Source organism: Coregonus lavaretus (genome assembly GCF_964263955.1).
Source record: "Coregonus lavaretus genome assembly, chromosome: 40".
Taxonomy (NCBI): Eukaryota; Metazoa; Chordata; class Actinopteri; order Salmoniformes; family Salmonidae; genus Coregonus; species Coregonus lavaretus.
Window position 1 is genome coordinate 7,333,361 of NC_140027.1, and position 72,089 is coordinate 7,405,449.

A 72,089-nucleotide genomic window follows, 5' to 3' on the forward strand; every position below is an offset into this window, starting at 1 on the left:
GATTTTATAAAAAAGGCCACGCCCTTTATTAACAATCACATACAGTGGGGGAAAAAAGTATTTAGTCAGCCACCAATTGTGCAAGTTCTCCCACTTAAAAAGATGACAGACAAAATGAGAAAATCACATTGTAGGATTTTTTATGAATTTATTTGCAAATTATGGTGGAAAATAAGTATTTGGTCACCTACAAACAAGCAAGATTTCTGGCTCTCACAGACCTGTAACTTCTTCTTTAAGAGGCTCCTCTGTCCTCCACTCGTTACCTGTATTAATGGCACCTGTTTGAACTTGTTATCAGTATAAAAGACACCTGTCCACAACCTCAAACAGTCACACTCCAAACTCCACTATGGCCAAGACCAAAGAGCTGTCAAAGGACACCAGAAACAAAATTGTAGACCTGCACCAGGCTGGGAAGACTGAATCTGCAATAGGTAAGCAGCTTGTTTTGAAGAAATCAACTGTGAGAGCAATTATTAGGAAATGGAAGACATACAAGACCACTGATAATCTCCCTCGATCTGGGGCTCCACGCAAGATCTCACCCCGTGGGGTCAAAATGATCACAAGAACGGTGAGCAAAAATCCCAGAACCACACGGGGGGACCTAGTGAATGACCTGCAGAGAGCTGGGACCAAAGTAACAAAGCCTACCATCAGTAACACACTATGCCGCCAGGGACTCAAATCCTGCAGTGCCAGACGTGTCCCCCTGCTTAAGCCAGTACATGTCCAGGCCCGTCTGAAGTTTGCTAGAGTGCATTTGGATGACCCAGAAGAGGATTGGGAGAATGTCATATGGTCAGATGAAACCAAAATATAACTTTTTGGTAAAAACTCAACTCGTCGTGTTTGGAGGACAAAGAATGCTGAGTTGCATCCAAAGAACACCATACCTACTGTGAAGCATGGGGGTGGAAACATCATGCTTTGGGGCTGTTTTTCTATAAAGGGACCAGGACGACTGATCCGTGTAAAGGAAAGAATGAATGGGGCCATGTATCGTGAGATTTTGAGTGAAAACCTCCTTCCATCAGCAAGGGCATTTTGTTTTATTTTTGTATTTTTATTTTACCTTTATTTAACTAGGCAAGTCAGTTAAGAACAAATTCTTATTTACAATGACGGCCTACACCGGCCAAACCCGGACGACGCTGGGCCAATTGTGCGCCGCCCTATGGGACTCCCAATCACGGCCGGTTGTGATACAGCCTGGAATCGAACCAGGGGGTCTGTAGTGACGCCTCAAGCACTGAGATGCAGTGCCTTAGACCGCTGCGCCACTCGGGAGCTGGGTCTTTCAGCATGACAATGATCCCAAACACACCGCCCGGGCAACGAAGGAGTGGCTTCGTAAGAAGCATTTCAAGGTCCTGGAGTGGCCTAGCCAGTCTCCAGATCTCAACCCCATAAAAAATCTTTGGTGGGAGTTGAAAGTCCGTGTTGCCCAGCGACAGCCCCAAAACATCACTGCTCTAGAGGAGATCTGCATGGAGGAATGGGCCAAAATACCAGCAACAGTGTGTGAAAACCTTGTGAAGACTTACAGAAAACGTTTGACCTGTGTCATTGCCAACAAAGGGTATATAACAAAGTATTGAGAAACTTTTGTTATTGACCAAATACTTATTTTCCACCATAATTTGCTAATAAATTCATTAAAAATCCTACAATGTGATTTTCTGGATTTTCCTTTCTCATTTTGTCTGTCATAGTTGACGTGTACCTATGATGAAAATTACAGGCCTCTCTCATATTTTTAAGTGGGAGAACTTGCACAATTGGTGGCTGACTAAATATTTTTTTTCCCCACTGTACATGCGTTCAAAATAGGTTGACTGTTCTACCCAGTTACATCTTTCCCCCCTAATTTCAATGTGTCCTCACACTTGACACAAAATAAATTAAACCACTGCACACAAACCATGCAATAGCACACCATTTCTAAATAAGTAAAGACTAGCAAAATAAACATGCAATGCACACAGTAGCAGTGCGTGGGTAAAATCACTGGGGAAGCCAAGCCACCCCAAAAAAGCAAAATTACAACCTATTTGTTGTGACTCACTAACTGTAAGTCGCTCTGGATAAGAACGTCTGCTAAATGACTAAAATGTAAAAATGTGATCATTGCGTCGTTTGCTCTATAACCTGTTAATTCATATGCCTTGCGACCGTGATATATAGGCCCGAGACAATAAGGAGACAGTGGCAGAAGAAATTCAACCACACCTTTGTTTTATCACAAAACTGGATAGCAACCTCTGTCCAGTGAAGTCCACAAAGCATATTGCATGTAACATACAATTACTTAACCTGCAGCATGTCAAGCAAGTTAGTGTTTTAGACATTTTCAGACCACTAAACAACTATTGATTTAGAACCACAGAGAGTTACCTTAAGTCGCAAAGAAAACAGGAGCAGCCTCCACTATTCCAGTACCATTTCAAATTCAACATCATCAAATAACCTCTGCTTAGTCTAATATAGTGACAACTAAAAGATACCAAAAACAATTTAGTCCAATCAATGTAAGCTAAATATGATGTGGCTGTCCATGGTTCTGATGTCTGTGTGTGTGTGTGCGTGCGTTCATACAAGTAGAAAAACATGTTGACTCACCCTACTTGTAGAGAAAGGCCAATGGCATCCTTCTCTCTTTCATGTTGACGAAACGGTCTATCACTGTGTCATACAGTACACACCTTTATTTTTTGTTGTCCTAGGCTACCTGGCTAAAATGCTTGCTCTCTAGCCTAACTTCAACGTTAGCTAGTTAACATTAGCCTTCTACATCTAGCTACATATTGAACTTCCATCCTCTCAGGCCAGGGGCCCAACAATGTATGAATTAATGGTTGGATCAGAATCGCCATTATAATCATTGGCCAGTACAGAGAATTAAGGAAAACCACTAGTCCAAATCCTTATCTCCATCCATGGCCAATTTAGGAAAGGGACAGTTTTAGCTAGCTAGCTAGCCACCGGAGGACAACAACACAACGAGATGCAACAATTCAAGTTGTTTCTGTCAATGACGTATGCTCTCAATCCGATTTGATAAGAGTGACACCAAAATCCAAGCTGATTTCCATTGACACTTTTTTTTGGTGCATTCACAGTTGAGCTCGCTCAGTTTAACTCAACAATGATTGGCTAATTTTGTATACCTTTTTTGTCAAATGAGGCCAAATGCTTGCTGGCTTCCCTTGCATTCAATGCTATGGGCGGCAACAATGTCATACTTGTTTGGACCAGACAGCATCAGATATAGTGCATTCGGAAAGTATTCAGACCCCTTGACTTTTTCCACGTTTTGTTACGTTACAGCCTTATTCTAAAATGGATTAATCTACACACAATACCCATAAGCGAAAACAGGTTTTTAGAATTTGTTGCACATTTATTAAAACAAACAAACTGAAATACCTTATTTACATAAGTATTCAGAGCCTTTGCTATGAGACTCGAAATTTAGCTCAGGTGCATCCTGTTTCCAGTGATCACCCTTGAGATGTTTCTACAACTTGATTGGAGTCCACCTGTGGTAAATTCAATTAATTGGACATGATTTGGAAGAACCCGATGGTCACTGACAGAGCTCCAGAATTCCTCTGTGGAGATGGGAGAAACTTCCAGAACAACCCTCTCTGCATCAAACCACGAATCAGGCCTTCATGGTAGAGTGGCCAGACGGAAACCATTCCTCAGTAAAAGGCACACGACAGCCCGCTTGGAGTTTGCCAAAAATAATAATAATAATAATAATATGCCATTTAGCAGACGCTTTTATCCAAAGCGACTTACAGTCATGTGTGCATAAATTTTTACGTATGGGTGGTCCCGGGGATCGAACCCACTACCCTGGCGTTACAAGCGCCATGCTCTACCAATTGAGCTACAGAGGACCACAAAAGGCACCTAAGGACTCTCAGACCATGAGAAACAAGATTCTCTGGTCTGATGAAACCAAGATTGAACTCTTTGGCCTGAATGCCAAGCATCACGTCTGGAGGAAACCTGGCACCATCCCTATGGTGAAGCATGGTGGTGGCAGCATCATGCTGTGGGGATGTTTTTCAGTGGCAGTGACTGGGAGACTAGTCAAGATTGAGGGAAAGATGAACGAAACAAAGTACATAGAGATCCTTGATGAAAACCTGCTCCAGAGCACTCAGGACCTCAGACCCTAAGCACACAGCCAAGACAACACAGGAGTGGCTTCGGGACATGTCTCTGAATGTCCTTGAGTGGACCAGCCAGAGCCCGAACTTGAACCCGATCAAACATCTCTGGAGAGACCTGAAAATAGCTGTGCAGCGACGCTCCCCATCCAACTTGACAGAGCTTGAGAGGATCTGCAGAGAAGAATGGGAGAAACCAAGCTTGTAGCGTCATACCCAAGAAGAATCGAGGCTGTAATCGCTGCCGAAGGTGCTTCAACAAAGTACTGAGTAAAGAGTCTGAATACTTATGTAAATGTTATACTATTTTTTTTATTTGCAAACATTTCTAAAAACCTGTTTTTGCTTTGTCATTATGCTGTATTGTGTGTGGATTGATGAGGGGGGAAAAAACGATTTAATCAATTTTAGAATAAGGCTGTAATGTAACAGAATGTGGAAAAAGTCAAGGTGTCTGAATACTTTCCGAATGCACTGGAGATGGCCTACACATAGAGAGACAGAGGGGCACTGTTTCGCTCGCTCGGATGCTTTCTCCTGTGAGATACATTCAGCCTCTTGCGAATTAAAAGAAAATTATGAAACACAGAAAGACAAAACATACATTCTATGACTGTAAGTCGCTTTGGATAAAAGCGTCTGCTAAATGGCATATTATTATTTATTATTATTTGTATTTCTTTTATTTGTCAATTTTTTGGAGAAGCCTGTTTTCCCTTGGCTGAATACACAATATTTTCAAGCAAAATACTGCAAACCAATACTTATAAAAAATGATAAGAGGATCAAAACTTGTAACAAAGGCTGGCCTACATCACTTACATACATCATCAGCTCCAGGAGCTCCATAAAACTGTCCTGCAAGACAGAATAGCAATATCAGATTTCTCAAACAAACTAGGTTTATATGTTTCATTCACATACTCAAACAGACAATAATAATGTTTGCAACACTCACAGAGGGCGTGCCCAGGGAGAAGGAGAGCAGGTCTAGGTGGAATATGGGCGCCAACGCCTAAAAACACTTCATGTAAAATAATTCCTATTTCTCATACTCTTATAGTACTTTGTTAAAAAACCACCACCAACCACCACCACCACCACCACCACCACCACCACCACTACCAGTACCACTACCACTACCACTACCACTACCACTACCACTACCACTACCACTACCACTACCACTACCACTACCACTACCACTACTCCCGTCCTCCGAAGGCAAGGTGACCAGCACATAGTAAGAGGATCCCCTGAATGATTGAAACACGCAAGCATTTATACTTTGGCCCACGCCCTTAATTACAACAAGGCACACCTGGGACTGGCAAGAACAACAATCTCAGCAGTTCAAACCTGTTACAATTCCGTGCCTGACTTTGGTTCATTACATACATTTTTCCCCCCTTCCGTCGTTCAACCTCTCAGCAAGATCTGAGGGATATGTGGAGCAACACCCTTCCATTGTGGCCACAACTCACTATATATTATATACATTATATATATATATATATATATATATATATATATATATATATATATATATATATATATATATAACTCACTAGCAGGTGTGGTAGAGCAAGTGTCAATCTTTCTGTCCACTTTCCCTTCTTCTCCCTCCTTCTTTTTCTCATCCCCCTCTTCCCTCCCTCCCTTTCACACTTTTTTTTAGCCTGTTTTACCAGTTTGTATCTATGTATCAAATCATCAAACAAAAGTAAGCTTCACATCACATCAGGTAAAGAAGGCATGTCCGGGCACTTCTATCAGCCTCCCAAAGATGCCCGTTTCAAGTCCTCACAAGAAGGCAGCCTCACATTGAAGTTCAAATGGATAGCTCTCGGGCACAAGCATTGCAGGGGGGTAGGAGGGAAGCTGCCTCACCTCTGTACCGAACTCACATCCTACCAGGGAACAGCGCGAGGGGGGGAAGAATTAAAAGTGCAGCTCACGGGCAAAGCAGTCGATTTCTTCTCTTCTCTCCCTCTCGCTGCCCCCCTCCCCTCCTTCCTCTTATCACCCCCATCCCCTCAAGCCCCCCTTGGAATGTCAACAAAATTGGGAGTGGGAATGTGGCCCTCTGATGAAAATCAGCTTGCTCAATGGGGTTCTCACATGAAAAGAACAGCGCCAGAGAACAAACAGATTCCCCCAACTATCATTATCATAAGCCATTTCTATAGTGAAAATGAACTAATCATCCAGTTATTGGCATCTGGCTCGTTATTCTCAATATGCCCCAGCCCAATGGTCTTTTAGCAGTAAGGACTTGACATTGAATAAAGACAATTAAACTACAAAGGGACTCGATTACAATTCCGCCACTTTTGCATCAGGGAGTAATACATTGTAATCTAAAAACCAACCCTGTTGGAATACCTTGAGCTTAAACACTTGAGGAAAAACAGGGTAAAGCACTAAGCAGCAGAAAATTATGTTGGGAAAAAAAGCTCAATTAATAGCTTAAGGAAACTCTCCATCTCGGGCTAAATATCTTCTTTCCCCATGAGCCTTTGCCCGGGTGCTCCTCCTCCCCTCCCCGCAGTGAGGCCTAATTTTCCTGTTTTTGCTGGGAAGATTTCACGGTTCACGAGATCAAAAGCTTGCATAAGCTCTGGGTTTGTTTACATCAGCCTCCACCCCAGCAGAAAGCCACACTGATTATCTTTCCCCTTCACTTTTCTGGCTCGCGTCCCACCTCGTCTAAAAAGAGCCCCCCGCCCCCTCCCTTATTTGCACACCTCCTTACTGTACCTGTTCTTATTATTTTTTCCAAGAAACGCCCCCACATCTAGACCTGACGAAGAGATCTCATCTTGCCAACTAAAACCCGCACTCCTCTACTCTCAAGTTGGTCCACTTTCAGGAAATTCAGGAAATGACTCAAAGAGTTAATCATCGCCACCTTCAAAGATTTCCCATTAGTAACAGCCCTCTTTTAGAAGAGGTTCCGGTGGCTTTTTTTTCCACTTCGAGTGGGGATTTCGACACAACCTAAATGTAGCCTAGTTCTCTTGACATTTGAAATGGGAGTGTGACATTGGAGACACAAACAACCACCAAAGCAACATACAGTATAAATGAATGATCTGTTTGCTTTTCCAGTGTCCCATTTCAGGAGCCACGGGGACTCCACTCTCTTCAGGAAACCGGGAACGCCTCCGATGCCATTTAACAATGCTAAACTGACAAATGGGTGTACTTCTCTTTCTGACAATCTATCTTTCTATCCATCATTATCAATTAATTTTTACATACACATTGATATATGCATTTGTGAATTCATTTACAAATGTATTCATGCTCTTCTTTTGTCTGTATTATGTATGTTTGAGCCATCTATCAAAGTGATCTACTTAATTGATATGACCCTTACTTCCTGTAGTGTGACACAACTTAGAGGTTCTTAAACCCGATTGCTTCCCCCACTTTTTCCACATGAAGGTATGAGCTTTCAGAGAGGATTACAAGCCAGAACTGTGCGAAAGAGAATGGAATGTTCACCCCTACAGGGCATTTGGATGGGCCCAGAACTGTATGGCCATGGACCGGCCCATCTCAGAAATGTGGGTGCAGAGCGGAGCATAATACCTGGTGCTGGTTCTCATGAACACTTTATAATAGCCAAATCAGTGCCAAGTGTTGAGGTGCCCCAAGGCATCCAGGGTGAATCAGTTACAGCAGGAAACTGCCCACCTCTGAGTTGGAGAATTCTCATGATTCACAAGCCAAATAATTCACCTCTTCAGCTACCAAAACTTTTAATTCAAATAACGGAAGAATGGAATCAAAATAATCTGCTGCCTCCTTTGACCTAAAGGGCAAATTCAGACTTTTCTGAGACTTCTCACAACTCCAAAAACAACGCTTCTGTTTATGCGTTTACATCCCTTATTTAAAGGAAAAAGCCTCATCTCTGAACGGGAGAAGCCATATTTGAAGATAATTATGAGAACGTATTCCCCTGCTCATCTCAGAGAACAAACAGACCAGCTCTGTCTTAACCCACCAAACAAGAACCATATGCCTATCTTTCTTCTCCATCCCCCCTTTATCCACTACCTCCTCCCCTCATTCTCCACCACCCGTCTCTTTTCCATGAGAAACAACTAAATACAAAGACCCAGAAACACATGTGGGAAGTCATAAAGCCTGCAAAATATACTTTTTCGTTTCCACCCCCCCACGCGCCCACCCCCAGCCTCGACCCTTCACCCAAGCAACAAACCCACAAGAGCGAGAGTATAAAAAACTAAGAAAAATAGGGCAAGGGACAGGAAAACAACAAAAACTAGAGGACAAAGAACGTGGGGAAATCCCAGCATTGGGAAACAGACTTAATTGCATGTGTGTGAAGAAGGACTGGCGACAGACAAGCAGGAGAGTTAAGGACAAGGAGCTGTGGGCTCTGCGACTCCAATGCAGCACCCTCACAATGCCTGGCTATGTTGCGCCAGGGGGGCACACGGCGCCCGTCAGCGAGTGCCGTGTGGGACGAACAAACACAAACAGGGAAGACAATGCCGCTTCAGTCCTCCATTCAGAATGACTGTGTTCTACTGTTCTTCTGTGGTCAGTTTCCCCATAGCATGAAGATGGATAGATTTCCTCAGAGGCCCCCTTTTCATGTCTGTACCCCCCTCTCCCCATTGTCTTTGGGGACCCTCCTTTACCACCCTTCCTACCTGCCAAATCACAGTGTGGTGGATCCATCTGTTCACTGTCTGCCCCCACTAAATCTCCTAGCTTTCCCATCATTGAAAAAGCCTCTGGACTTATTAGAAGCTGGATCACTTCTTCATTAGCCCAATCGTTAGTGCTTTGGAGGTAGTTATCTTCTTGGGTGTTAACTGAAATGGCTTGCAGCTGGGTTGTGTACGGCTCAATCTCTAACAGGTGTTGGGCGATGTGGGTAAACAATGGCAGCAAAGCCCGTAGTCTTTCGGCAGAGAGAAGAATGTCTACGATGGGAACCAGTCAGACGCTGAGGACTCACACGTACACAACCCAGGTGGTTTGAGAGGATTCATTTAGCTGTGCATAAACACCAGGCCTCGTTTGACTCAAAGCGTTTCTAGATGGCGAGAATCAATAAAAATCACTAGGGGTTCGTGTCCTTTCGTGTTTAACTGACGTTGGCTGCCGTCACTTTGCTCTGTTGCTGTACGTGCAGAATGATATCTTGAAGATAAAGCACATCCAACGAAAACTTCTACTAGAACTAGAAGTCCTGAAAAAATTATCTAAAAAAGAATACAATGTCTTTGTCTGGTTTTGTACCCTTTTCTGTCTCTGACCGACGAACATGCATCTTCCCATACCGCAGGATTAACCGACACGATTGGCTGAAGAAGGCCGTACTGCCTTAGCTGCAGGGCAAGTTCCGAAGTGCCGGCGGGTTACATGAGCAGCTCACATGACAGGGGTTTGTTTTATCCCTGGGAGGCCTCCAAACCCAGAGTGGCCTCACCACAGCTCCCACAGCCGTCTGGGGAATGGACTGTGGGCCCAGAGGAACGTATGTGTGAGCCGCAATACTGCAGCACTACTCCATACATACATAGAAAGTCCCTGGTTGTTTCCAAAAGGAACCGGGATGTTCGCTGTGTTCTTCTCCACTGCAGCCACGCCCGATCACTCTGCTATGGTACGATGTCAACGTCAGGTCACGGGTCTTCAAAGAGATCCCCATTTCCCATGTTACTAGTAGTATTGGGGTGTCGACGTGTAGAGTATGTGTTTTCTTTGTGCTTCGTTCATCAATCAGTAAAAGTGTGTCTCCTCATATCACTCAATCAAGGTTTGTTATTTCATCTACTGTTGATCTAGTACAGGGGTTCACAATTGGTCCTCAAGGACCACAGTACATTCCGGTTTCGGTTCTGATACGGATTTGACATGTGTTTATTGGTCTCATCTGACTACTGGTTTTATTTAACTTCATGACAAAGTACTGTATGTTTGCTTTCTTAGCCTATGGCTATGACTCCAAATCCCCATGGCATACCAGCCTGACCACAATGTGATGTAGGGCCAAGGTGTTTATACGTCACCAGGTTGCGATATCTTTACACATTAACATACCAATGTACGGACAACGCCCGCAAAGCTCAGAACATCGTATTCCCACATTCAAGGGAAAAACCACAGCGATTTGATCGTCGTATTCTCGGCAACGTTGTTCTCGATATCTGGGATTGTCTGAGAAAAGACGGGCGGTTGGTAGGATTTAAAATACACACACCAATCAATTGAGGCCACAGGCGAAGCCGTTCTGGTGACAAGCGCATTCCGATGGCTCGCTCTGGAATGCTGGGGTTCGTTGCATGCTATAAAGCTTGTGTTATCAGATCATTCAGGACGTTCTGAAGTTTGGCACTCCGGTCTTCCAAACAATGGAGGCCTAAGCGGCAATCTGCGGTGACCGCAGAGTCCCGTCCCATCTCCGTTTGCCTCCCCAGATCTGAGAGACACACACCGACCGGTGGTGTTTAGCGGAACAAAGCTAGCACGTTGCTATATACGGCTGTGGTTCACCCCTCTGTGAATACGAACCCTGCCAGCCAAATTGCTCCCCCTTGTTGACAGTGGTTTTGGGCCTAAGCCTCATGTCTCTTGCCCAAGGAACACATGCTGCTATGGGGGGTAGGGAGGGAGCCTCCACAGGGGTAGTTAGTGTAAATAGCAATGTCTATATCCATCGATCCATCCATTCGTGTTTCAGAACTGACAAGGGTAAAATAAGAGAGAGAGAAGGAGGGAGAAGATTGATGCGCCCTAAAATAAAGAGAGTAAATCAGAGGAGCATGATATTACTTTGCTTTTTAAAGATATTGCGGTCGAAGACATTGAAATGCAATGTCACATTGTGTGGTTTGGAGAGAACACCAAACCATAAACCAGTGATCAGTGTTACTCTAAAGCCTATCACTTCTCCATGGGGGACGTGTTTAGCGATCCGAATGAGGCATATCTTTCTGCTCGCCTTGAATGCACTCACACAACTCTTTAATCTACATAGCCAAAAGTATTATTTATCGCTCTCTATTTTGGTCTATATAGAATAGGTCTAGGACTGGGTAGATCCACCCTGTACAGTATATCCTGTCTCATATGGATATATTTACTGTGTCTCAGATACTGGGCGAGCCTCTTACTTAGGGTCTACTACATTAGTTCCTAAAGTTTAGGAAGAGGAGTGCTGTTATTGACACTCAATAGAACACATCACAGACAAGATCATGTTGAATCTAGAGCCCCCACACTCCCCCTTCATAGTGGCATATCCATATCATGAGAGAGAAAAAGAGAACGGGGGGAGTGAACGAGAAGGAGAGAAAGAGAGAGAATAGACAACTGAGAGAGAAGAAAGATAGGAAACAGGATAGAGAGAGAGAGAGAACCAGAGAGAGCGAGGGAACATCTCTGTGCTCGCCCCTGGAGGATAAAGGTGGTTTTGGTTGAGTTTCAGATGTAAGCTCCTGTTAAAACCCCCAGCCTGGACCGTTCACACGCAAACGCTGAGACCCACCACAAATACAATGAAACATAATACTACATTTAGGTTGAGACCAAGGGCACTACGGCAAGTGAAGACACGGAGCTCTCTAAAGCTGTCTACCGGCTCTGCTCCTTTCAAGACCATGAGCACAATAGAACCAAGTTTGGACTATAATACACACACACATATGCACATGTAAATACCTAGCACACACACACATGTACATATGCACACACACAAGCACACACACACACTTTGACCTAATAAAGTTTGATGGGCAACACATTTTCTCAATATGATGTCAACCTGGCGCTCTTTGAGGTCCTTGGCATTTTTATACAGTAAATGTTTTACCCATAAAAATGGAGCCAAAATATTCCCACACAGAGAAGAACTCCTAAAATAACCACAGGCGGTTGATATTGTTCACAACAATGTGAAATGATCTTGACTATAAAAATAGCATGGGAAATGCATATACATTTTCAAATAGGTCTCACAACCCAAAGCATTGACATTTTCTTTAAATAAACATAGTTGTGGAACTATTACATCTATTCTGTCAGTAGCTACACCACTCTGCATCTCTATGATGGCTTTCATCTGAAGCTAAACAGGGTTGGGCTTGGTTAGTATAGGAGACCAGACCCTGCTGAAATTGGTCAATAGAGACCCCAATGCCCTGCAAAGGGTCCCGTCTTTTGGATGAGAGTACGATGTCCTGACTCTGTGGTTTTTAAAGATCCCAGTGCACGTATTGCAAGACTAGAGGTGTTAACCCCGTTGAATTACCAACCTGTCCTCTCATGCAGCCATGACCGCCAGCTTCCAATTGGCTCATTTCACCAATCTCCTCTCCCCTGTAACTCTTCCCCAGGTCGTTGCAGTAAATGAGAATGTACATCCAACATCCCAACCCATTTATTTTCACTTTCTTTCTCCTCTCTCCTTCTCTCTCTCTCTAACACACGGTTCCAATGTTTATGCATTTAGTGAGATTGCTGGCGGGATTGTCAGAGAAGAGGGTTTAATTCTTTTCTTTCTCTCACTCTTTTTTTCCACGCAATCTCTTGCCTTCAGAAACCATTAATGCCTATTCAACATCAACATCAAGGCAGGCCTTTGATGTGTATTCTGGCAGCAGACCCTTCTCCTTCTCCCCTTGCTGCCTGCTGCTCCCTCCCTCCCTCTCTCTCTTTCTCTCTTTATCCCTCCTTCTCTCACTTCTTTCACTCTTTATGGTTACTGTACAATCAAAATATTAAACGGATTGCCGACAAATGATTTTACCTGGCAATTAGGTATGTAAACGGAGTAGGTGCAGTATGAGAAGGCGATTAAAAAGCCCAAAGGCTCACCAGTACAATAGTATCCCTTCGCCTGCCTCGCGGGCTAGCGTAGCCGTGGAGCGAGTGGTGCCGCTTTTAACAGTCTCACACAGGCATGTTTACAATGGCCTCAACCATGCTAAATGCCAATTACCACAACACAAGGAGAAATGAATGGCACAGTTAGCACACTGTTTAGCTAGAGAGAGAGGGAAAGTGAGAGAGAGAGAGAGGAAACAGAACGCTGCCAACTGAATCAATGTAAAACCACGTCTCATTCATTTCTCTCCTCTTATGAAGGTGAAAGAACACAAACTATGAGGAAACTTTTCAAAGAGTCTCAACATGAAAGTCAATGGAAGTTCTCCTTCATTCTTAATAAATGAAAACCTTTGTACTACAAAGCACCTGTATGGAGTTGTCCAAGGACTCTAAACATCACCAGAGAGATGAGATGGGAGATGGGGGAAGGTCTGGGGCCTGTTGTGGGGAGAGGGGAATGCAACAGTCATTGTCCATCTATCAACACTTTGGTGGGGAAAAGGGATGTAGCTCAGTTGGTAGAGCATGGCGTTTGAACGCCAGGGTTGTGGGTTCGATTCCAGTATGAAAGAAAATACACTCACTAACTATAAGTCGCTCTGGATAAGAGTGTCTGCTAAATGACTTAAATGTAAAATGCCAGCAATTTAGGTTTACCTTCAAATCAAGAGCCCAGATAGGCTATAAATATAGAGCTAGGAGCATGGGAGGGGGCAGGGGTGGAGGAGAGGGCACAGGGGGGAGGGGTGAAGGGTTCCATCTCCCCCTTTTAAACTTGCAGTTCAACAGAACCATAGACAGTGTTTCCTGTGCCTGTGCCTGTAGAGAATGTTGCTGCATCCCAAATGGCACCCTATTTCCTTTATAGTTTATAGTGCACTACTTTTTACCAGGACCCTTAGCGCTCTGGTCAGAAGTAGTGCACTATATAGGGAATAGGGTGCCATTTAATGCAACCTGTGCCTGTGTGTCTATACAGTTAAATAAGGATTCAAGAAAAATACAAAATCTGTAGAAAATAACAAAATAGAAACCTCACTTTGTCAGTAATGTGTGTCACCAGGCACATTTGCTTGGGACAATGAAAAATCTATTTTCATGTCAGTAAGGCTATTTCAAGGGATTTCAAATTCAGCTCAATTGAGCAGTGCGCCTTGGCTTGGACAACCTCTTTCTGATTCGCTAATGTAGCAGGACTGCGGTGACTGAATTAATTCTGTAGGGTATTTAATCATTTCCTGCAAATAAAAGCCAGAAAATTGACGCAAATATGACTGAGCCGTCTCATTGGGATCTGGGGTACTAAATGAAATGTTTGTGTTGACTGCAGGAGGGAAAGCAGTTCTCCCAGTTCTGCTCTCTGGGCTACCAATTAGCCCAATGACCCCATTTTGATCACTAATGTCTCCCATTAGGCCACAGCGGAGACTGCAGAGTGTACCTGGGTCCTGTTCAGTAAGCAGTACGACCTGATTTTGCCCATTGAGAGCACAGATTTTAGTTTTTTGTTGCAAGAGGTTGCGCCCTATTGAACACGACCCAGGTCTGCGAGGAGGGACTAAAGACCACAGTACAAAAAGGATAGCTACCCATTCCGCAAAAACTGGTTGAATCAAAGTTTTTTTCCACGTAATTTCAACCCAAAAGATCTATGTGATAAATCAATGTGGAAAACTAATTGGATTTGCAAAAAGTCATCAATATAAGGACATTTCTTATTTTTTTCACCCAACTTTTAATCAATTATTTTGTTGATTTCACACTGAATTCACGTTAGTTGACAACTCAACCAAACGTAAATCAAAACTAGATGTTGAACTGACGTCTGTGCCCAGTGGGTAGGGTTCCCCTGGGGTTTCTCCCTGTGAGGTGTCAGCTGCCATGGCGATCTGCCATTCCTCTCCACTAATGGAGAGAATTAGAAAATAAAGGAGAAGAGCCCATGGGGACCTCACAACAGGCAACGGTTGCCTTGTAACTAGAGGGGAATTAAGGATTGAACACGGGATCTGTCCAAAATGGCACCCTTTTCTCTATATACAGTGCATTCGGAAAGTATTCAGACCCCTTGACTTTTTCCACATTTTGTTACTTTACAGCCTTATTCTAAAATTGATTTTTAAAAATGTTTCCCTCATCAATCTACACACAATACCTAATAATGACAAAGCAAAAACAGGTTTTTAGAAATTTTTGGCAGAAATACCTTATTTACATAAGTATTCAGACTCTTTGCTATGAGACTCGAAATTAAGCTCAGGTGCATCCTGTTTCCATTGATCATCGTTGAGATGTTTCTACAACTTGATTGGAGTCTGTGGGGAAATCAATTGATTGCACATGCACACACCTGTCTATATAAGGTCCCACAGTTGACAGTGCATGTCAGAGCAAAAACCAAGCCCTGAGGTCGAAGGAATTGTCCGTAGAGCTCCGAGATAGGATTGTGTCGAGGCACAGATCTGTGGAAGGGTACCAAACAATTTCTGCAGCATTGAAGGTCCCGAAGAACACAGTGGCCTCCATCATTCTTAAATGGAAGAAGTTTGGAACCACCAAGACTCTTCCTAGAGCTGGCCGCCCGGCCAAACTGAGAAATCGGGGGAGAAGGGCCTTGGTCAGGGAGGTGACCAAGAACCCGATAGTCACTCTGACAGAGGTCCAGAGTTTCTCTGTGGAGATGGGAGAAGGACAACCATCTCTGCAGCACTCCACCAATCAGGCCTTTATGGTAGAGTGGCCAGACGGAAGCCACTCCTCAGTAAAAGGCACATGACAGCCCGCTTCGACCATGAGAAACAAGATTCTCTAGTCTGGTGAAACCAAGATTGAACTCTTTGGCCGGAATGCCAAGTGTCACGTCTAGAGGAAACCTGGCACCATCCCTACGGTGAGGCATGGGGATGGCAGCATCATGCTGTGAGGATGTTTTTCAGCGGCAGGGACTGGGAGCCTAGTCAGGATCGAGGGAAAGATGAATTGAGCAAAGTACAGAGAGATCCTTCATGAAAACCTGCTCCAGAACACTCAGGACCTCAGACTTGGGTGAAGGTTCACCTTCCAACAGGACAACGACCCTAAGCACACAGCCAATACAATGCAGGAGTGGCTTCGGGACAAGTCTCTGAATGTCCTTGAGTGGCCCAGCCAGAGCCCGGACTTGAACCCGATCAAACATCTCTGGAGAGACCTGAATACGCTCCCCATCCAACCTGACAGAGCTTGAGAGGATCTGCAGAGCAGAACCAGAGAATCTCCCCGAATACAGGTGTGACAAGCTTGTAGCATCATACCCAATAATATTTGAGGCTGTAACCACTGCCAAAGGTGCTTCAACAAAGTACTGAGTAAAAGGTCTGATAATGTATTTATTTTTTATACATTTGCTAAAATTTAAAAAAAACCAGTTTTTGCTTTGTCATTATGGGATATTGTGTGTAGAAAACATTTTAATCAATTTTAGAATAAGGCTGAAACATAACAAAATGTGGAAGAAGTCAAGGGGTCGGAATACTTTCCGAATGCACTGTAGTGCACTACTTTTGACCAGAACTCCATAGGCTCTGGTCAAAGGAGTGCACTATATAGGGAATAGGATACCATTTAGGACTCAGACAAAGTTTATTTCTACCCTGACATCTGTCTTAGGCTGGCGTCCAAACTGAAGTTACTACATTTCACTGAAACATTTGAATGCCAGGCTACAGTTGCATCCCAAATCACACCCTATTCCCAGAATCGATCGACTCTGGTCAAAAGTAGTGTACTAAATAAGGAATTGGGTGCAATTTGGGACACAGTGCTACATCTGTCTACCCCATGGGCCATGAGTACGCAATGCCCACTTCCGTCAGTATTGAGCCACTTCAGCTTCATCATTCTGCAGCTGTCTTGTCCTTACTTTTTCCATCATACGGATTCCAATCCCGTATAGAACTATGATCTGAAGAATAAGGCAGAAATGTAATCTTGTGTCTTGAATGTTTCTCCAAAGAGGACAGTTTTGTTGTTAATGTCATATGCATTGTCCCATAATCAAGCATTCCCGTTCCCGTTTGCAATTGAACAACAGAAATGCGCAGACAACAAAAGCTTTCATTTGAAAAATATAAAACTTTAATAAAGGCTACATCTCTTAATAATTACAATAATTATAGGTCCATGTAAATCTTTAAATGAAACTCTGTATATAATGTATAATTTACAGTTTAGATAGAACAAAACAAAAAAAGCCACGGCGTAAAAACAAATAACATGATTACAGGATATTATTATTAAATGCATAAAAAATATTTTCAACATAAAACCCTTCTGAAAACCAAGGGAATAATGATTAACACCCTGAATCAGGGTAGTACATGGTATGGCATCCATGTAGGCACAGGTGCTGTCCTCAACAAAACACTAGCAATAGTTTTTGTGTCCTTTTATCCGTACTTCAGAAAATGCATAATTACAAATGTATACAGGAGCTCTGTAGTTTAAGATGTTCTTTTCACAACATTCAAATGCTATTGGAGCAACATTTTTTCTTTGCTAATAAATATGGATCGGAAGCAATTTTGAAACGTAGCGATATTAAGCCACCGCTTCCTGGAGAGGTGGTTATTTTGATAGAAGCGCGACAAGGTTATTTTGGTGTGCTCGCTGTAAACACGTTCCATTATTAGATGGTACAACTTTTCTCCAGGTCCTCTCTGTTCATCTAATCCATGTTTCTTTCTTTCTCATCTTTCTTTCTTGTCTTTCCCTGTGTGATGCCTGGTCCACAAACAAAGGCACAACAACTAAAAAGGATAGAGCTCTGTGCTGGAGTGAGAGAAAACTACCTACTCTTACTCTGGCTTAGAAACGGAAGAGAACACATATCAGCAGCAGCATATATTAAGACTGGGTTGTTGGTTGGTTTACTTACGACAGTGGAAGGTTCAGTCTCAGCAGACCCCTGGTACAGTGAGGTTGGACATGGGTAAAGGGGGGAAGTTAGGGGGAGCACTCGGCTAGTGTCATGACCTTTGTGACATTACAAGGTAAATAAAATAAAAATGATCACCACAGTATTCTCCCAACACTCGAAGCAGCTTGTCCATCAACTGGACATGGGGGACGGGGTTGGGTTGGTTGGGTGGTGGGGGTGGGGATAGACAAGTGGAAGGTGAGGGAGGGAGGGAGGGAGGGAGAGGACAATTTTTCAATAAATACTCAAACTTTCAACTCATGACAAAAACGCATCAATATAATATAATACATGTATATATACACATATTTGCATGTATGTATATGCACACGTACAGAAGTTTCATTTTGTAACAACATTTGCACAACGTTAGCACAATGTTATAAGAGCAGGTGGCGTCATTCGCAGGGCTTCTGGTGCTGTAGCCAGTCCATTGCAGGTGATCAGGGAGCGACGCAACGTTAGCTCAACGTTCTCACAATGTTACCATTACGTAATCGCAACGTTAGCCTCTCGTAATGGACAAACAGTCATCTGCATCTTCAGTGGTTATATTCAAGGAGCCTAGAGGCCTCCAATCGCCGTCTCTCTCTCTCTCAGTCTGTCGTGTCGTTCACTTGTGTTTCTAAGGCTGATTGGTTAAGAAAGTCAGGGGAGGCGGGGCCTCCTCTGGGTTCGGCATACTTCATTGGCTCGTGTTCCTTCAATCACACTCCTCTTGTGCTGGATATATTAACTCTTATTTAGCTTAATAGTAGAAAAGAAAGTCTGGAGCGTTTTCCACCAATCAAGTCAATCACTCCGGTTCCTCGCGACAGTCTGTGCCCCGGAGGTTGGGTATTTGGTTGATGAGTAAGGTAGGGTGGGTAAGGGTGGCATCAGTCCATTCTCTCCACCTTACCCAGGACCTTGCCCTCATACATGGGCAGAAGGGCGCCGTCCTCCCATACCTCCTCGAACACGGCCCCGCACTCAAACTCGTCGCTGGCCTTCTTGAAGTAGTACCTGAAGAGAAACGAGAGAGAGAGCGGCATGGTCAGAAAAGGTGTTTCGAGAGTACAAAACAAAACTAGCATGGTGTCTTCCTCTTTAACTCGTCACTATGGACAAGTGAGTGCTAAAAATAGTATTTATATACCATGAAAATAGTTTCTCGGCACCTACACAACCAACTCCCCACACACGATGACTCAAACCTGTAACCAAACAGCCTTAGTCACACAGTTCAGCGCCATCCCTCTAACTTCAAAGAACAAAGCTTGACTACATTAAGCACCACCAACGCCACTCACAAACAGAACTCAACCCAACCTGGCAACCCCAACCACTCCAACTAGTTTGGGTTGCCAGGTTGGGTATAGCCCTGTCAGTGATTGTTTCAAGGAATTAGCAGCAGCAGCGGAGACCAAAGAGAGAGGGAGCAAAAGGAACTTGACTGCTGGCCATTGTACAGATGCCTATCTGTCCTGGAAGGTTTCATTAAAGTTGAAGGGCTAATTAGGACCTGTCTTAAGCCCCCCCCCCCCCCTCCTCTCCTGTCTTAAGGCCCCCCCCCCCTCCCTTAGCACTGAGCTCCCCTTGTCTAGCCTGGCCTTTTAATTGTGCCCCACTGTCAAATGAAGGGCCTTCCTTTCACTAGGGCTGACATTTCAGGTGCCTGAGAGTCTGCCTGTCACTGCACGCCCCACACACACACACCTACTAACACACTGCTAGAGACAACTATGGAGAGAGAGAGAGAGAAAGAACTTTAGGCAGCTTTCCGATCACCAGCAGAGAACAGAGGGAGAGCGAAAGAGAGGAAGAGAGGAAAAGAGAGGAGCAGGCCTCTCTCCCGGACCCCCTCCGTGGGTGTGATAGATTGGACGCAGGCCGGGCCCGAAGGCAGATACCCTGCGAGGAGGAGTACACCAATCCAGACAGTCTCCTGGAGGTCAAAGAGTCACCTCACCAACACCTCCACCTCCCCCTCACCCCACCCTCCCCCCAAAATCCCAGGCTTGATTCAGCTCAGTCTATGAAGTCTACTGACTAGAGTTCTTAATGGTTTCTTCTCCTCTAGCTTTAAAGGCAGTGATGACCAACAGGGGAGATTTAATGATAAGCTTGGTAATGGAAAATGCCTCATTTTACCCATGTATGCCTGGGCCCAGGAATTCCCCCCCCCCCCCCCACCTCCCTTGTTTTTATAAGCGACGCCGACCTACAAGTCATACAAGCAACACGTGTAACGCGTAAAAAGCATGTTCTTTTCTCCACTTCTTCATCATGTTTTTAATCGTACGTGGAGAGGGTTGGCAAACGGCGGAGTAATGGTGAGGGAGGGTCGTACAGCTGCTAGGGTGTGGTTTGGATGGTTGGACGTTCCTATGTTTTTTGGGATGATGCATTTTCAACATGGTTGAAGACTGTAGCGAAACGAAGGGTCTCAAACCTTTCTGGAAGCCTGAACACTGAAACTACTGATCCTAACACTGATACTGAAACTAATAAAGGTAGAGGCCTTAGCCAAGTGCATCTTCGTGGCATAAATCAAATCTAAACAGATGCTCGTGTCTCTTGCCATTTAATCACAACCTTATTCTTTAGATGAAAGTGCTCCATCTTCACTAACAAATAGTTCAAAGGCATCGCTTCTTTTCTGAGAGAGAGCGAGAGAGGAGAGGAAAAGAGAGAATGGCGGAGAAAGAGGAGAGAAAGAGCGAGAGAAGAGAGGAAGAGAGAGAATGGGGAGAAAGAGGAGAGAAAGAGCGAGAGAAGAGAGGAAATGGGGGAGAAAGAGGAGAGAAAGAGAGCGAGAGAAGAGAGGAAGAGAGAGAATGGGGGAGAAAGAGGAGAGAAAGAGAGAGCGAGAGAAGAGAGGAAAAGAGAGAATGGGGAGAAAGAGGAGAGAAAGAGAGCGAGAGAAGAGAGGAAGAGAGAGAATGGGGGAGAAAGAGGAGAGAAAGAGAGCGAGAGAAGAGAGGAAAAGAGAGAATGGGGAGAAAGAGGAGAGAAAGAGCGAGAGAAGAGAGGAAGAGAGAGAATGGGGAGAAAGAGGAGAGAAAGAGCGAGAGAAGAGAGGAAATGGGGGAGAAAGAGGAGAGAAAGAGAGCGAGAGAAGAGAGGAAGAGAGAGAATGGGGGAGAAAGAGGAGAGAAAGAGAGAGCGAGAGAAGAGAGGAAAAGAGAGAATGGGGAGAAAGAGGAGAGAAAGAGAGCGAGAGAAGAGAGGAAGAGAGAGAATGGGGGAGAAAGAGGAGAGAAAGAGAGCGAGAGAAGAGAGGAAGAGAGAGAATGGGGGAGAAAGAGGAGAGAAAGAGAGCGAGAGAAGAGAGGAAGAGAGAGAATGGGGGAGAAAGAGGAGAGAAAGAGAGCGAGAGAAGAGAGGAAGAGAGAGAATGGGGGAGAAAGAGGAGAGAAAGAGAGCGAGAGAAGAGAGGAAGAGAGAGAATGGGGGAGAAAGAGGAGAGAAAGAGCGAGAGAAGAGAGGAAGAGAGAGAATGGGGGAGAAAGGGGAGAGAAAGAGAGAGCGAGAGAAGAGAGGAAGAGAGAGAATGGGGAGAAAGAGGAGAGAAAGAGCGAGAGAAGAGAGGAAATGGGGGAGAAAGAGGAGAGAAAGAGAGAGCGAGAGAAGAGGAAGAGAGAGAATGGGGAGAAAGAGGAGAGAAAGAGAGCGAAAGAAGAGAGGAAGAGAGAGAATGGGGGAGAAAGAGGAGAGAAAGAGAGAGCGAGAGAAGAGAGGAAAAGAGAGAATGGGGAGAAAGAGGAGAGAAAGAGAGCGAAAGAAGAGAGGAAGAGAGAGAATGGGGGAGAAAGAGGAGAGAAAGAGAGCGAGAGAAGAGAGGAAGAGAGAGAATGGGGAGAAAGAGAGCGAGAGAAGTAACGATAGAGAATAAGGAGAGAAAAGGAGTATTTCCATTGGATCATGTTATATATGGCAAAGTTTCTCTCTGTGCAACATCTGGCACCGATATCATCTGGAAACGTGGCCGAGTACTGTTCTCCTGCCATGTTGAAATTAACCAACTCCACACATTCTAAGCCATTAGAGCCATCGGCTTCAAATCAACCTTTCTTTCCCGCGGAAGAGTTACGGGATAGTGGGGGTGTGATGAGTTGTTTGGATGGGTTTAGCGCGGACTAACAAGCAGATGTGGATGGGTGTTTAGAATCGAGATACTGATGTCATGGAATACTGTCTCTTTGGTGTGCTACAACCTATAGATATGACGGTCATAAAACTCTACTTTACTCTAGAGTCCCCTTTAGGTGTAGGTTCCTTTTGGTTGAATGTGAAATTGTGTGAAACGATTCAGTCTCTCTCTAATTTCTAACTTTATCAAGTCATATCCACTTTCAACGACTACTAATCAAAACACCAGTGATTTTGACAACTCATGCAACCCTCTTAAATGTTAAATCAACATATAACTGAATCTAAGAAGAAAAAGGTGCCCGTAATACTGCCTGATGTAATCCTTGGGAGGAGGAGGAATTTGGGTGCCTCGCAGTGGCTTGTTGAGTCTTTGTACACAAAATAAAAGGCCTGGACTTCAAAGCCGTCCTTATTAAGACTGCCTTACTATGGAAATCAATAGCAGATGTGAACCAAATCGTTCCAGTAAAAATCCCCTGCTTTCCTCTCTGTACAGTGGATCGACCCATCCCCCCCCCCTCGCTCAGACAGAGTTCTACTCTTCCTTCTCACTACTTCACACACATTTAGTTCATACACAAACACATAGACAAACAAACACTCACGCGAGTGTGTGTTGTGCATGAAATGTGTGTTTGAAAGGGGTGTGTTTACCTCTAGTTGTACATTAAAGGTGTGTTGTGCATGAAAGATGTGTGTGTGTTCACCCGTAGTTTTATATTAAAGGTGTGTGTATTCGTCTCGGTGTTTACCTGTAATTGCCTTTTTTGCTAAGCTGCTCCTTGAAGTGTCCCAGGGTGAGACTGTGTGTCTTCATCATGCTGCGATAGGGGATCTCCTCACCACAGAAGAAGTAGGTGACCACCAGGTCACAGCCAGATACACTCACACCGCTGATCGACTTCTTTGGCTCTTTCCACCTGGAAACAGAGGGACAAGCAACACATTAGATAAAGAAAGCATAACCTGATCCCATAGCTAAGACTTCAACATTTACATTATATTTGAGTCATTTAGCAGAAATTCTTATCCAGAGCTACGAACACTCTTGGTTCGGAGGTTAGACAGTACTGAATAAGCTGAATTTAGTGGGGAATAGCTTAAGGGTAAGGTGAACCTGACCCAATTACAGGTGTGTGTGTGTGCATTTGATCCCACACACACACACACACTTCCTCGTTCACTTCCAGGGGCCTTTTCGTGGTCATATACTTCAGACGAGACAGCTGGCCCGCTGAAGGTCAGCCAATTAAATCTCAAAAAACCCTGGCAGTCAGTTGGCTACGGCCCTAACATCAAACACAACCAAGCTGCCCTACACAAACACACAGATACAGACGTACACACACACCAACACACCAACACACCAACACACCAACACACCAACACACCAACACACCAACACACCAACACACCAACACACACAGGGCTGAGGTAGCGAAGAGAGGGCCAAAATAACAACCAGAGATCTTTATCTTCCATGTGTACGTCTGTGTATCCACTGGTGTGTGTGTGTGTGTGCGCGTGACGACTGTGTCAGACTACACCCATCATGTTTAATCTTAAATGATTAAAAGCGAGAGAGAAAAGAAGAGTTCAAAGGGATGGACATGCTGACTCACACTACCCCTATCGTGGGGGAAATCAGAGAGAGAACAAGTGCAAGAGAGAGAAAGAAAGGCAGCTAGTACAAAGGGAGAGAGAGAGAAAGATGAACATACTCCTCTGTTTGAAGTGCGGGGCTGGACAGAGGTGGGTTTCCACTGGGGAAAGGCACAGGATGACTCCTGTCTCTTTGAAGGCTAGACGTTGAATGCCTGTCAGTCATAGAAAGACAGAGACAAAGAAACAATGAAATGAGATTGATGGAATCGGTATTCATGACATAGATGGAGGAAAACAGGTGTAGGCTTTAATAGTCGACTGAAGTCAACCATTTCAGAAAATCTCTCAATTAATTTGGATAGATTAATTTGGCTCAATGTAAATGACTATACATCTCAAGCTAGGACAAAGAGGGGCTATATGAGTGTTTGAGTGTGTGTATGTGTGCCTACCTCTGTTTGGGGGGCTTGGAGACCTCCTCTAGCCTCCTGCAGGCTTCTTCTAACTGGGCCAGGGTGTTGGGCGGGGGCAGGGGAGGCATGGCCGGGTCCTGGATGAAGGGGTGGGCCGGATGGTGACCTCCACGGAGGTGACCCCCCATGCCGCCCACGCCTCCCCAAGTGTGCGTTCGGCCAGGAAGGGTCTTGGGCGTGGAGGGGTCCGGGAGGTGGGTCTTCTTCAGGCCCTGAGTGCTGCTGTGAGGTTTGTTCTTGCCCTGCCTCTCGCTCTCCAGGATCCACTGCCAGACGTTCTGCGAGCGGTCCGTGGAGTCCAGGGGCAGGTGGGGTGGGGACGTGACCCCCTCGCTGCCATTGGCCTGGCTCAGGCTTATGCCTTCGCACGGCATCCCCGGCCGCTTGGACAAACTGCTGCAGCGGCTGGAGGGAGGGAGACAGAGAGGAGAGGGTTACATGGGACTATTCCATGAGGAGAGACTACATTTTCCTACAACAATCACTAGAGCCAAGCGATAGGAACAATACAGCTTGTCACATCAATCTAAATTAAACTCAGCATATGCTGAGACATATCCATAAGATAAGGTGTCATTGCCAGTGACCTAAGTGCACAGTTTAAATCACTGACCCAAGTACAGCCCTAAGGTAAATGTAGTTGTATGTGAAGCACAACTCTAAAGTAAATGTAGTGTACTTGATGTGAAACGGACCCCAGTACAGGTAATATTGTATGTGAACTGACCCGGGGGTGAAGTCGGAGTAGTCGGCGCCCCCTGGTGGACAGAGACACTGGATGTGCTGCGCCGCCTCTGCCTCGATCTGCTCCTTGCTCTTGGGGCCGGTGGCGGTGTGGTGGTGGATGTAGTGGTGGTGGATGTGCTTGGTCGACTGCCTGATCCCAGCCAACAGGCCCTTGGAGGCCCCCGGATACGAGGGCCCCAGGAAGGGGACCACGGTGGCAGAGGGCCGGTCGGGAGAGCACGAGCGGGGCGAGTGGCGGACCACGCCGGGCGACTGGCATCCGGGCGTCTTGAGCACCCGGGATAGGTGCTCGTCTAGGATGGCCTGGGCGTCCTCCTCGGCGCCGGACGAGGGGGGAAGCAGGGGGTGGTGGAGCGGGACGGTGGTGGAGAGGTCACTCTCGTCCCTTTCCTCCTCCTACGCACACACAAAGACATAGTGCTTTAGAACATGGACGCAATATAGAAGTATAGGGATAATTTAACCAACTCAATTCCATAACACTACAAATATAAGCATTGCTAGCTTGCTAAACCCAACCAAATGACATTTGCGGAAAACGCTACTTCAGTCAGTCGACAATATTTGGACCATTCGCAGCAAACTTCACACTGCAACAAACACCATGTACTGTATTGGCTTGTGAAGTAGCTGAGACGATTTCTATGGCGTAACTTGATTTGACTTTCTCGTTCAGTTTCTTTCACCCTGGTTCTACTTACTAACAGGCTTTGGGTGTGCTAGCTTCTTCGTTCTTCATCTATAATGCACAGCAAGCCCAGACTCACAAAGAGACTGGCACTACACACACTCAGCAATACGCCGCTGGAGAGTTGAGCGCTAAGCGCTAACCATTTGAAGAAACTTCAAGTGTGTCAAGAAACATACGTTTGAAACTTCCTCAGAAGAAGAGGAATGAAGACTAAGAGAAGAAGTCGCTAAACTCCACCGCAGACCCTTAGTTAGTTAAATTCCCTGGGTCTTATTCTTTCTAAAGCAAGACCGCACGCAAAGTCTCTTTGAATCAAGGAAGAAGAGTCAGCTAGCTAGCTACAAAGCTAACTTCTCACATGGCTCCTCCTAGCTACATTGCCTTTCTAGGTAGCAAAGACAGGGTTCAGGACCGGAGAGTCACCTAAACTAGGTCACAATGGAACGTTCCAAAGCTCATAGCTCAATGCAGGTGGGTTGGGGAGTGAGGTGGGATGTACCAATGTAGTTTGGAAAGGGGGGTTTTCTTACCTCCTGGATCTGCTGTAGCCTCTCCTCCAGGGAGCTCATGGTGTCCTGCTCCCTTTTCAGTTTCTCCAGTCTGGAGATCAGCTGGGCGGCGAAGGCCGAGGGCTCCACCGGCGTCATCTCTTTTGGCAGCCTGTGTGTCCTCTGTAGCAGCGAGATGGGAGGAAGGACACTTTTGAGTGTGTGTTTGAGTGAGTGTTTGAGTTAGTTGTCCCTAGTTTGCCCCCCAATTCCTCCAGTGCCCTCTACTCTAACTCTATAGGCCTCCTTTGATGCCCTTGCCCCTGGGCTAACCCCTAGCCCGATACCCCCTCCCCATTCCCGCTGTCCTTGGCACCGCCTGCCCGTCAGCGGGGTAGCGGGATGGGGGGGGTAGCAGTTGGTCTGGCTCCGAGGAGAAGGGCCCCCCGCCTGCTCCCTCTGTACTCCGACCAAGCCATCAGCGGAGTCCGCCTCTGAAGTTAGCACACTTCAAAGGGGCCCTTGTCAAACATCAAACACTCCACTGCTTGGGGTGGGAGGGACACGCGGCTTTAAATCTCCCCGAATAAAAGACAGATATCGACAGTCAGAGGAGGAGGCAGAGAAAAAAAAAAGAGGGGGACAATATTAAAACAAGAAGAGGAAGAAGAAAAAAGGAGGAAGAGGATTGAGAGATGTGTGGCGCTTGTGGAGTGGTAGGAGGGAGGGAGGGAGCGAAGGAGAGGAGGATAGAGGAGTCAAATACCGGGGAGATCTAAGGGGAAGTGGTAATTTATTTCCTGACTGCACGCAGGGCACCTCTGAGGTACTGTAGTCGCATTATCCTATTTTTCTCAAACTATATGTGCCGGCTTCTCTCATCTTCTTTTCTCTCTTCTGTATTATTATTTGGCGCTCTGGCTTTCTTGATTTTCCTCTATTTTTTTGTTGGTCCTCTCATCTCTTTGTAGAGACGATGAAGGGAAGAGAGAAGAAAGGAGAGCGAGGGGCTGCTGGCAAAGGCGCGTCAGCGCCGCGCAGAGCCCCCGCTGCCTGGGGCTGGTGCATCTTGGGAGCCCGAGCCATCTCCAAATCAGGAGGGAGACATTAAAAGGAGAGCAAGTGGGGAAGGGAGGGAGCGAGGAGAGAGAAACAGACAACAAGGGCCCCTTCTACTTGGCTACATCCCTCCCTACACAACACACCCACACACACACACACACAAAGACTTCCCTATGCGTCAAGACAGTACACAAACACATCGTGAAGGGAAGAGGACAAAACAATTTGCATTGGTTGTTTTCTGACACGGGTGCCCCAGCACTGAGTGTCAATCTAACCACTCCAAGCCCTAGAGTTGTGCCATGAAGTACCATGCATTTAGAGACCCCTGCTTGCACATGACACTACAGGCAGTGGGGGTGGGGGTGGTGAGAGTCATATGGGGGCTGGGGTGGGGGTAGGGGTCTACTGTGACAAAAGGGGAGTGTGTGTGGGGGGGCTCTGTTGGAGGTTGTCAATAAAGAGGCCAGGCAACCTGGGTCCCATTCATTCATCGCCATGATCAAAGCACAGGGCTGAGTAGTAAGCTGGCTGATTTAGGGAGCATCACAAGGCTTGGTTCTGTGACCCCTGACCTCGAATGATAATCATCCTCATTATCACCACCACCACCATCATTATCCATTTTGTTTTTTAACATGATGCATTTATAACATTCTTGACTAAGTTATGGAGGTAAACACAAGGAAGGAAAGCAACAGGGGTCTATATTTGACAGCTATAAATGACATACGTTGGATGGGAGGAAGGGAGGGGGTGTATATGGTTGAGCAGGAGAGAAAATAAGTGATATGCAAATTTCATTTTTCATTTTCCCTGACTTTTACAGGAAAATATGCGGGGGGAAAGAATATAGTATTCTACCACAACATCAATAACATGCACTCTGCAAAATAAAAAGAAGAAGAAGAAAACACAGTTCCCAATGGGGGGGAAAGGGAACCGGTTGTAAAGGGCGATTGAGAAAAGTTTGTGGAGTTTGAAGACACTGTATATAAAGACATCAGACATCAAAACAGGAAGCGGGACTCACAGGAAAGTGGGGTAGCGAGACCAGGCCGTTGATCTTGACGCTGCGGTGCATCTCCCGCTGGAGCTGCTTCTTGGTGCCCAGCTTGTATGGAGGGATCCCATCTCTGTCAGAAGGGACACAGGTAGGACACAGGGTCAATAACATAGTCACAGGTCACTCAAAATGTTCCCTGAAGAACCAGGGGCTAGTTAGCAAACTATCATGCTAACCGCTACATATCTACAGTATCTCCATAGAAACATTTACATTTTCTCGCCTCCCTTTGTCTTTGCTTAAAACCAAATTATCTAGAATGATGTTATTGATGGGAAGGATGTGTTCAAACATTCCCACTAGTGACCCCACAGGCCCAAGTAATACCCAAAATGCATTAGCCACGTGAAAGACACATTAGGCTAGTGATGTCGACAGAACCCCGATCATCACTGACGTGACTAACCCAGCACCACCCTGACCCCCACCACCCCCATTGCCCCCAGGGTGGGCGCATCACAGCCCAAATCAAAGACCAGAGGAGCCCTTGAAGGGCCTTGAAGCCAAGGCAACAATAACACACATAACAAATACACACCGGGACAATGGGGGGAGATATGCTAAACATCCTGACGCTGGGGTTCAAAAGTGTCCCACAGATAAGTTCCCATCAGTCCTTGTCAACATTGGAAGGGCCTGATTTTTCAAAATGTCAGCTAAGGTACTTTAAATTCTAGCCTCAGTAACAACGACTACCTTGCTAAAGCTGGCTAAGAGAAGAAGCCTAGAATGCTGCTACTCGAGGGGCTAGCGATCTTGCTTAAAGCGGTGTTAGACATAAAGAAAGGTTTGACATAAAGAAAAACAGCCATAATGTAGCTGAAAAAACTCTGGACATTTCATCCTTTAGGCAGTAGCGGGGGGAAGAAAGGGGAGGTGTCTTTTTCTCTTTCTTGCCCTCCAAAGTGTGCTTTTCCAGTCCGCTGCCATTTAAGCCTGGCCAATTATCTTGGTCTTTTTGGTTGCTCAGAAGTGTCTGACCTAGCCCAAACGCTAGTTTTTCCACTGCCTCTTTGAAACCTCACACTCATGCACATATGCACCCGCTGCCATCTTCATTTGGCAAGCGTTTCGCCAGCAAGCCTCTGATCTCAGCAACATCAAAAGGCTGGTTTGTAAGATAAGGTAATGTTTGAAGTTAGCGCAGCAGCATTCCCTAGCGTCCATGTAAATCCATAAATAAGATATAAGCAAAAAGAGAGAAAAAATATGCCCCACCCCCCCACCCAAGTCCTCATCCTCTTGTTCTTTATCTGGAAATGAGATTCAAATTTGCAGTGTGCCTTTTAACCAACTATAAAAGGACACACTAATCAAATTGTTCCCCCCAATGAGGAGGAAGAAGCTGTGGTTTTTATTACAATCGGTGAGGGGTAGAGAGAGAGAGAGGGAGAGAGAGAGAGAGCAGAGGGACAGGGGGAGAGGACAGGAGATTGTCAAAGGCTCAAAGAACTCTGTGCAGGGCAGGCCATTGTGAGACGCTACACTTTGTACCATAAGATGTTTTAATAATTAACATGAAGACGTTCACAGGAAAAAGACGTGACTGAATTCCAGTGGGATCAATTTTTTTCTACTTAATACATCATTTGGTCAAATGACTCTGGGTTTGTATGCCTCAGGGTTCTACTTCCACTGGCATTACCAGATGGAGCCTACATAGTACTGCCAATAATGCCCATGTAAGAGCGGCATACTTCTTTCAAGTATCAAAATTGATACTTCCCTAACTTTTATCCTTCGATTACAAGCCATGAACCTTCAAGACACTTGAAAAAAACTCTAGAAATTTGTGACAAAAAAATGTACCAAACAAAAACCCAACTCAGGCCCTTCTCCTTCCAAAACACCACTCAATATATCCCTTTCCCTCACCCTTTCTCTCTCTCTCTCTCATTCACTCTCTCCTGTTGCGTTTTTAATCAACCCTAGCGAGCCAGGCCTATGCGATGGCCGAGGCCCTTTGTGATGGTTGTGGTGGCGATGCATGGGCAAAGAAGAAGAAAACAGACCGTGCACTCTTTCACGGGCCCTTACTTTATGGTGATCTCCTATTCAGTTGTGCAAGTCATTTTCAAAGCAGACAGCCACCCCTCTTATCCCCCTAAGCTCCCCTCGGCTAACAATAGGCTGAAAGCCATTCAGTTAAGCCTTTTATCCTCTGTGCACTTTATTTTCTCACTCCCTTGCACTCCAAACCCTCACCGTTCCCCTGCTATTGGCTCGGAGTGCAGGAGGAGAGGGAAGGAGAGAGGGGAGTAGAGGGAAATAGGGGGGTGGTATAGGGGGGTGGTTGGAGTTGGAGGGGTGAGGGAGGAAGGTTGGGGAGAGAGGGTGGGGGGCGGGTTGATTTTGGGGGTGCCCTAATCTGGGCAGTGGGAGTCCCTCCTGACCCTATCCTGGGGTCCAGGAATGAGTAACCTCCGTGAAAGCCGCGCTGACACATGATCGCAGCAGCAGCAGAGAGAGAGAGAGAGAGAGAGAGAGAGGGCCAGTAGCAGAGCAGGAAACCGCGCCACCATGTGAGTAAGCTCACTTTCATTTGCTGCCAACATTTTTCAATGAGTTTGTCTTAAGGTCCAAATGGCTATTTCCCCTCACCCTCTCTCTCTCTCCCTCCCCCCTGTCTTCGCACCCCCACCCCCCTTCTCTCTCTTTCCCTTCTAGTCCTTCAAAGGGAAAAAGCGATTAGATAATATGAAGGAAAAAAAACACACAAGGCTGTTGTGGGTGGGATGGATACATTTCTACTTTGAGGAAAACTGAGGCAACGCTCCACTACACCCCCCCCCCCCCCCCCCCCACCCCCACATCAAGAAGTTCTGCCTGTAACACATCAGAATAGACATCAACAGATTTTTCGACATAATGACTTTCACAGACCCCCCCCCCCCCGCCCCCAAGCCTAGAGGCACTTCATAAATTAATAGAATTATCTGAACTCAATCTGAAAGGATCATTAAAACATAAACTTCCCATTCCCTTTCACAACAACACAAGTGCCAGCTTCCCAGATAAACTTGATATTTAGTCCTTGAGTGTCTTTGCCAATTGTTTCCGTATATATGTATACATGGAAGGTGTTAACTGAATGGCTAAATGATCAAAGTAATTTTTGAGCTTCAGAATATATAGACGTTCAGACATGCTTCAGAAAGGCAGGCCTGGAGTCAACTTTGATTGTGAAATGATTTTCAGAATGGACATGGAGTTGACATGGAGTTGACCCCCAACCCAGGTCAAAAGGTGAAAAACCCAGAGAAAACCCTGAAGAGAACGCTGAGAGAACACTTACACACTACTGTCGGTCATGGACATGGAGTCGTCCGTCATGGCGTCGCTGGAGATCTCGCTGTCGTTGGCACTGGTGGCAGGGGCGAACACATAGCCCGAGTTGACAAAGTAGGGACTGGCTGGGTCTCCACGTCTGTGTGACCTGCCAAAAACAACAGCAACTGTCCTTGAGTCCTTGATACAGTCCCTTTTACACTACAATACATATTCCACCATTTCATTACTGAAACCCAAACAAAAACGTCAGTGCCATGCATAGACTTCTATTGGTGAACCTGTATTAGCTATGTAAATGGAGTTTGTGTGTTTACTTGTGTACATGTTTTAGTAAGAGTCTTTGAGTAAAAGTTGGATTTGAAGTTTTTCAAGTTGGAGTTCCTACAGATTTGAGTAATTACAGTTACTTTCGCAAGCCTCAGGAATTTGACAATGTTTTTTTATTTTCTCTCTTCCTTTCATGTCCCCTCCCCCATCGTGTAGGCAGGGAGGTGGGGGGGGGGGGGTAAGGGAGGGGGTGAGTGAAGTGAGCAGCTCAGCTGTATGTGAATGGACAACAGAGCCACTTCCCCTCGCTCTCCTGCTATCTCTCTACCCTTTTGTTTGGGCAAGGCCCCTACTCCCGTACTTTTTCACTCTCTGAAGCGGTGTACTCTTTTCTTACTGGTTTTTTCCTCCCCTCCCTCTCTCTCTTCTCTCCTTAAATTCAGGCCCCTCTGTATACCCCTCCTTCTTCTCCTACAACCAAGCCCCCCTCCCATCCTTCTAAAGTCTCTCTCTCTCCCTCTCTCTTTCTACTCTCTCCTGCTGTGTTGCATTCCTGTTCCACTAGTGAAGGGGGTGGACAGGGAGGAAGGAGGGGAGAACTTGAGCTTGGGGAGGGAGAGAGAGCAAAAGAGGGAGAGAGGGAGTGAGGGAAGGGGGAAGGAGGGCCTCTTTCTTTATGAGAATGCCTACTGCCGGGAGGATGACTAAAGCCGTAGGCCCCAGCTCAAACCTGACCTTTGGAGGTTCGCGCAAAAAGTCAGGTATTTAGTGCAGCTGGGCTCTCGGTTCCTCCCTCCCTCTCTCTTTCTTTCTTTCTTGCTTTCATGATTCCCCCCCTTCCTGTCTCCCTCCAAAGAACATGCTTAGGCTCTGTCAGAGGGATTTCTCTAAAAGACGAGATAAAAGCAGTGGGTAGAAAGGAGGGGGGGAAAAACATCACAAGCGAAATGGGTAACGGGGGTTTGACGCTGAACTGCGGCGGCTATGTTTTTTCACGTTATTTCGGATGAGAGTGGCTAAGTTTCAGAGGGAAAAATTTTAATCTGAGTGCAATAGTGAAATTAGTTCCACATGTTTCAGATGGAAATGTGTTGACCTAAACAGTTGGTGAGGGACAGGGGGAAAGAAGAGAGGAGTGGGAGGGGTGGGGAAGAGATGAGAGGGAGGGGTGGGGGCTATCCCTTTTCTTTAGTGAAACACAAGAATGTGCCGATCACACCAGGAAGCTGAGGAGATGCCCTCATGTCAACAAACCCTGAGTCCCCCTTCAGTTCCCAACTCAACATGGCCCCTTCTGAACATCCTGTCTGCCACAGCAACACTGTCCCCCAGCCTGCTAGCTAGCTATGGCATGTAGTTATCATGCCATAGGAACTAATATTCCTGACAGTCAACCCATAACCCACTGCCAAACTCTGGTAAATTATCTGGCACACTATTTTAGCATGAAAGTTGAATATGAATTAGATAAAATACTAGTAATTGAAAACTTGTCATGAAACTATCATACACGTTACCCAGTTTCTCCTCTTCTCAACAAACATTTCTCCGGAAAATGTGTTTCCTTGAAAACTGCCCCTTTTTCAAATCACTCTTTTCCTATGGACACCGAAAGGAACAAGACACTCTCTAACTACTCTGTGATCATTGTGTCCAGATGTTGTTTTTATTGTATGGACATACTAGGGGAACAGTTTGGTGAAAAACGTTGGAATGGCTCTCTTTGATGCATACTCTTGCATAAAATCCACACTTTCACAATGTTCCTGACTTGTATGTGTGTGTGTGTGTGTGTTACACTGCAGTCTGTAATAATAGGACTACTTAATAATAGGGTGAAAAATGAAGAAATATTGCATAACTTCACAATTGCATCACTAGTTTCATGTTCTAGCTGCAACAGCCAGCCAGGCAGGCTTGGTGTCTGAATTCATGCCTCTACTGGAGTAGCAATTTCAAAGCACAGGAAACATGAGCAAGACAGTGAAGGGCTGCCTGCAATACACCATTTACTTTAAAGGAAATACCAGATCCATTGATGGTTTGCACCCCCCTGACTAACAGCAGGGCAGAGGGGACAAACAGACATTTTTCCACTTTCATTTTTTTCTCTCCATCAAGCATATTTTATCTCAGAATGGAATTAGAGGGAAAAACGTATTGCCATAGTTAGGAAATAACTAGTTCAAATGCATATCTGCTCTTTACATCATGTTAATAACTGGATTATATGCAAATTATATGCTATTATCCATCAGACAACATGCCCAACAACGAATAATTCACTAATACTATACACTTAAGTAACCTTAGGATCTCTATTCAACATAAGCATATTGATAAACAGTCATAATAAAAACGAACAATTCAATTACTCGATAGACAGTAAACATAATCAATTAAATTATGGCATTCGCTTACCTGTACCCATTCTCCAGCACTTCCGCCGCAGTCCGAATGGAAGCAGTGGCCCGTAGCGCATTAGCAGATAGTCCAACCACAGAGGCTAACGTTTTCGCCTTCAAGTCACAACTCCACTCCTCTTCCTCAATGAGAGGTGGCAGAAATCCGCACATCAACTTGAGGCTCCCGAGACCGCTATGGTTGGCATAACCCGTGTTCTCGCACCCAGTGTGCACATATTCAAGGTATATGTCAGAAGTTAAAAACATTTGGTACGCATTCTCCTCCATGGTTGACTGAATTTCCGTTTGTGCTTGGTCAAACATCGCAGAGTCTATCTGTTGCTTCTTAATACTATCCCTTATGTAGGTTTTAGTGGCAGGTTTCAACTGCTTGGCAACAATGCTGTTGTTTTCAATGTACCGCTTGAAAATAGCTTTGGCAACTCGTAGCGTTTTGGTATCCTTGAGGTCCATTTGCCTAAACCCGTTGCAGGCGAACCAAAAGTCCAAAGTGTCCACGCATTTCTCCCGCTCCAGAAAGGTCCTGAAAAGGTGAGCACCGTCTTGGTCACCCAGGAGAAAATGCAACGACTTGGTCCACCGGGCGAGGGGTGAATCCGGCGAAGCGCTACCCTCAGGTTCCCCGAGTCCATCCTCGTTCCTCCTCGGCATGGAGCCGGGAGACGCGACGGTGACAGCTTTAGCCTTGTTTTGAGCTCTCATTTTGGCATGTTTGCTGGGAGTGTGGCATGACGCCTCTCCCTCCTCCCCCGGCACCGGGGGACGGGGAGCATCTTCTCGGAAGCTACTGCTGATATGGTCCGTAAGCGCTCTGCTCATGGCTCCAGCTCCGGTTGCCGTGTGTGCCGTTGTGCCTGCTATGAGCTCCACTGTAATCCTCCTCACTCTCTTAAATCCGCGGGGGAGCTTCTCGGCTCATTTTCACTCTGAAACAGAAAGTATTGATCTAATCAAAGCCAGATCCAGCTAACTTCAAAGGCAGACATAAAGTAAACAGTCCCTTTCAGATCCCCGCCGGTTCGCAGAGAAAGAAAAATGAAAGGTTTCGTCTCATCAAGTTATCTATTTATAATCTGAATGGGGGGTTAGCAACCTATATTTACAGTCTGCATCGATTTGTCACATCAAACGACAATTGACAAGAACAATCGTTTCACATCGCCAACATTCCTCACCAAATACTCACCAAAAATATATTTTACGCATATCAAAACGATCACCTGACAGCTTTCATTTCAAATGAATTCTCAGTCTAAATGTACTTCCGATACTGTTATCTGCATTATGCATAAGGATTGCGTTCCCATGTACCACTTGTCCTCATTCAACCAGTGTTGCACATCACACAGCCAGCCATCCAAGACAGCGAAAACACATCCCATGCGCCACAATGGACTGAGCTTCCTATAATGGTGAGGATAAAAGCCCCGTACAATGATCACGATCAACAGTAGCCTATAATTCCTTTAATCATTTGCACAGTTAGCCTATTAAATGTCAGCTCACATGTAGGCTACAACACATAACTATGCCAGCGAGCACTAGGCAACGTGTCTGTGCAACGCGATTTGATTACCCTGCACAATACAATATTACTAGGCTACTAGACAAGATATATCCTTATTCGTTTTTCGAATAAGCGCTATACGTCATCTTCAATAATGTCACAAGTAAAACTGTCCATATTGTGCCAAATGTACCATAAGCCCACGCGCCACTAAACTATTTTGCGCAATCAAAACAACGTTACATTGTAGCGATCATGTCTACTAGCACTTAGTCTGTTTACCAGACTTGCATAAACAATCGATATGTCCCAACTACTCATAAATTAACACCATGCTTTACGAAAAGAAAACAGCTCGCGAAGTGTATATAAAGAACATGGGCTATGCTACATCACATACCATTGTAAAACAAAATCCGAGGCCAGCAGAAAGTGAAGAAAAAACTATTCCCATTTGCTTATGCTCCGTCCTCTTTAGTGGTATATATCCAACAAAAAGTCCGATGGAAGTGATGGTAATCCGACAGTGGACTAGATTTACTTAGCCACATGTGTGTCCTTGATGCACTAGGAATAGTCTAATGTACCCTGTCCCATTCAACAACTGACCCCAAAGTACGCAGGCACTGCTTCTATGTAGATCAGAGGGGGTGTCGACATTTCGAGGAGGCGGGAGAGGGGGACCTTGCCGAATACATCCCACTTTCCCCCTTCTTTCAGACTACGGTAAACTACATCAACCAATACTAGTCTCTTCTACAGCCTTCACAATCACCAAAACTATAAACGCACGAGCACATTGATCCCCGATCTGAGTTGCCTTACTTATCCATTCTACGGTATGTTCTCGACCACAAACAACAAGTGTAGCCTACATTTCTCAACTTCAAAGCATTGCAGCAACACATCAAAGCGACCAAGAGAGGGGGCCTTGGTTAAGGTTGCAGAACTGCATTCTTGCAACTTACCATCGATGCACAAGAGTCCTTTCCAGTATGATCAGAAACGGTTCACAGACACAAAGTAACAACCCAAAAAGTATTACAATAACGCTATCAGATTGCTAGTTAGTCTACTCCGCTCTGATGTTTATCTCAGAAAGAAGAGGAATATAAAATGTAACCCTGAAAATAAATCTCGTTTCCCCTTCCCCAGGTACTGTTTCACGTAGTCATAGCAAGCGGCAGATCTCCTCTAGGCTATTTCAAAAGGAACGGGCTGAGGGTTTAACTGTGGACATCAAAGTAAAGAACCGTCAGCCTGGTCCCGGAAGATACATAAAAACATCTAAACATCTTTCCGATAACAAAAAACATAGAAGCAAATAAAATGCACTGAATTACATCGTCACAAGCTTCAGCTAATATATAGACCCCAAAACACACTGTTGAACAATAGTCGGCGGTATTTAGAAAGCTGTCAGGTGGTTATCTGGAACGACAAAGTTTTTACTAGGTTGTAAGGACCTTATCAAAGACTGGCAATCTCGAGCCAACTCCCTGAGGCTTTGGAACGTCAGAAGTAAGTGATCTACCGCCCCAATAGCATTATCCCTGCAATCCTTCTGTTGCTACATAAACTTTAAAGAGACATACCTCCTTTCCTAAATATTTGGTATTTTAACTTATTGATTTCTGCACGGTAGACAATAATACAAAACTTTATATAAATGAATGTAAACAGTTTATGTAGACAAAGTTGGCTACATTTCACTTGGATTTCTCATAAACAAATGGAAAAAAATATATTTGCCATGAAAATGCCGAAGGAATATACTATATCATATTATATAAAATAATAATCATAATATATCAAATAATCATATGAGGTAGTTATCTAGCAATATATTTCAATCTTTTCATTGAGACACTGGGATGATATTGACAAATAATACAACATATTTTTTGTATTAGCCTACCTATTCAGGAACCACCATATGTAAATTCCCACACACGGAGAATCCATAGCCTACTATGACATTAGCTGAAATTGGCTATGGAAGATGGACAAGACATGTTTCCTGGGCTTTTAATTCGGACTACTTTCACTAATGTCATTGTGAAGACATCTTAAAGGAAGGGTTAGACAGTGATCCTATCCCATGGTACTTCAAAGACTATATTGTCCCTTTGATGTTGAAAATCAACTTTAAAGGAACAAATATAATTATATAAGACAATTCAGACACACAACACTTGAATCATGACACAGGAGAGGAGAACTAACATAATATTACTTTAAAATATAACTCTTCCAGTGATGCTCATTAGTCTGTACAACCATGCATTCTATAGGTTCTGAACAGTATACCTAATTTGCATACCTTGTGACAGCTGGCCATGTCAGGCCCCAATATGAATATCTATAACCCCTACTTCGCCTATCACAATCACATCTCAACTTAGTCCAGTCACTCCTATACACATGAATGTATAAACATTCTAAAATGAATGTAGTTCCATTCCCCACACAGATGCTTGAGGTTAAAGCACTGTAGATGAGGGTAACTTTTTCTACGTTGAGTCAGAATATCATGTCCAAGCATTTCCGTAACAATTTGTCATCTGCAGCAGAATTTCATTTCATATGTGGACATATTGAATTTAAGCGCTTACCTTTCAGGCTACAGTCTGCCCCCATACTATTTTCCAATGTTGATACTAAACCTTTAGCTCTGTGCACTTGCAAAGACAGTACAGCCACTGTGTTAAAGAAGCTGTACATAACTTTTGCCTCTAGGGGTGCTCCTGAGCCAAAATGGGTCCTCTAAATGGGTTGCCTAAATGAATAAAAATAGAGAAATATTGTCCAGAAATGACCAGAAAGTGTTATAACTATCATACTTCCTCCAACCCCAACGACAATAGCCACATTGCTTGGTCTGGATGAATGTTATAGGAGGTCATCTACTGCCACTGTTTATGCGGGAGAGCTCTGTAAAACAAACAATCCAGGCCCAAAACACACACTGGTTTCCAACACTTCTAAATGGGAAGTGCCTACAGTATTGTCTGGGCAATGGAACGCAAAATTAGGTCATTGGCAGACACTGTGAAGTTAAAAGCACCAACTCAGTGATCTGTGAGTCTAAATTTAAGTCAATGTGGTATTTGAAATATGTTAGTCGCATCGTTATCGGCCAGTGGCTTCTCCAACGGCAGTAATGAAAGGATGATTGAGATAGAGAGGGTTTTTCTGAAGAGGAGTGTTCTTTAAGTGGGATACTTGACTTGTAGGATAAGATCCTTAACTTCAGTCAAATTAAATTATATACCCTACATATCAGTTCTAAGAGACCAAATGGACAACTATGCCTCTCTGAATAGAGATTGCTGTTGAATTTTGTGCTGATATGGAAAAATGTCCCAAGTTGGCCATATTTTTTCGGGGGCGCATGTAATACATTTTAAAGTATTTTAAGATGATTGACTGTGTTCCTACTGCATATACACTACCGGTCAAAAGTTTTAGAACACCTACTCATTCAAGGGTCTTTCTTTATTTTCATTATTTTCTACATTGTAGAATAATAGTGAACACATCAAAACTATGAAATAACGCATATGGAATCATGTAGTAACCAAAAAAGTGTTAAACAAATCAAAATATATTTTATACAGTGGGGGAAAAAAGTATTTAGTCAGCCACCAATTGTGCAAGTTCTCCCACTTAAAAAGATGAGAGAGGCCTCATCATAGGTACACGTCAACTATGACAGACAAAATAAGAAAAAAAAATCCAGAAAATCACATTGTAGGATTTTTAATGAATTTATTTGCAAATTATGGTGGAAAATAAGTATTTGGTCAATAACAAAAGTTTCTCAATACTTTGTTATATACCCTTTGTTGGCAATGACACAGGTCAAACGTTTTCTGTAAGTCTTCACAAGGTTTTCACACACTGTTGCTGGTATTTTGGCCCATTCCTCCATGCAGATCTCCTCTAGAGCAGTGATGTTTTGGGGCTGTCGCTGGGCAACACGGACTTTCAACTCCCTCCAAAGATTTTCTATGGCATATGACGGTTCTGCAGCCGGGTGTCAGGGGTTCCTCCTGCAGGTGGAACTCTACCTGGCTACCATACACCCAGCGCCCTCGGGATACGAGAGCGTCTCCGCCCTCATCTCCTGTCTATCCGGCAAGGCGTTGGAGTGGGCCAACGCCGAATGGAGGGGAATAGACGCCGCTACCATCACCTACGCGGAGTTCTCCCGCCACTTCAGGGCTGTCTTCGATCACCCACCTGAAGGGAAGGCGGCGGGGGAGCGTCTGTTCCACCTCCGACAGGGGAAGAGGAGCGCACAGGAGTTCGCACTGGAGTTCCGGACGCTAGCGGCGGATGCGGGGTGGAATGAGAGGGCCCTCATCGACCATTACCGGTGTAGCCTACGAGAGGACGTTCGTCGTGAGCTGGCCTGCAGGGACACCAACCTATCCTTCGACCAGTTGGTGGACATCTCCATCCGTCTCGACACCCTGCTGGCTACCCGCGGACGTCCCGAGTGGGGGTTGTCCATTCCACCCTCCAGCACCTCCGAGCCGATTCCCATGGAGCTCGGGGGTGCTGGCGCTAGAGAGAGGAGGAGAGAGAACCCGAGGGAGGCCACCCCCTGCACCAACTGTGGCCGTGGAGGACACACCGCGGCCAGGTGCTGGGGAGGGTCTCCTGGGAGAGGGGACAACAGGTCACGCACTGGGGAGTCATTTCAGGTGAGTAGGCGCCCCACTTACCCAGAGCTCTCTGTTGGTCACATGAGTATTCCTGTGAGATTTCCACAGGTGGCACCTCATTCCCAGCATAAGGCGCTAGTAGATTCAGGCGCAGCTGGGAATTTTATTGATCGGGCATTTTGTTATAGGTTAGGAATTCCCCTTCGGCCGGTAGAAGCCCCCTTTCCTGTCCACGCCTTAGACAGCCGGCCGTTGGGGTCGGGGCTGATCAGAGAAGTCACAGCACCACTTAAGATGACGACACAGGGGGGTCATGAGGAGATCATTCAGTTTTATCTGATTGACTCTCCTGCGTACCCCGTGGTGCTGGGGCTTCCCTGGTTAAGCGCCCATGATCCTACTATTGCGTGGCAACAGAGGGCTCTTATGGAGTGGTCTGCCCAGTGTGTAGGGAGATGTCTAGGTGTTTCCTTAGGGGCGACCTCGGTAGAGAGTCCGAACCAAGTGCCCGCAATGCGCATTCCCCCCGAGTATGAGGACTTAGCACTTGTGTTCAGCAAAACGAGGGCAACACGGCTACCACCTCATAGACAGGGGGACTGTGCGATAAATCTCCAAACAGGAGCGGCTCTTCCGCGGAGCCGTGTGTATCCCTTGTCTCAAGAGGAGACAGCGGCTATGGAGACTTACATAGCCGAGTCCTTGGCACAGGGATACATACGGTCCTCCACTTCCCCGGTTTCCTCGAGTTTCTTCTTTGTGAAGAAGAAGGACGGGGGTTTGCGCCCGTGTATTGATTACCGTAGTCTCAATCAGATCACGGTTAAGTACAGTTACCCTCTTCCACTGATTGCGACTATGACGGAATCATTACGCGGAGCGCAGTTCTTCACAAAGTTGGATCTCAGGAGCGCGTACAATCTGGTGCGCATTAGGGAGGGGGATGAATGGAAAACAGCATTTAGCACCACCTCGGGTCATTACGAGTATCTCGTCATGCCATACGGGCTAATGAATGCTCCTTCAGTCTTCCAATCCTTTGTTGACGAGATTTTCCGGGACATGCATGGGCAGGGTGTGGTAGTGTACATCGACGACATCCTAGTGTACTCTTCTACACGAGCCGAGCATGTAGCCCTGGTGCGCCTAGTGTTGAGAAGACTGTTGGAGCATGACTTGTATGTCAAGGCAGAGAAATGCCTGTTCTTCCAGGAGTCCGTCTCCTTTTTGGGTTATCGGTTGTCCGCGTCTGGTGTGGAGATAGAGGTAGACCGTGTGTCGGCCGTGCGTAATTGGCAAACTCCAACCACTGTAAAAGAGGTGCAGCAGTTCTTGGGTTTTGCTAATTACTACCGGAGGTTTATCCGGGGCTTTGGACAGGTTGCAGCTCCCATTACATCCCTACTAAAGGGGGGTCCGGTTCGTTTGCAGTGGTCAGCTGAGGCGGACAGGGCATTTGTCAAACTGAAGAACCTGTTCACCTCGGCCCCGGTGCTGGCGCATCCGGATCCCTCTTTACCATTCCAAGTTGAGGTAGACGCGTCCGAGACCGGTATTGGGGCAGTCCTGTCACAACGGTCCGGCACGCCACCTAAGCTCCGCCCCTGTGCGTTCTACTCCAAGAAGCTCAGCTCGGCGGAGCGCAATTATGACGTTGGGGACAGGGAGCTGTTAGCTGTAGTCCAGGCCCTAAAGGTGTGGAGGCATTGGCTTGAGGGGGCTCAACACCCTTTCCTCATTCTGACTGATCACCGTAACCTGGAGTACATCCGGGCAGCTAGGAGATTGAACCCTCGTCAGGCTAGGTGGAACATGTTCCTGACCCGGTTTGTTTTTAAGATCACATACATCCCAGGGTCCCAGAACGGTAAGGCAGACGCCCTGTCCCGGCGGTATGACACAGAGGAGAGGTCCATTGAGCCTACTTCCATACTGCCGGAGTCTTGTCTGGTGGCTCCGGTGGTATGGGAGGTCGATACGGAAATCGAGCGGGCACTGCGTACCGACCCTACTCCCCCCGAGTGTCCTGTGGGGCGGACGTACGTTCCACTCGAGGTTCGTGATCGTCTTATTTATTGGGCTCATACATCACCCTCCTCTGGACATCCAGGTATTGGCCGGACAGTGCACTGCCTTAGCGTGAAATACTGGTGGCCAACGTTAGCTAAGGATGTGAGGGTTTATGTCTCCTTTTGCTCGGTGTGCGCCCAGTGTAAGGCGCCTAGACATTTGCCCAGGGGTAAGTTACATCCCCTGCCCGTTCCACAACGACCATGGTCCCACCTCTCGGTGGATTTTGTGACCGACCTACCCCCTTCCCAGGGGAATACCACCATTTTGGTCGTTGTGGATCGGTTTTCCAAGGCCTGTCGTCTCCTCCCAATGCCGGGTCTCCCTACTGCCCTACAGACCGCCGAGGCCCTATTTACCCACGTGTTCCGGCACTATGGGGTCCCCGAGGATATTGTGTCTGACCGAGGTCCCCAGTTCACCTCCAGAGTCTGGGGGGCGTTCATGGAACGCTTGGGGGTCTCGGTGAGCCTTACCTCGGGGTACCACCCAGAGAGCAATGGGCAGGTTGAACGAGTCAACCAGGATGTGGGTAGGTTTCTGAGGTCCTATTGCCGGGACCGGCCGGAGGAGTGGTCTAGGTATATCCCCTGGGCAGAGATGGCCCAGAACTCTCTTCGCCACTCCTCCACCAATTTAACACCTTTCCAGTGTGTTTTAGGGTATCAGCCGGTCCTGGCACCGTGGCACGAGAGCCAGATCGAGGCCCCTGCGGTGGACGAGTGGATTCGGCGCTCGGAGGAGACGTGGGACGCTGCCCATGTCCATCTGCAGCGGGCCATCCGTCAACAAAAGGCGAGCGCCGATCGCCACCGCAGTGAGGGACCGGCGTACGCACCGGGAGATCGAGTCTGGCTCTCGACTCGAAACCTGCCCCTCTGCCTGCCCTGCCGGAAGCTGGGTCGGCGGTTTGTGGGGCCCTTCAAAGTCCTGAGAAGATTGAACGAGGTGTGTTACAGGTTACAACTGCCTATTGAGTACAAAAATATTAACCCCTCGTTCCATGTGTCTCTTCTCAGGCCGGTGGTAGCTGGCCCACTCCAAGAAGATGAGATAGGAGAGACCCCTCCGCCCCCTTTGGACATCGAGGGGGCCCCGGCGTACATGGTCCGGACCATCTTGGACTCGAGGCGCCGGATGAGTGGTCTCCAGTATCTCGTGGAGTGGGAGGGGTACGGTCCGGAGGAACGGTGCTGGGTGCCTAGGAGGGACATCCTCGATCCATCCCTCCTGACTGAGTTCCACCGTGGGCATCCCACGCGCCCGGGTCCGCGTCCTCCTGGCCGTCCCCGAGGCCGGGGTCGGCGCACGGCTGGAGCCGTGCGTCAAGGGGGGGGTACTGTCACGGTTTCGGCCGAGACTGCTCCTCCTCCTGGTTCGGGCAGGCTTCGGCGTTCGCCGTCCCCGGAGTACTAGCTGCCACCGTTGAATGTTTCTTGGTGTGATTGCTTTGGTCTGTCTTGTACACCTGTGTCTGTTTGTGTGCTGATTACGTGTCCTATAAGTTCCCTGTTTTGTATTGGTTAGATTGTGTGTTGTTGGCTGCCTGTCGTTCTGAGCTGTGTGTTTTGCGCTCTGTTTGTTTCGTTTAATGTTTACGCATGTTTGCGTAATTCCTTCGCCTCTGTTTGTTTTCGAGGTCGTGTATTGTATTGTTGCACTTTGGACTAGTAAAGTCTGTTTGGACGAAGCCTCTGTGTCCTGCGCCTGACTTCTCCACCACATCCACATCGGTTCTTCTGACAGTTTCTGGTGTCCTTTGACAGCTCTTTGGTCTTGGCCATAGTGGAGTTTGGAGTGTGACTGTTTGAGGTTGTGGACAGGTGTCTTTTATACTGATAACAAGTTCAAACAGGTTCCATTAATACAGGTAACGAGTGGAGGACAGAGGAGCCTCTTAAAGAAGAAATCTTGCTTGTTTGTAGGTGACCAAATACTTATTTTCCACCATAATTTGCAAATAAATTCATTAAAAATCCTACAATGTGATTTCTGGATTTTTTTTCTCTATTTGTCTGTCATAGTTGACGTGTACCTATGATGAAAATTACAGGGCTCTCTCATCTTTTTAAGTGGGAGAACTTGCACAATTGGTGGCTGACTAAATAATTTTTTCCCCCACTGTATTTGAGATTCTTCAAATATTTGCCTTGATGACAGCTTTGCACACTCTTGGCATTCTCTCAACCAGCTTCACCTGGAATGCTTTTCCAACAGTCTTGAAGGAGTTCCCACATATGCTGAGCACTTGTTGGCTGCTTTTCCTTCACTCTGCGGTCCGACTCATCCCAAACCATCTCAATTTGGTTGAGATTGGGGGATTGTGGAGGCCAGGTCATCTGATTCAGCACTCCATCACTCTCCTTCTTGGTAAAATAGCTCTTACACAGCCTGGAGGTGTGTTGGGTCATTGTCCTGTTGAAAAACAAAAGATAGTCCCACTAAGATAGTGCTGTTCTTGCCATAATATTGACTTGGTCTTTTACCAAGTAGGGTATACCCCCAAACCCTTGAATGGGTAGCTGTTCTAAAACTTTTGACCGGTAGTGTACATATAAAGATGAGCAAAAAAGACTATAAAATAAATCATGCAAATACTGAGCTATATTGTATGCTACATCTTTTGGGAAAATTACATTATTTTATACTTATACAATTACACAGAGAAAGAGATTTTGTAAAGTTCATGATGCCGTTGACCTTAACAAGGGCCCCAGGATCAGTGGAAGCCAAATAGACCCACGCCATCAAAGATCCACCACCATATTTTACAGTAGGTATGAGGCCACACATACCAGTGGGTTTGGGTTCGAAAAACAGAAGCAAATGCTGATACTGTACCTCATACCTACTGTAAAATATGGTGGTGGATCTTTTATGTTATGGGGCTATTTTGCTTCCACTGGTCCTGGTGCTCTTGTTAAGTTCAACAGCATCATGAACTTTACCAAGTACCAGGACATTTTAGCACATCACACAAAATCAACAAATAAATGGTTAATTGACCACAATAACAACATTTTGCAATGGCCATCGGTCTCCGGATTTGAACCCCATTGAAAACCTGTGGTTTTAATTGAAGAGGGCAGTCCATAAGCTCATACAAAGGATATCAAGGATCTGGAAAGATACTGTATCAGGGAATGGTCTAAGATCCCTCCCAATGTGTTCTCCAATCTCATAAAGCATTTTAGAAAAAGGCTAAATGTCATTATCCTCACAAGGGAAGGGTGCTGGAGTATTGAAAACAGGGGTGCCAATAATTTTGACACCTACATTGCATTCGGAACGTATTCAGACCCTTTGACTTTTTCCACATTTTGTTAAGTTTCAGCCTTATTCTAAAATTGATTAAATGTTTTTTTCCCCCTCATCAATCTACACACAATATCCAATATTGACTGAAATATGACATTTACATAAGTATTCAGACCTTTTACTCAGTACTTTGTTGAAGCACCTTTTGCAGCGATTAAAGCCTTGAGTCTTCTTGGGTATGACGCTACAAGCTTGGCACACCTGTATTTGGGGAGTTTCTCCCATTCTTCGCTGCAGATCCAATCAAGCTCTGTCAGGTTGGTTGGGGAGTGTTGCTGCACAGCTATTTTCAGGTCTCTCCAGAGACGTTAGATCGGGTTCAAGTCTGGGCTCTGGCTGGGCCACTCAAGGACATTCAGAGACTTGTCCTGAAGCTCTCCTGCGTTGTCTTGGCTGTATGGTTAGGGTCGTTGTCCTGTTGGAAGGTGAACCTTTGCCACAGTCTGAGGTCCTGAGCGCTCTGGAGCAGGTTTCCATGAAGGATCTCTCTGTACTTTGCTCCGTTCATCTTTCCCTCAATCTTGACTAGTCTCCCAGTCCCTGCCGCTGAAAAACATCCCCACAGCATGATGCTGCCACCACCATGCTTCACTGTGGGGATGGTGTTCTCAGGGTGATGAGAGGTGTTGGATTTGCGCCAGACATAGCGCTTTCCTTGATGGCCAAAAAGCTCAATTTTAGTCTCATCTGACCAGAGTACCTTCTTCCATATGTTTGGGCCACCACCATGCTTCACCGTAGGGATGGTGCCAGGTTTCCTCCAGACGTGACGCTTGGCATTCAGGCCAAAGAGTTCAATCTTGGTTTTCATCAGACCAGAGAATCTTGTTTCTCATGGTCTGAGAGTCCTTTAGGTGCCTTTTGGCAAACTCCAAGTGGCTTCCGTCCGGCCACTTTACCATAAAGACCTGAACGTTCTCCCATCTCCACAAAGGAACTCTGGAGCTCTGTCAGAGTGACTATCGGGCTCTTGGTCACCTCCCTGACCAAGGCCCTTCTCCCTCTGTGTTCTTGGGGACCTTCAATGCTGCAGACATTTTTTGGTACCCTTTCCCAAATCTGTGCCTCAACACAATCCTGTCTCGGAGCTCTACGGACAATTCCTTCGACCTCATGGCTTGATTTTTGCACTGACATGCACTGTCAACTGTGGGACCTTATATAGACAGGTGTGTGCCTTTCCAAATCATGTCCAATCAATTGAAGTTACCACAGGTGGACTCCAATCAAGTTGTAGAAACATCTCAAGGATGATCAATGGAAACGTGATGCACCTGAGCTCAATTTCGAGTCTCATAGCAAAGGGTCTGAATACTTATGTGAATAAGATATTTATGTTTTTTATTTTTAATACATTTGCAAACATTTCTAAAAACCTGTTTTCGCTTTGTCATTATGGGGTATTGTGTGTAGATTGATGAGGGAAAAAAATAATTTAATCCATTTTAGAACAAGGCTGTAACGTAACAAAATGTGGAAAAAGTCAAGGAGTCTGAATACTTTCCGAATGCACTGTATCTTTTTTAGATGTTATTTTATTACTTATTAAACAAAATATATTTCTCTGAGCAACTGTATTAGTATAAAATAATATGATTTCCCAATTTTTTTTTTGCATACAATATAGCTCCATATTTGTATTATTTATTTTATACAGGCTTTTTTCTCATCTTTATCAAGGGTGCCAATAATGTTGGACCTGACTGTAGTTGGCACTACAGACAGAACTTGGCAGAACTGAAAAAACAAGATGCTCATTTTGTGAGTATCATTCTTTAGTCTGTTTCTTCTCTCAATACTTCTCAACGGGGGCATTGTTTAAAAAATGTCCATTTATTAACTTAAGCATGTGTGAACCTAAATATTGGAATGATTGAACAGAAATGTGACTAGATATACTGCATTGTATGGCCATGTGACCGCACCTGTTGACCACTCAGTGCCCACAGCCCCACACTACTGTCTAGCTGTGGCAGCCAAGGAGGGTGCGGTGAAAGGGGCAGAGTGGCCCTTTTTTATGTTGACCCTACCCTGACCTCTTTGTAGGGGCCCTAACCATTTCACAGGAAGACCCCAATGCTTTAAAAGCACAATACAGGATGAGAGCACCACCTTCTTGCTATTACGCCCCAATAAAACGGGGTCACCCAGGGGCTAATTGAGGCCTCTTTCTACAGAGTCAAATTAAAGGCAACTGCTGCACCACCACAGACTGGAAATATTAGTTGTATTAAACAACACAGGGAACGTTTTATTTCTTCACCGGTGTAAATACAGGTGGTTCGGTAAATAGGAAATTAGTATTTAGGTCTACAGAAAAGAGCTCATACTGTCTGTATGGAAAGCAGTAACTAACAACCAACAGATGTTTACTAGTCATGCATACTGTAAGGTTACAAGTGGCAAAAGTCAAGTGGTAGGCTATATGTTCCTTCTAGCTGCAATATGGCAGAATTTGAAAACTTCTTACCACATGTTAACCCACATTGCAAGCGACAACAATAAATTGCACAACAATAAACTAATTTCATCCTTCTTATTCCTACACCCCACACACCCTAGCCCCAAAAGAACAGACGAAAACAGAGAGAGGGTGGATCAGAGAGAGGGTGGATCATTATAAATAACCCAATATTGCTAGTTCAAAGACTGTGGTGGTTGGAGGAGTGATAACTCTGACTGAAGCGTCCCCATAAACACTAATAAAATTAAGTGTATCAGAAGGGGGCGTGGCCCAGGGTTCCCTTTGAACAGGCTCTGTGATCGGTTCCCCTCTCAATTAGCTCATTGTCCACTTCAGCTGGGGGGTTACACTCTCTGCTGGCTCCCTTTGAAGTGATTATCCCTTTATCTCAAGCCTGACTGAGAAGGAATATCTGGAGGACAATGGAAAATTAAAGCCCATATGGAGAAGAGCGTGAATGTCTGTTTATATAGGGCCACAAGAGTGAAAATGAGAAAGAAACACCTAAACTCTTTTGGTGGTGGTGGTGGTGGTGGTGTGGGGGGGGGGGTGTCAACGCCTATGGAAAATAAATATGTTAAGGCTCGTGCCCGAGTTGACACTTGTAACAGACTTTTGCGGGTGAAAATTGAAGGAAAGTGAAAGAAAAAAAGATGGATGGATAGATGGATGGATGGATGGATGGATGGATGGATGGATGGATGGATGGATGGATGGATGGATGGATGGATGGATGGATGGATGGATGGATGGATGGATGGATGGATGGATGGATGGATGGATGGATGGATGGATGGATGGATAGATAGATAGATAGATAGATAGATAGATAGATAGATAGATAGATAGATAGATAGATAGATAGATAGATAGATAGATAGATAGATAGATAGATAGATAGATAGATAGATAGATAGATAGATAGATAGATAGATAGATAGATAGATAGATAGATAGATAGATATCCATAATGATGGAAAGTGAGAACGAGGAATCGATGGAAGGAAGAAGGGAGAAGAAGTAAAGGTGAAAGAGGACAATGAAAGACATTTTTAAAAAGAGAGGGGTATCCAAAATGACAAAGAAGGAAGGAGGGAGAGACTGAAGGAGGAAGAATAGAGAGAGAAGGACACTTGGTGGCAGTCTTTTGGGGTAAAGTGAGGGAGAGTGAAGAAAAAAAAAAAGACAAGTATCCATCCATAATGACAGATAAACGAAAAGAGAGAAGGACGGAGGGGGAAGAGATAGAAGAAGAGAGAAGGAGAGAAGTTGTCAGCGGAATCAGATGGTGTTCAGGCAGCTAGCTCAGAGAAGATACAATTAGAGTGTGGAGTTAAGACGGTCTTTGAAGTTGGACATGGTGCATAACACCCTTAACATTAGAGAAGCTCGCCATTCATACCCTCCTTATGTTTTGTTAAGAGGATCTTCTTTAAAGGGCCAATTTGAGAAAATAAACTTTAATTTCCAAAAACAGTGGCACCCCTTGGCATTTTTTTTTGCCTTACAACCTGGAATTAAAATTGATTTTTTGGGGGTTTGTATCATTTGATTTACACAACATGCCTACCACTTTCAAGATGCAAAATATTTTTTATTGTGAAAAAAACAAGAAATAAGACAAAAAAACAGAAAACTTGAGCATGCATAACTATTCACCCCCCCCCCAAAAGTCAATACTTTGTAGAGCCGCCTTTTGCAACAATTACAGCTGCATGTCTCTTGGGGCATGTCTCTATAAGCTTGGCACATCTAGCCACTGGGATTTTTGCCCATTCTTCAAGGCAAAACTGCTCCAGCTCCTTCAAGTTGGATGGGTTCCGCTGGTGTACAGCAATCTTTAAGTCATAAAACAGAATCTCAATTGGATTGAGGTCTGGCCTTTGACTAGGCCATTCCAAGACATTTAAATATTTCCCCTTAAACCACTCGAGTGTTGCTTTAGCAGTATGCTTAGGGTCATTGTCCTGCTGGAAGGTGAACCTCCGTCCCAGTCTCAAATCTCTGGAGGACTGAAATAGGTTTCCCTCAAGAATTTCCCTGTATTTAGCGCCATCCATCATTCCTTCAATTCTGACCAGTTTCCCAGTCCCTGCCGATGAAAAACATCCCCACAGCATGATGCTGCCACCACCATGCTTCACTGTGGGGATGGTATTCTCAGGGTGATGAGAGGTGTTGGATTTGCGCCAGACATAGCGCTTTCCTTGATGGCCAAAAAGCTAAATTTTAGTCTCATCTGACCAGAGTACCTTCTTCCATATGTTTGGGGAGTCTCCCACATGGCTTTTGGCGAACACCAAACGTGTTTGCTTATTTTTTTCTTTAAGCAATGGCTTTTTTTCTGGCCACTCTGCCGTAAAGCCCAGCTCTGTGGAGTGTACGGCTTAAAGTGGTCCTATGGACAGATACTCCAATCTCCGCTTTGGAGCTTTGCAGCTCCTTCAGGGTTATCTTTGGTCTCTTTGTTGCCTTTCTGATTAATGCCCTCCTTGCCTGGTGCCATATTTTTTTATAACCCAACCCTGATCTGTACTTCTCCACAACTTTGTCCCTGACCTGTTTGGAGAGCTCCTTGGTCTTCATGGTGCCACTTGCTTGGTGGTGCACCTTGCTTAGTGGTGTTGCAGACTCTGGGGCCTTTCAGAACAGGTGTATATATACTGAGATCATGTGACACTTAGATTGCACACAGGTGGACTTTATTTAACTAATTATGTGACTTCTGAAAGTAACTGGTTGCACCAGATCTTATTTAGGGGCTTCATAGCAAAGGGGATGAATACATATGCACACACCACTTTTCCGTTATTTATTTTGTATAATTTTTTGAAACAAGTTATTTTTTTCATTTCACTTCACCAATTTGGACTATTTTGTTTATGTCCATTACATGAAATCAAAATCAAAATCCATTTAAATTACAGGTTGTAATGTAGCAACATTTTAAAAAAAGCCAAGGGGGATAAATACTTTTGCAAGGCACTGTAAGTTGAGAGTGGGCGACTTGCGGATGTGTACAAATATCTGGCGTGACAGAAAGAAAGAACCTGATGATGGTTCTATTAAAACTGGTTGTCCTTGTGCAGGTGCATACGTGGGTAGGACATGGGGGTGGGTTTTGGCACCAAATATAAATAATTGCTTTCTCTCCCACTCTCTTTTATTTTATTTTAATCCTGTTTTGCGGTGGCTTAAAAGTTTAATAATGTATAGAAACAATGTCTGATGTTCAGCCTAATCCGTTTGGCCAGGGAAACCTTTGTGTGTGTGCCTACAATATGGCGTCCATTTTATCCTCCTCCTCTCTCCTGGTGGGGGTGATGGAATTGAACTGGAAAAAGGTTTATCCTTTTCAGCATTCAGCAGATGCCCCTGGAAAGATCACTGAGATTATTGGCCCGATGCTGATCTACTTTGAATAACCAAAACTCTCTGATGTGGTGGAGCGGGACAGCTAAGGGAACCAGGCTGGTCAGGATGGGGTCATCATAGGCATTATTTTCTCTCTGTCTCTTTCCTCTCCCTCTCTTCTCTATATCTTTATCTCTCTCTCTCTATCTCTCTCATTCTCTTTCTTCTCTCTGTCAATGCAGTTTCACCTGTGTGTCCTTTATGTCTCCTTTTGAAAATATAGAGGTGTCTTTTAGAGAAGAAACTAAAAACAGTGTGTCCTTTAATACTGATTTACTAAAGAGGGAATATTGTGTAAAAATGGGTTCTGCAAGTCCACTGTCCATCTATTACAGCAATATGACGCCTGTTGTATTAAGAAAGCCTACAGTCCATGCATGGATGCTGCTACCCACAGGCCTCAGCACTAGAACAGTACTTATTAGGTTGCTAGTCACGTCGAATGGAAAGGTATTGCATGGTTAACTTATGTGCAAACAAAACAATCAATGACTAATTTTGTATAACAATTGGACAAATGAGACGGAAAAGCGACCTGCTTGAAAGGAAACTAAAGTGGATTGGACATAAAGAGCAGAAACAGCTGTTACAGGCTCGCCGCTCTGCTAAACTGACAAAGTACCCTGTTTAACCATGTCTGAGGCCTGACAGGAAGTCAATTAGGCGATAAGGCAAATAAATTGTCCCTATTGATCAAATTAGTGTCCAATGACTATTGGCGCCGTGACAAGTGAAACGGACATCAGTGTTCTGCTAACAGTTTAGCTTCCTCCACTGTCCCTGTCCCCATACCGGGCTCGAACCAGTTACCCTCTTCTTCGCAAACACCTCCTTGACAACGTACCAAATGTTGAGCTATAAAACCCAGGTTTTTTTTTTTAGACCCAGGTTTTGGGTCCAATAGTAAAAACACAGGGAGCTAAAACAATGAGGTGATGGAATCAAATTCACACCCCCAACACCTGTAGAAGTACAATATTTACAGTTGGCTATCCTGCGCTGGAAAGTTACCGGGAAGTAACCACATCAAACCTTAACCAAACCACTGAATAGGAGGAGATGTTTATCATATTTACAGTGTCTATACGCAGTGTCGAATGCGCCAGAAAAGTAATTAAAGTAAAGTACACCAATGTGTAATAATCATAAAGCTATCAAATGTCTACACAGGGTTGGTGACTCCTCCGACAAAGTCAAATAGACCACTGTGTATTAATCGTAAACCTATTAAATATCTCAGTGACCGGTTTTTATACACATACGCCCTATTCCGTTCTTAACTTGGTAATAGGATATACTTAGCCTAAACTTGAACTTACTCCAAACTTAAACCATACCCTAAACTTACCCTATTGCCCTAATCCTTAGGTTTAAGTTAGTTTAAAGAAAAGAGTGTACATGAGGTTTATTTCCATTTAAACATCTGCTATACTGTATATCGCCTCACTGCCGGACATAAATTGTTCTGTCCCACAAGGTTATCGTGTTTTCTAAACAGTAGATACACGTTCGGTGGATCCAGTGGAATTGTGGGAGCTACAGATACAGAAGAGAGGGGCAGGCCAGGCTTCTCTGACCTCGACCAGGGCCAGCTGCAAATTATTTATTATCTCGTCAATTTCTCTTCTTCTGAGGTAAAAGTCTGAGATAAGACTAGTTCAAGACAAGAGAGAATAGGGGAGCTCTGCTTTGCTTCTGTGACCAGTGTTGTGGGATGCTGCTGCCTTCCCTTCTTTGTGTCAGCCTTGTTCCACAGGTGTGAATAGGGGAGTGAGCTTCAAAAACAGTGTGCACAGATAGGCAAGGAACATCAACAAAGGCAATGGTGCGGTGCTTCTCTCTGTGCTGTAGGACAGGAGATAGGGAAACATTCCCACAGAGAGAGAGAGAGAGAGTGAGCAAAGGAAAGCATGCTGGGAAACATTCAAATTCCTTTCATATCAGTTCGAATCGTGCTATTAAATGTGGGGAAAAAAACACTTTTCGCTTTTGATGAAGACTATAAACATCATGATGAATAGATCAATGCTCTATTGTGGCTACCGTATATCTCTTGGCATATAAGGCTTTTTGGTACAGTAGTCTAATGAAAGTACACTATCTATGTGCTGGCAGAGGTAGGAGAATATAATAGAGAAACAAATGTACATTATGCTTACTGATGTTGAGGTCAACAGCGTTCAAAAGGCCATGTTGCAATAATACTCATGCCGTACTCATTCTAGTAGCCTATTTTAACTTGGTAGACCTCCAAAGCAAAGCACAACTAATCACCGCAAGTCCCCAGCGGTGTTGAAATGTGTCAACAGAGCAGTTTGAAAGGAGCATGCTCCCATGTTTACCCTCCCACACCTGCGATGGGCTGATAGAGAGAGAACGAAGACAAAGATAGAAAGCGGGAGAGAGAGAGAGAGTACACAGACCACTGTGACTGACCCAAAATTAAGGACATCTTTGACTATGTACAGACTCAGTGAGCATAGCCTTGCTTTTGAGAAAGGCCGCCGAAGGCAGACCTGGCTCTCAAGAGAAGACAGGCTATGTGCACACTGCCCACAAAATGAGGTGGAAACTGAGCTGCACTTCCTAACCTCCTGCCAAATGTATGACCATATTAGAGACACATATTTCCCTCAGATTACACAGACCCACAAAGAATTAGAAAAAAAATCCAATATTGATAAACTCCCATATCTATTGGGTGAAATACCACAGTGTGCAATCACAGCTGCAATATTTGTGACCTCTTGCCACAAGAAAGGGGCAACCAGTGAAGAACAAACACCATTGTAAATACAACCTATATTTATGTTTATTTATTTTCCCTTTTGTACTTTAACTATTTGCACATAATTACAACACTGTATATAGACATAATATGACACTTGAAATATCTTTATTATTTTGTAACTTTTGTGAGTGTATTGTTTATTTCACTTTTGTTTATTATCTATTTCACTTGCTTTGGCAATGTAAACATATGTTTCCCATGCCACTAAAGCCCCTTAAATTGAAATTGAAATTGAAATTGAACAAGGAGAGAGACAGAAAGAGAGAGTGGGAAATAAAGACAGAGAGAGAGAGTGACAGAACAGGCGAGTGAGAACATGGGGATCGTTCCCTCCCCTCCCTTCAGAATCAAATCCGGTGCCATAACATGTGAGCAAACAGCTCCTCCCCGGTCTCGTCGCTGAGTTTGTTTTCAAGTGGAAATGAGCTGATGGCTCGGTGGCGATTAGCCCCGCGGCTAACATGAAAGGAGAGGAAAAGACAGCTGCTAATTTCCTCCTCTGACCTTTCTGCCCCCGCTGGTATTTCATACAAACGTTGCGATTTATGGGGCTAACAGCTCACTGCTACTGGCGCAATAACAGTAACAGAGACCCCGACCCCTCTTTCTACGAATCTTTCTCTGAAACAAGCTCATACGGATATACACACACACACACACACACACCTGCCCCCACCTTTACACAACCGTAATACAAGGTTCAAAAAGAGACGTGCAAAGTGAGTTAAGGGATGAGGTTCTTGACTGGGTTCCAGTGTCTGCTGTTCTTTTTACAAGTCAATAGCCCTGACAAACTCAAACCCTTCGACCCCTGTGGCACAAGGAATAGGAAGATGACACCATCCGCTCTAAAAGGGCCTTCCCTCTTGTCATTCTTGTCTATCAACTTTTTACACTGGGACAATCCTCACACTTCAAACTACCTGTTTCATAAAGACCGACTTACATTTCCATTACATTTTACATTTCCATTAAGAGAAACTGAGAAACTGATAAGAAAATGTGTGATTTTTAGGTCAAGGATCAATTATGGGCACGGGCAGTGGGAAGTGGCTTCCATCGAAACCCAGTCGAATACAAATGCATTGGAAATGAATGAGGCACAAGGAAACAAGAGGCCCCACAATGGCCTCCAGGGAGGCGGATACCCAGGAAGCTAGGATCCGGCTGAGCATTCCTCTCCCTTTGCTCCACTAGCATTGTTGTCAGTCTTATTATCCTCTGTTTGCCTAAAGGGGAAAAATAAAACACAAAACATGAGGAAAACTACTACTTCAAAAAAGCCTATAGTTTTGAGTCTCTATTTCAAACACCAGGGTGGCGATTACATCATAAATCATGATTAGCTATAGGTAGAGCTATTGGCCAATCGGTAGAACTGCTCTTCTGTTGTGATAAAGGGAAAACACTTTGTTGATGGAATGGACCACAAGGATACACTGATTTGGGCCCAAGACTCAGGCTCACCTCAACCCTGTGCCACCATGGCAAGATAAATCATTTTTTCACACAGTGAAACAAAACGAAAATGTGAAACAGAATCCTATGATTTAAATTCAGGCTAACATTTTTCCAACCAAGTTCATGGTCACTCCCCAGATCTCCCTCCCCCTATCCCGTCCCCCCTAAATTCTCCCTTCTGATCAGTCACTGGGCCCTCTCTCCCGCTGACTCCGCCTTCTGTTCTCACCATCCTCCTCAGGCTCCATTCAGAGTTCAATCGGGTCATTAGCTGAGTGATTACAGTGAGAAAGGGCGACCATTAGTGTGTGTGTGTGTGTGTGTGTGTATCAATCAGCCGGCGTGGGTGACGACACGGTGCTGTTTGTCTTTCTCATGAAAGAGGGGATCAAAAGGGTGGCCACCAGCTGGACCTTCAATCACACTAGGCCAACGTCACTTTAGCACCCCACTGCAGCTGTAGTGCTGTGGAGCCAGTGTGTGTGTGTGTGTGTGTGTGTGTGTGTGTGTGTGTGTGTGTGTGTGTGTGTGTGTGTGTGTGTGTGTGTGTGTGTAAAGACTGTGGACGTGTTTAACTATACTTGTGGGGACCAGAATAGTAAACAAACACATATTTGACCAACTGGGGACATTGTGTTAGTCCCCACAAGGTCAAATGCTATTTCTAGGGGGTTTAGGATTAAGGTTAGAATTAGTGTTAGGGTTAGAATTAGGTTTAGGGTTAGGAGCTAGGGTTAGTTTTAGGGTTAGGAGCTAGGATTAGTTTTAGGGTTAAGGTTACGTTTTTGGGTTAAGGTTAAGGTTAAGGTTAGGGTTAGGGTAAGGGTTAGCGGTTAGGGAAAATAGGATTTTTAATGGGACTGAATTGTGTGTCCCCACAAGGTTAGTTATACAAGACTGTGTGTGTGGTCATGCAAGGTCACCCCTCTCTTTGTATTGTCTCTTTCTGGGAAGTGAATGGCCTGGCTCAGGCCTCGAGTGTGTGTGTTGTGTGTGTTCATGTCTCCATGTAATTCAGTGCAAGAGCTGGTGTTTGATAATGTGTGGTTGATGTGTGTATGTGTGTGTGATGTCAGGATTGATGTCCCATAGGGACTTTGTCACGGGCCTTTTTAAGCCAGTATAACCATTTAGCACAGCTCCAAAATACAATTGTATTTGTGATGATTTAATGCACCACTTGTAAACAGGTACTCACCACTGGCAGCATGTTGGTCTGTAGTCTCTTCTCCAGTGTCAATAGTCTCCTCCAGATACAGGCCACCTGCAACCAAAAGCAGAAGTTAGTATTTGTATTATACGACATGTAGATAGTATAGTAATATCTAGATAGTAAGATATATGTTTACAGCAACAAAATGTCTTCACTAACTCCAAAAATTAAAATGTCAGTATGAAGTGCCTAAAATCACCTATAGGTTCATATGATCTAACTCAAGGTTGAGGACAGAGACAGGGAAAGAGAAGTTGTTTTTAATGTGAATTCGACTTTTACTGTGAATTGGCTCTACTGGCCCGGCAGGTTTACAGTTCCACTTTTTGATCCAATCAATCGTGTTTCAGTCTCAAGAAAACATGATAATGTGTGACATACTTTGAGGTTTGCATAAGTATTTTGTTTAAATGCTTAAACCAAACACTTCATTATAAGGAATGCACAGCCCAATGCAGTCAGAGTTCAACAACTACATTTAGGAACCCTGAGGTTGTGTCCCAAATGGCACCCTATTCCCTACATAGTGCATTACTTTTGACCAGAACCTTATGGGCCCTGGTCAAAAGTAGTGCACTATATAGGTATACGGTGCCATTTGGGATGCAACCCGAGTTACAGATCCAGGCGCCTACTCTCAAAGACATTCCACAGGCATACCTTATCATATTTCCTTTCAAAGCCTCCATCAGCCTCCAAGGTTCAAAATATCACCCTACTTGTTTTTCTTCCCAATATAAATCTCCCTCGCCTCTTGACAGAAAGGATGTCACTTGTTTTGTGTGTTTTGATGTCGAGTGGAAGAAGGTCATTGACTAAATGCCAAGTTTTCGGGGGGGTTAGCCTTTTAATTTTTTTTGCAGGTCAGAATATTTCCAGTCCCAAATCCCCCTGGTCTTACACACTACCTTCCTGTCGGAGTGTACAAAGGTAGTCCCCTTGTTTGTTACCCTCCTCGGAGTCCTTTGATTCTCATAGCCTTCCTGTTCTATGCCCTTGTGTTTTGGCACAACACACCATGTAACACTATCCGGGGGCATGGAGTGATGGGCCGCTTTTGGGTCTTTTGTGCTGCTGCAGACCAGGGGAGGACACTGAGGGACACATATACAAGCAGACACACACACACACACACACACACACACAGGGGTGTGTTCAGTCAAGCTCAGAGATGATGAAACGGCCAGGTATACTCTCAGGTGCGGTGGTGGTGTCGCCTACAATGACATCACCGGGGCTGAGCTTATTGAAGAGGTTTAGCCTGTCGGACGGTAAACAGGGAGTAGAGGACGTTACGAAACTAGAAACTACAGCAGCACAAAGGGAGAGAATTACGAGGTGAATACCAGTGTTGGGAACCGGTGTGCCTGCTTGGCTGCTGCACAGTGCCAAACCTGATTCATAAACTTCCTCCAAAGGGTCAGGAAGTTATGTGGATGCAACAGTTTGTGTAGAGGCCAATGTCTGAGCCTAGATATTGCGCTTTGAGGAAATTCCCCTTTGGAAACGGTCAGAGATGCATTCTTTGCGAAACCTCGGAACGCATCACTCTTTCTGTTCTCCTCAGGAATCTGAGTAAGACTTCAGAGAAAAAAGAGCCGAAAGCCTGCGGTCATGTGGCAGAAATTCAGATGCCATATAATGTTCAAACCTTGAAATATACATGGCGCACAATGTCCAAGCATTTCTGTTCACGATTTACAATGCGTAAACAAACGGGCTAAGAACAGTTAAAGAGCCCAGGGGGATTATTTGCAATGAGGTCTAGTTACATGCTGTTTCCAGTTTCTAACCCGAGAAAGGGCTATTGAGAGTGTTAACCACTGGCCACCCAATCTTGGTGAACAGAAAACACTGACTGTTTAGACTTAAAATATCTAACACAGAATGTTCAGACATCAAGGTCTCAACAAAAACCATACTGCATTTGAGAGAAAACAAATGTAGTCTTGATGTGGTTGGATGGTATAATTGTCTTTAGACTGATCTGGGATACTTTAAAGTGTCAGTGTTAAATCGAATTAGCGTCTCGTTTGCTTCTTATCATTTAGCAAAATACTTAAAACAAAAATGTGACAACACCCCAGAAAGATCCACTTAATCATAGTTTTCTCTTAAAGTTTGTTTTGGTGCTAAATCGTGTTATCTCCTTATTACAACATCTGCCATTTCTCTGTTGACACCTAGCTATCCGATGACAGCCACAGCACTTATTTCAAGGGAGTTTTTAGGGTGAACGTCCTGTGGTTATACTTTAGTGAATACGGTACAGACAGAGGCCTTTATCCTTCCTTTAAACAAGACTGCTGACAATGAATGGCAGTACAGTAAAAACAACACACAATTTCTGCTTATAACTGGTCATAACTGGTTATTATAACACTTCCTGCTCATAACTTACTTTAGTTCTGCTTATAACTGGTCATAACTGCTTATTATAACACTTCCTGCTCATAACTTACTTTATTTCTGCTTATAACTGGTCATAACTGCTTATTATAACACTTCCTGCTCATAACTTACTTTATTTCTGCTTATAACTGGTCATAACTCCTTATTATAACACTTCCTGCTCATAACTTACTTTATTTCTGCTTATAACTGGTCATAACTGCTTATTATAACACTTCCTGCTCATAACTTACTTTATTTCTGCTTATAACTGGTCATAACTGCTTATTATAACACTTCCTGCTCATAACTTACTTTATTTCTGCTTATAACTGGTCATAACTGCTTATTATAACACTTCCTGCTCATAACTTACTTTATTTCTGCTCATAACTGGTCATAACTGCTTATTATAACACTTCTTGCTCATAACTTACTTTATTTCTGCTCATAACTGGTCATAACTGGTTATTATAACACTTCCTGCTCATAACTTACTTTATTTCTGCTCATAACTGGTCATAACTACTTATTATAACACTTCCTGCTCATAACTTACTTTATTTCTGCTCATAACTGGTCATAACTGCTTATTATAACACTTCCTGCTCATAACTTACTTTCTTTCTGCTTATAACTGGTCATAACTGCTTATTATAACACTTCCTGCTCATAACTGTTCATAAGTAACCATCCAAAAACATAGGAGAAAATGAACCAATCTCCTCTTTTTAAATGGGAAAAAGTTCTGAAACACCTAAGCATAGCAGAGCAGCATTTCCACAAGGACCTACTGATGTAACTTGAAAGACTTTGACTTCTCACTTTGCATTTGATATAGTGTCTCTTCAGCAGCTAGGCGAGACAGCCAGTTATGGGGAACTGCAAAAGAAAGACAGGATGCGCTCCTGGCTGTTAGAAGTCTAGTCAAAAGCATTCTCTTCTCTCGATATTCATCTTGCCAGTTGAAAAGTGAAGACGGCGAAACTTCTCAACTTTTCAACCACCAAAAGAAACCTTACAACAGGATTGTAATCTAAAAATGTAAACGGTAGGAACATATGGGACTGGGACTTCACACACGGAAAGGAAATTCATATGTTTTTGTCCCACACTGAAAGGACAACCAGATCCATGAAGTCTGACTCTAACACAATGTCCACGTCACTGAAATCCATTTTACATTTATCTATAGACACTTACACACAAGAGTCTTACAAGGTCATTTTGTTTTCTCTATTGTTGTGTGTTAGCGTGATTCATCTGCTCTACAAACAGTGGAGCTGCATTTTAGTAGTATTTTCTTCTCAGTATTGCTGCCCTACAATTCAAAGTTCCACAAAAAAGTTTAAATACTGCTTATCTTACCAAAAACAGTTCAAAGTGCTCCCTCACCCCAAAATATCAATTTTCAAATGGCCCACATATCTCTGCCTCGTCTCACCACACAGCTTGACAAAGAAAGTTGATTTCATCAAGGTACCTCTGAAATTTGACAGAAATGAAACACAAACTCTTGAATCCTTTTCTTTCCCTCAATGGCGGGGATGAATAAATGATACTCGTCTCTTTAATCGACGTGCTCAGCGATAACAAAGAGACTTTGAGACACTATGAGGACACGTAACGATCAGACGGTGCTGCTCGTTTCTCCTTGAAGGACGGGCGGCTCAAAACGCGAGGCCCTTAAACGCTCCTGTCTACTTGGGAACAATCTCACTTTTCTGTCTTTCAAGCAAAAAAATGGAAAATCGCTTAATCTCTTCCAATTATTCTAAGTTTTTTTTGTTCCTGATAAAGCACTCCATATTGCCTACTTCGAAAGAGCTTCTTCTCTTGAAAAAAGAAAGTGACATGTCATCTAAATTTAGCCTTTGAGAGTGTACTTCGATTTAACTTCTCCTCCTCCTTCTCTGCCGTGTGTCATGTGGTTGATGTGCCTGACAGCTGCCTGTTGAAAGACACCGTTCCCGAACGAAGATTCAAATTAAGTTTGCGGTTTGACGACAGGGGCTTGATGTATGCTAATGAACCCACGGGGAAGAATGTGCTCACTCTCAGAAACAGGAGAACGTAACAAAACCTCGTCAGACACCACTCCCCAGGATATCAAGAAGTCACATCGCTCACAAAGTTTGCGTCGCCACAGAAGAGGACAAAAGAGCTCAAATCACATGAGGTAAACGCATCAAAAAAAGGCGGTTTGACTTCTAAAGTGTTCGATTTGAGGTAAAGGAAGGGAAATTGGGACAATTCTCCATATGGAATGAAAGTAAGCGGGAATCTTTCCTGACAAGGGAGGGGGAATTATTTTCTCTTCAATAAGTGTGTGCGACACCTGTGGTAAATTCCTGAGGAAGTGTCTCAAAGTACGTATCTACAATCCCTATCATTTGTTTCTATGGACACTTTTTTTATCTGCAGTGGAGATGAGTGAACAAGTGACAATGCAAAGGTCAGGGACAGAAGTTTCACAACATTGTTCCACTATCTGCTCTGCCCAGTTCATCCGCTGAATTTCTTTTATGTGTCAAAAACAAACAGATTAGGATGACTCCTTCAACGGAATCAGCCTGAAAAAAATAACAGCAGAGGCCATAGACCTAGATCACATAGATTTAAGGGTAAGTGCCTTTTTCAAGGATTCATCTGTTTTGTCTACCATCTTCAAAGGTTATTTTGCTCTACGAGTAAAGCCTTAATTACGCGAGGTAGTTCTGGCTACTGTGGAGATCTAATCATGGCCCGTACTAATAACGAAAATAGAGCAAGTTCATTAAGACAACACAAACAGGGTAGCACCATAAAAATAGGCCCGCAGGAAAGACTGAATTCCATAAACACACTGACTTTTAACTCTTTGCCGCCACACACACATGCAGCCACCTGAACGCGCATACGCAAACACACACACACACACACACACACACAGGCAGACACGCACATTCTCACACGCATGCACACACGCACACACACGTTTGTTTTACTATCCATGTGGGGACCACACAATTGATTCCCATTCAAAAAACTATTTTCCTAACCCTAAACCTAACCCTAACCCTAACCTTAACCCCAAACCCCTAAGCCTAACCCTAATTCTAACCCTAAACCTAAACTAGCCTTTTTCCTTGTGGGGACAGGCAAAATGTCCCCACTTGTCCTAATCTTCCTTGTTTTACGACCCTTGTGAGGACTTCTGGTCCCCCAAGGATAGTAAAACAAAAAATACACACACACACACACACACACACACACATTTGTACTGTAATGCACAGACATTTTGCCATTAAAACAGTACATTTGAAGTTAGAACTCTGTACATTCTATCTAATATAAGCCTCAATCACACACCTTCCTCCTACACAGTATCCAGAGAGCTAACAGTAACAGCAGTCAAGCTTCCCTTCAGATGAACTGGGACAATAATGACTTCAGCCACACAATGCTCCTCTCTCTTTCATTATAACAGTAGGAGCGTGCCATACCAACGTCAGGGAGCAGAGAACAACACGGCCCATTGACTCTAACAGTACACAGTAGAACTGGAGGAGGCAGTGGACTCATTGTGACAGATGATGTCACCCCCACTGACAACATCAGACACCACAGAGGTCAATAGGAGCAGGGCAGGGCTGGGGGTGGGCAGGGCTGGGTTTGGACAGGGCTGGGGGTGGAGGGGAAGATGGCAGAGGGGCAGGGGGATTGGAGGGGGGTAGGGGTGGAAGGGTTAAGGGGCCTTGGTACATGATAGTGGAGACAGTGGTACATGATAGTGGAGACAGCGGTACATGATAGTGGAGACAGCGTGGAGACAGTGTATGCAAAGAGGAGAAGAAACGTTTGTGCATACATGGACAAACAAAGACACACATGCATGCACGCACACGCACACACACACACAGACATGTTTCAGACATGGATCAGAGAGAGGCCCGGCTCCTGCCTTTTAACCGTAGCGTGGTGGCGTCCGATAAGCCAGCCGTGTGGGTTGGTCAGGAACTCTGCATAACTCAGCACATTCTTACAGCACACAGCACTGGATGCCAGGCCACACTGCGGTCACCCAATCCACCACCCACCATGGAGAGGCCACAGCCCCAGAGGCGACACTCCAGGCCAGGCGACACAAACACAGCTCCCCCTCCGTCCTCCAACTCAAACATGGTTCCTCCATCCAGTAGAGCAGGATTTCATGGGACTATCACAGTTGGACATACTCTATGATTAAGGCCTGGAGTTTTTCCTGACTATATGACCTGACCAGGAAAAAGCTCAGGGCACTGAGTTATGACCTACAACTACAGATGTAAGATCTTAATTTGATCACCCTGTTGCATTTAAAACTTGTAGTGTATTTGAGGTTTAAAAAGGCTTCTGAAGTTTGTAATTTCCACTTAAACATTTCAGACTTGATTTTCCCTTACAAAAAAATGTATCAACCCCTTCAAAAATGTCCATTAATTAGAATCCACATGTTAATTCACATTTCCTGTTGCTGCAGGATTATGTTCCTGCTGTAGCAAACTGGCTCAAATTAAGATCCTACATCTGTTGGGCCCAGTGTTTTTCCTGGTCAGGTCAGGTGGTCAAGAAAAACTGAGTCTTGTATAGGATTACAACACTTGCAATCTCAAAAGTCACTCAATGTTCAAGAAATGTACAAAATACCGCAACAATAGTATATTCCACACTAGCATCTATCTTGGTGGTAAGGGAAAAAGCTGGCTAGGTAGATGTTGGCTTGTAGCTTTTATGGAAGGATACAGCGCACCAGGACTCCCATGTAGGTCAGGCACAAATCCTGTGCCTCCAGCAGAGAACCCAGAACCTCTTTGAGCATCTGAAGAAGCCAAGGAGAAGACAGGAGAGCGGAGTTTCTTCCAGGTGCTGCTTTCACAGTGGTAATCCTTCCTCAGCGTGACTGTGGGTTTTACAGAGAATCTCTCCAAACAGGGCCCAGATGGTGGGAGGTAGACAGTAACACAAATAAAACACATGCACACACACACACACATACTCCATAAGCTTGAAGTTACTTAGGGACACACACACTCATACACACTTGCAGTTGTTTAGGCACGCACACACATGAGCTTGTACATACCCTAGGCCACACACGCGTACACACACACAACGACTGAAGGTGAGAACTGACTTGTCACTCCTGGGTGGTCCTTGTGTAAAGATAAGACAAGCTCTGCTAAAGCCCTCTGTTAAGTAGAAGCACAAGTTGGGGCTGTTTTGTTAGGTTAGCGCCGGAGACCTCTTTACAACACGTGTGGAATGTCTGTAGCCTGTAGAGCTGTAGAGAGCTAGAATAGTTCCTCTAAGTTCAGCTCCCATTACAGAGCTTGTTTAATGACAATGTGTCAGAAGCATGACTACTTCCAACTAATATAAACCTCCTCCTCCAGGCCCTGGGGCTTTTTCTGCTCACATCAGCTCCTCTGTTTGTGGAAGATTAGCACACAACATACAGGAGGCCTCTGCTTTGTAGCAGAGCTGGTCAGGCGTTAAGATCAGGAAGGTGGTTAGAAAGACGAGGAAGACATTTGAAATGATGAGATAAAAGAGTTAATCTTCCCCCATTTCGAACCCAATCCTCCATAGCTGCCTATTTCTGTCGGGAAGGGAAAAAATCCCAGTCTCCTCACTCCTCTCTCCTTTTTCATGTGGTTACTGGAACAACAATGTACATTCGGAGTGTTTCGTCCTTTGATGTTTGCATTCACCAAACCGACTTAAAACGGAGGAGAAAAGAGAGGGCAAGAAAGACGCGGGAGAGAGATTTTGTGGTGTGCTTTCGCTCTCTCTCATTGGCAAGGCATCTGACGTCTAGCCGGCAAAAGACAAAATTCGAGTTTCGCCTGTTAAGCCGTCTGTCAAGAGGGTTTTCTCTTTTTTTCCCTGCCCGTTTCGTGGATGTGGCTGTGCCGTTGTGAAGGCCGCTTACACGCTTTTCAAACAATAACAGTTCAATCCTCCCCCTTCTGCTTCCTCTGCCAGGGCCCTGCACATGCCAACACATCCTTTTGAGAGCCTTGAAACGACAACAAACGCTAAGCGTTTTCACCGCTGAGAGAAAAGAGGCCCATCCGCGAGCCTGTGTAATTAAAGTCGATCTAATATTGTTACATTTCTGCTCGGAAATACACAAAAAAGGAGCGTTTCCAAGGCTCTTTCTCTGTGGCTAATCCGGCGCTTCTTTGTTGAGGTCGCCACAAAGACGCCTTGCTCACAGAGAAGACTCAGAATGGTGGAAATAAAATAGCCAGGTTTCGAAACTTGAGTTTGCTGGCTTGAATTAAGGGTAGGCCGCTGTACTACGTCAGGAGGCTCAAAGAGCACATGGAGACTGAATTTCTATCTTTGATATGAGCTTCAAACTGTGTCATCTCTCAGTCAGCCAACATTCTCTCTTTCTTCACCCCGGATGGTGACCACACAGGGCATACTGTACGTTTGATCAGACGCTAGCATCATCGGGTCGTCTACATATACATCCATGTCACAGCGCTAATTGTATGTGACACATTCAGACTACAGGCGTTTTTTCTCGCAACATTGTTACATATACAAAGCCTTCAAAAACAACAGAAAAACAACATCCTCCAATGTGTCTGTCACCTTGGAAGAAAAAAATCCATCTCCATTTCAGTTGCTGTAATCCTTGGCCATTCATTCACCTCCACCCCTGCATGGCCGTGCTGTAGGAGACATCAACGGCTTCGAACATTAAAGAGACAATCAAAGAGTGAGGCATCAGAGCCGGGCTAGTGCCTCCGGAATGCAAAGTGTTATCAAAAATACCGCTGAACTTGATTCTCTGTGCCCGTCCTTCCCACAGGCAAAGTTATCCTTTCAACCGGCTGCTGCCTTCAATAACCCCAAACAAAAATAATGTCAGCACCAAAAAGTTCACAAATGGATTGGGTGCTGATGATGAATATGCAAATGTATCTGAATGCAAAGTACGCACTGATTATTGACTTTGTGTATTCAGGTCTGATGGGTTGGTTTGAATGGGGTTGAACACAAAGGTATACATACATACTGTCTTTGTGGTTCTCCGTGACTTAAGATTAGGGCCGGCCTTGGGCGACATAAGAGGTCGACTAGGAACTCAGTCGGGGTCTCAACTTACTGTTGAGAGTTATTTTCAAAATGTGGTGGTGCACTGCAGTTTTTCTCTTGTTATGTCAGTCACTGACAGTCGGTCAGTGAGCCCATGTAAGCTAACATTTTAGGGATTTTTTTTTAGAAGTTAGTCTAGCCAGCTATCTAAAATTGTAGTAATCATGGTCGAATTATTGACCGGGCACGAAGGGAACATGCCCAGAGGCCCTGACCTCCGGGAGGCCCCCATTGATTTTGATAGAGTGACTAACTCAGATATCATATTACCATGGCATAAGTCATGGCAAAATGTGTAGAATTGCAGGAAATTAGCTTTAAAACTGCAAAAATGTCTCTCCACCCTAAGGCAAAATGTGTAGAATAGCTGGAAATTAGCTGTAAAACTGCAAATTCTTCTCTTCGCCGATGGCACAATGTGTAGAAATGCAGGAAATTAACTCTAAAACTGGTTTCTCTCTGCCATCAAGAGGGGAGAGGGGCACTAAAATGTTTTGCTTGTTTTTTATTTATTTTTATTTTATTTATTTCACCTTTATTTAACCAGGTAAGCCAGTTGAGAACAAGTTCTCATTTACAACTGCGACCTGGCCAAGATAAAGCAAAGCAGTGCGATAAAAACAACAACACAGAGTTACAGATGGGGTAAACAAAACATAAAGTCAAAAATACAACAGAAAATATATATACAGTGTGTGCGAATGTAGTAAGTTATGGAGGTAAGGCAATAAATAGGCCATAGTGCAAAATAGTTACAATTTCGTATTAAGGTACGGTGGGATTCGAAATGGTCGGTGATCTGTTTGTTAACTTGGCTTTCAAATACTTTCGAAAGGCAGGGCAGGATGGATATAGGTCTATAACAGTTTGGATCTAGAGTGTCACCCCCTTTGAAGAGGGGGATGACCGCGGCAGCTTTCCAATCTCTGGGGATCTCAGACGTTACGAAAGAGAGGTTGAACAGGCTAGTAATAGGGGTTGCGACAATTTCGGCGGCTAATTTTAGAAAGAAAGGGTCCAGATTGTCTAGCCCAGATGATTTGTAGGGGTCCAGATTTTTCAGCTCTTTCAGAACATCACCTGTCTGAATTTGTGTGAAGGAGAAGCGGGGGGGGGGCATGGGAAAGTTGCAGCGGAGGGTGCAGAGCTGGTGGCCGGGGTAGTGGTAGCCAGGTGGAAACCATGGCCAGCCGTAGCAAAATGCTTGTTGAAATTCTTGATTATTGTAGATTTATCGGTGGTGACAGTATTTCCTAGCCTCAGTGCAGTGGGCAGTTGGGAGGAGGTGCTCTTATTTTCCATGGACATTACAGTGTCCCAAAACTTTTTGGAGTTATGCTACAGGATGCACATTTCTGTTTGAAAAAGCTAGCCTTTGCTTTCCTAACTGATTGTGTATATTGGTTCCTGACTTCCCTAAAAAGTTGCATATCGCGGGGGCTGTTCGATGCTAATGCAGTACGCCACAGGATGTTTTTGTGCTGGTCAAGGGCAGTCAAGTCTGAGGAGAACCAGGGGCTGTATCTGTTCTTAGTTCAGAATTTTTTGAATGGGGCATGCTTATTTAAGATTGAGAGGAAAGCACTTTTAAAGAATAACCAGGCATCCTCTACTGACGGAATGAGGTCAATATCCATCCAGGATACCCGGGCCAGGTCAATTAGAAAGGCCTGCTCGCTAAAGTGTTTTAGGGAGCGTTTGACAGTGATGAGGGGTGGTCGTTTGATCGCGGACCCATTACGGACGCAGGCAATAAGGCAGGTGAGGTGGGGGAGCCCCCCCCAAAAATGTAGCTTAGGCTCCCAAAAGGCTAAGGCCGGCCCTGCTTATGACCTCTGTGCTCATGAAACAGTACCAAAATATAAGTGTGTAAATATCAATGTATATTTTACTGTAGCTTTCTACCAGATTTCTACCAGATTGTGGTATCTTGCGGCTAGAGACTGTATGAGTTAACCTCTTAAGGATCTGATTCTTTTTTTCAATTTTCGCCTAAAATGACATACCCAAATCTAACTGCCTGTAGCTCAGGACCTGAAGCAAGGATTTGCATATTCTTGATACCATTTGAAAGGAAACACTTTGAGGATTGTGGAAATGTTAAATTACTGTAGGAGAATATAACACATTAGATCTGGTAAAAGATAATACAAACAAAACAAAAAAACATGTGTTTTCTATTTATTTTTTTGTTCCATCCTCTTTGAAATGCAAGAGAAAGGCCACAATATAATATTGCAGTTTAGACGCAATTTAGATTTTAGCTACTAGATGGCAGCAGTGTATGTGCAAAGTTTCAGATTGATCCAGTGAAGCATTGCAATACTGGACTATTTCGTATCAAGTCTGCCCAAATGTGCCGAATTGGTCAATTGATACATTTTTAAGTACATAACTATAGAGAACATACAAAAATTATATGGTAATACAAAATGTAAGTTTACACACTCCCAGGAATGTCATACATGGTGGATCATTAGCTTATACACTAACTTTCACACATCTAGATGGCCGGGCAGGGTGGGTGTGGAGCCAGAGACAGCAGGGGTTTAAACTGTAGAACCCAGTTCCTACATTTGAATATAAAAATTGATTTTATCAAACAAAACTATGCTACATTTTATCTCTGGGACCCTTAGGATGACAAATCAGAGCAAGATTACTGAATGTAAGTACATTATTTACCTTCAGAGGTGAATGTATCAAACCAGTTGCCGTGATACGTTTTTTGTTGTTGTGCACTCTCCTCAAACAATAGCATGGTATTTTTTCACTGTAATAGCTACTGTAAATTGGAAAGTGCAGTTAGATTAACAAGAATTTAAGCTTTCTGCCCATATAAGACATGTTTATGTCCTGGAAAGTTTGCTGTTACTTACAACAGTCATTCACGTTAGCGCACGTTAGCGCACGTTAGCTCAACCATCCCGTATATGGGACACCGATCCCATAGAGGTTAATAAAGGTCAGGGGGATTACTGCTTTCGTGTGTAATGGTATATGTGAAAGGTATGTACCTGTATGTATCATGTATAATGTTAAAAGGTATCTTTAAAGCCTCATGATATAACGTGATTGAGCACCAATTGTATACAGGTCAACAGGTTTCCCCTTTAAGGTTGAGTATTTTAAACGGATCATACACTGAACAAAAATATAAATGCAACATGTAAAGTCATGGTCCCATGTTTGATGAGCTGAAGTAAAATATTTTCCGTATGCACAAAAAGCTTTTTTCTCATAAATGTTGTGCACAAATTTGTTTACATCCCTGTCAGTGAGCATTTCTCCTTTGCCAAGATAATCCAACCACCTGACAGGTGTGGCATATCAAGAAGCTGATTAAACAGCATGATCATTACATTTACATTTTAGTCATTTAGCAGACGCTCTTATCCAGAGAGACTTACAGTTAGTGATTGTTTTTTTTTTTTTTTTTTTTTTTTATACTGGCCCCCCATGGGAATCGAACCCACAACCCTGGCGTTGCAAATGCCATGCTCTACCAACTGAGCTACCTCCCTGCCAGCCATTCCCTCCCCTACCCTGGACGATGCTGGGCCAATTGTGCGCCGCCCCATGGGTCTCCCGGTCGCGGCCGGCTACGACAGAGCCTGGATTCGAACCAGGATCTCTAGTGGCACAGCTAGCACTGCGATGCAGTGCCTTAGACCACTGCGCCACTCGGGAGACGTTACACAGGTGCACCTTGTGCTGGGGACAATAAAAGGCCACTCTAAAATGTGCAGTTATGTCACACACAATGCCACAGATGTCTCAAGTTTTGAGGGAGCGTGCAATTGGCATGCTGATTGCAGGAATGTCCACCAGCTGTTGCCAGAGAATTCAATGTTAGTTTCTCTGCCATAAGCCTACTCCAACATCATTTTAGAGAATTTAGCAGTACGTCCAACCGGCCTCACAACCGCAGACCACGTGTATGGCGTCGTGTAGGCGGGCGGTTTGCTGATGTCAATGTTGTGAACAGAGTGCCCCATGGTGGTGGTGGGGTTATGTTATGGGCAGGCATAAGCTACGCACAACGAACACAATTGCGTTTTATCGATGGCAATTTGAATGCACAGAGATACCGTGAAGAGATCCTGAGGCCCATTGCCGTGCCATTCATCCGTCGCCATCACCATGATAGCACGTAGCGCTAGCTTCAGAGTATAAACAGAACACAGTGGTGTTGTTATCACCAGAAGAAGAAAAAGAAGGAGGTGTGAATATGCATAGGGGCCCCACAAGAGCCCTGCAACATCCCGACTTCACTAGGATGAAAGGAACTGCAAAGCCAAATCACTTTATCAAACCCAACAGCCAGTCTTATTGTGGATGTTCTTCAGACACTAGCTAGGCCTAAAAAGTCACAGCGCTAATTGCAAGACACAACAAGGAAATTATTTGGCCCGGCGCTAACCATTGTGTACGGCCAACGGTAATCACCACAATAATTTGGCTCCCAGAACATCAATGGTGGTTTGGAGCTGGAGGAATTTGCATTGAGCTCTTTGATCTGGGAAATTTAAACAAAGCATGACCCGCTATGCAAAAAGCGTGAAGGTTATAGTCTTCCTCCTCTCCCTCCCTCCTTTACTCCCCTCCCACCCAGCTAAAACCACTTCTACAGTGGAGATTATTGTGGCTAAAAAAGCAGCAAAGCGTGAAAACAGACATCAGAGACTAACATCATCATTTAGAAGTGAACTTTTAACCAAGGTAAGTATTGTGGTCAAATGCAGTGAAATGTGTGGCAATAGTAATTTACACACAATGAAGGCTGCAATATTTTTTATGCAGTTTTGGTATCATTCCCCTTTAAGGATCACTTGAAAGATATAGAACTAGGAGTGATTCATATCCACTTACATAAAATAGAGTATTTATTTAATACAGTGTTTAAGGAGGTAGGGGAATTTTGAACCGTTCCGCTTCAGTTCGTGTATTATTATTTCTGTTAAAAATAAGAACTACAGCAGTAAAAGGCTTTTAAATACATTTTGAAAGTGCTACACATTTTGCATGAATATCACTCTCTCACATGGGTTTTCTAGATGTCCCTAAAGTCCTCTCTCTCTCTCTCTCCTTGAATGCAACCTGTTTCCTTGCTCACCTATGCATACAGACTTTTAATCAACTTCAATTAACCCACCAAGTGTTCATGTGATGGTACCCAGAGATAATGAAGACACTACACTACAGTCAGGCATTTTCTCACCCAGCCTTTGTTAAGGTGACACAACCGCATGGCTGCTTGTCAATGGAATGGAATAGATAGACCTTAGGCTGACTGGGTAACTTGTAAATACTCCTGTATTATTACCTAGACTGCTATTGTGATTGACTGGGTTCGAATCTAGGTCTCCTGTATGCCAG

At 44.7% G+C, this 72,089-nt stretch overlaps 1 protein-coding gene across 2 annotated transcripts; it reads right to left on the reverse strand.

Moving 5' to 3' along the window:
* Positions 1 to 17,160: 17,160 nt before the first annotated feature.
* Positions 17,161 to 36,928, reverse strand: LOC311113304 (axin-2-like). 2 transcript variants are annotated; one of them, XM_084156521.1, is made up of 10 exons: positions 36,750 to 36,928; positions 34,270 to 35,200; positions 31,586 to 31,726; positions 28,258 to 28,360; positions 26,205 to 26,345; positions 24,964 to 25,379; positions 24,216 to 24,641; positions 23,880 to 23,975; positions 22,911 to 23,078; positions 17,161 to 19,026 (listed from the first exon to the last, which is right to left on the reverse strand). In XM_084156521.1, the coding sequence occupies exons 2-10, from the start codon at positions 35,091 to 35,093 to the stop codon at positions 18,900 to 18,902; spliced, it is 2,442 nt and encodes an 813-aa protein (XP_084012647.1). In that variant the 5' UTR covers positions 35,094 to 35,200; positions 36,750 to 36,928; the 3' UTR covers positions 17,161 to 18,899. The 2 variants fall into 2 exon arrangements, with proteins under 2 accessions (XP_084012647.1, XP_084012646.1); XM_084156520.1 differs by lacking the exon at positions 36,750 to 36,928 and adding an exon at positions 36,182 to 36,350.
* Between the last annotated feature and the right edge of the window lie 35,161 nt (positions 36,929 to 72,089).

Coding starts and splice junctions, on each gene's coding strand:
- LOC311113304 (XM_084156521.1), bottom strand. CDS start 35,093: ATGAGCAGAGCGCTTACGGACCATATCAGCAGTAGCTTCCGAGAAGAT. Junction 25,380..26,204: donor GGCTACAGCAGATCCAGGAG/GTAAGAAAACCC, acceptor GTGTGTGCGTAG/GAGGAGGAAAGGGACGAGAG. Junction 19,027..22,910: donor AGCAAAAAAGGCAATTACAG/GTAAACACCGAG, acceptor GTTTCTCTTCAG/GTACTACTTCAAGAAGGCCA.